The sequence below is a fragment of the Saccopteryx leptura genome, chromosome 1 (genome assembly GCF_036850995.1).
Source record: "Saccopteryx leptura isolate mSacLep1 chromosome 1, mSacLep1_pri_phased_curated, whole genome shotgun sequence".
In the NCBI taxonomy this organism is placed as follows: Eukaryota; Metazoa; Chordata; class Mammalia; order Chiroptera; family Emballonuridae; genus Saccopteryx; species Saccopteryx leptura.
The window spans coordinates 272,161,193-272,233,281 of NC_089503.1; the positions used below are offsets into that span (position 1 = coordinate 272,161,193).

At 45.7% G+C, this 72,089-nt stretch overlaps 1 protein-coding gene across 1 annotated transcript; it reads right to left on the reverse strand.

The window, feature by feature from the left end:
• Positions 1-5,482: 5,482 nt before the first annotated feature.
• On the reverse strand, positions 5,483-48,628 carry ACVR1B (activin A receptor type 1B). Its single transcript, XM_066353754.1, has 9 exons — positions 47,202-48,628; positions 29,179-29,418; positions 28,118-28,366; positions 25,033-25,263; positions 20,349-20,516; positions 19,150-19,306; positions 16,667-16,791; positions 10,068-10,198; positions 5,483-8,572 (listed from the first exon to the last, which is right to left on the reverse strand). The coding sequence occupies exons 1-9, from the start codon at positions 47,290-47,292 to the stop codon at positions 8,447-8,449; spliced, it is 1,518 nt and encodes a 505-aa protein (XP_066209851.1). The 5' UTR covers positions 47,293-48,628; the 3' UTR covers positions 5,483-8,446.
• Positions 48,629-72,089: the final 23,461 nt, after the last annotated feature.

Below are 72,089 nucleotides of genomic sequence, written 5' to 3' on the forward strand. Positions count from 1 at the left end.
CTTCCTCCTTTTTCCTCTCCAGAAAGCTTCCTTGCAAAAGCCCCATGGCTCTGGCTTCTCAAACATCTGCACTCAATCTGTACTTTATTCCCAAGAGCAAGTCCTTGCCTTTCAGAATGAGCTCCTCAAATTTGGCTTCCTTTTGCCCCAGCTGCCTTGGCTCCCAGCTCTCAGGGTAAGGCGTGGCTATACTGGGGGCACAGACTTCAGGGGCTCGACTAATGGACAAGGCCAAGGTAAGACCCCTTCTCAGATACTTACCAGTCAACAGTCCCCGTGGAGGAGATGGAGAGCCGGAACTTGCTTCCTGCAAGCTGCTCGAGCTCTAGGGAAACCAGCAGTGAGGGTGAGAGCTCCAGAAGCTCAGACCCCTGCGGTGTCTCACTCAAAGTCAGAGTTCTAGTGGTCATTTCATCCCAGAACTGGAAGGACTGACTAGTCTGCCACTGGGGCCCCTCTCTGGGTACTGCCACTGCTCCTAAGCAGAGGAGGTGGCAGGGAGAGGGCCTGGGACTCAGCTGGCTCTCTGGTCTGGAATGAGGGGGTGGGCCCACAGTTGCATGACATTGAGGGAGACATGGACAGCCGGTGAGCAGCTGACAGGGCAGGCATGGTTGTTTTTCTGAAGGATGCTTATAGCTCAACAGTTTCCACAGGATAGTGTCTGTGTGTAGTACTGTGGCCCAAGGAGCCCAGTAGCTGAGGGAGGTATCTATCTATGCAGCCCAGACTTGATTCTAGGGGGTCTGGGAGGTGGGGCAAGGCAGATATGGGTGGCCTCTGAGTCTACCCACCCCAGAGGCCAGGGGCCATTTTAGCTCCTGGGTTGGGGATGGCGAGGTGTTTCCAGCTTGAACAAATGAGACTGGCAGAGGGAGATCTCTCCAGCCTTCCTTACAGCACCATTCCCAGAACAGGGTGTGCATTTCTTTACCCCGCTTCATTTCAGAACAGGAACGGATAGGACAAACTCACAGCTGTAAGGGCCTCAGATTCCTCAGATCTCCACCCTCTTGACAAACAGCTGCTCTGGTGGCTCATCCCTGGTTTCCTCTCCCAGGGGATGGCACTGTGCACCCGGCTAATACTCCCACTCTCCCACTTCCTCTAAACCGGCCAGCTCCCCGCTTTCCCTCACTGTTTGCCTCTGCTCAAACCCCACACCTGTGCATTCTACCAATGGTGTCCCCCTTTCTGCCAGCTGCTCCTGCCACCACCACTGCAACTGCCTCCTGAAGTCAGCACTGTGATTGTCCCCAAACACATTCAGGATCACACTCACTCCCTTGCTTAGAACCTTGCCTTAAATAGCTTATTCTCTTTATCAGGAATGAGAGAGGTTTATGGGACAACTCCACATAAGCATGCTGTTGAGGAAAATCTGGAGACCAAGTCTAACTCGAGGAAAATTCACTGATAGAGTAGCACCTCCGGGGGGATCTGCCACAGGGACCTGTCACAGGGAAGTGACGGCACTGTAGCCCCCAAGATGAAGTCTTGACTTCTCAGCATGTGACAGCTCCAGAAGTGGCCTCACTGCACCGCTGGCTCCCTTGCCTTTTTTTAAAAATTTTTTTAAATTTTATTTATTCATTTTTAGAAAGAGAGAGAGAAAGGGGGAGAGAAGGGGAGGAGGAGCAGGAAGCATCAACTCCCATATGTGCCTTGACCAGGCAAGCCCAGGGTTTTGAACTGGCGACCTCAGCATTCCAGGTTGATGCTTGATCCACTGCGCCACCACAGGTCAGGCTCCCTTTAACCATACTGAATATCTGTGGTTTTTCAGTGGGGACACACTTGTTTTGACTAAGACCTCCTCCTCTCCTCGATCAGCAGGTCCATGTCTACTCCAAAGTAGAGGTCACCTCTCTTGACCCCAAGCTCGTGTTCCCAGAGCACTGTGCCTACCCTTATGGTAGCTCTCCCCTCAAAACACTCTAGTTCTCTCTCTACTATATAGTTGGTTCCAGCTAGGGAGCCCCTGGAGGGCAGGGACCCACCCTCTATTCCCTAGGCACCTCATCTGTGCTTCCATCACAAGTTATGTATTACTCTGTAACAGGACTTACAAAATCTACCTGATGGTTCTCTCTGTGTAAATCCTCTGTCCTGAAAAGCAGGGACCAGGTTCAGTCTGCCTACTGCTTTACACACCACAACTGCTCAACAGATGCTTATTTAATAATCTGTTGAGGATCTAGTCTATCCAACTGTTCCTTAAACCTTCCTGCCCTTTTTGCCCCCATTCTCATAAAAGTATGTTTTAGCCTGACCAGGCGGTGGCGCAGTGGATAGAGTGTCGGACTGGGATGTGGAGGACCCAGGTTCGAGACCTTGAGGTCGCCAGCTTGAGCGCGGGCTCATCTGGCTTGAGCAAAAAGCTCACCAGCTTGGACCCAAGGTCACTGGCTCCAGCAAGGAGTTACTCGGTCTGCTGAAGGCCCATGGTCAAGGCACATATGAGAAAGCAATCAATGAACAACTAAAGTGTCACAATGAAAAACTGATGATGGATGCTTCTCATCTCTCTCCGTTCCTGTCTCTCTGTCCCTATCTATCCCTCTCTCTCTCTCTCCCTGTAAAAAAAAAAGTATGTTTTAGATGTGATTAACATTTAAATCAGTGGAGTTTCTTTTTTTTATTTATTTTTATTTTTTTACTTTTCTGAAGTTGGAAACGGGAGGCAGTCAGACAGACTCTCGCATGTGCCCGACCGGGATCCACCCAGCATGCCCACCAGGGGGCAATGCTCTGCCCCTCTGGGGTGTCGCTCTGTTGCATCCAGAGCCATTCTAGCACCTGAGGCAGAGGCCACAGAGCCATCCTCAGCGCCCGGGCCATCTTTGCTCCAGTGGAGCCTCGGCTGCAGGAGGGGAAGAGAGAGACAGAGAGGAAGGAGAGGGGGAAGGGTGGAGAAGCAGATGGGCGCTTCTCCTGTGTGCCCTGGCTGGGAATCAAACCTGGGACTCCAGCATGCCAGGCCGACGCTCTACCGCTGAGCCAACCAGCCAGGGCTCAGATGAAAGTTTTAAGACTGAGATCCCCTGAAGAAAAAGGAATTCTGCCTCCAGACTGCCCTAGGACACAAAGCTGCAACATCAACTTCCCGGGCTTTCATTTCTCTGCCTGACTTCAGACCTGCCAGCCCCCACAGTCATGAGTCAATTCCTTAAAATATCTTTCCATCTATCCATCTCACTGGTTCTCTCTGGAGAACCTTACTGCACCATTCCTGGCTGGATCCAAAGCTTCCTCCCCTCCCACCACCTTCATTCTGCATATCTCATATGTTCCTGAGTGCCTCTTAAATGCTGCTACTCTACTCCTAATTTTCTTTAGGCTGTATTTAGCAAGCATGTTTTCTAGACTGCAAAGATCAGAAAACATGGCATGAGGGAACAAAAATTTTAAATGTGTAAAAAAAAAAAAAGCTCAAATGATACACTGTTCACATAAATTCAGGTCTCCTATATTGGGGCTTACATAGGCGAAACACTGTTAGTAACCTTCAAGAGCACGTGAAGAGGTATCAGATCATTGGCATTCTGATTTCCAGAATGATGTTGAACCTGCAATCCATAGCCTAGTAAATTTTAGGTCCATGCCTTCAAGATGACTGTCTTTTGAACTGGGCGGAGATTAGCTACAAGCCACTTCACCTTTCCTTGCAACAGACCGGTAGATCAAAGAGATGCAACAGCCCTAACACCATGCTACCCCAGCCAGCTACCTAGGCTTCTACTGTTATCTTTGTGCATCAAAGAATTATGTTAGCATGCAGGATAATTTAATTAGCAGCTAATCTGAGTTATGGGGGATATATGTCAAACATATAGCCAACTTCTAAAGGTAAGTTACTTGATTTTCTACAACCCAACAGTCTCAGATGGGAGGACAATGGAAAAGTCTGGGTACTGGCCGAATTTTAAAACAGACAGGCTTTTCAAAAAAAAAATAAATAAATAAAACAGACAGGCTGGAGCAATGGGCGGGTTCTATGGTAAAATTTAATTCGGTGAACATGAGGTCCTGTACTTGAGTTCAGCTTCCCTTATACAGGATGGAGAAGGTGGCTGGATTTTACTCAATCCAGGACATGAGATGCAGCAATGGGCTGTGAGCTGCAGGTGTCAAACAGCCTGGGAGTCTTGTTCTAGTCTGTGCTGCCAGTTAACGCCTAGTAAAAGGTGAAAGACTTATGTGACCTAAAGAGAAACCAGAGTATAGTTATTGCCTAGTGAAATGTTACATGCCCTTCCTGGCCCCAGGCTCTAGCTAGGCTCAGTGGAGAGCAGCTGGCATGGGAGAAGAACACTGAACCACAGAGGATGGATGGTGCAAAGGCGAAAGGGCTGCAGCCTACAATCAGACACCCTAACCCTAGGTCTTTTCCACCCCTGGAGCTATGTCTAGTTGATTTACTGGCAATTTACTTGAGTTCTCTAACCTTGTTTCCTGGTCTATAAAGAGAGGATAGTAATGTCAACCTCATTAACTGTTTTAGGATTAAAGCACTTAATATACATAAAGCAAATTTTGGCACATTGCTTAGCACAGTAAGTTCTTGGTATTTACTAATATTAACTGAAGAAATGCTAAGCTTTGCCAGATTCATAATGACAGCTGCCTTCAAGTATTTCAAGGGACCACATACAGAAGAGAGAAAGCTGCTCTGAATCGCCTATGGATAGACGTCACATGGAGGTTGCCCTACTCTACAGAAGAGCTGTCTACCCAACAGACACCTGCAGGTGAAAGTGTGGCCCTGAGTGTTAGAGCAGGAGGCTCGAAATCACATGGCCCATAACCACATGATGGGTGCTGTGGGAGTCAAGTGCCTGATGGGTGGTACACTGGCAACCTCTAGGGTCCCACCTAAATGTGAAATTCTGCTTCTAGGACTTTTATCCCAAGTTCCTTTAGCCTAGAGATAGACATTCATGCCCACCCATACACTGAAAATACCAGAGGAACCTCTGGAGGCACTCATCTCAGAGCCACCTGAGGATCCCCAAATTCACATTTATATCCCAAACTAGGAGGGGGAAGCAAAACCTGAGGAGAGCTCTCAGGCTGCCTGAAAGACTAGGGGTGAGTGACTAAGCAGAACCAAGACCCTCTTTGTTTAGAGAAAAAATCCCACCAAGACAAAACAAACAGACAAAGCCCAAGAAAAGGTGTCCTGTGACTTCTGCTCCCTCTCACGTGCCAGGCCCCCTCCCTCCACAAAACACAGAGTAAGTCTCAGGTAGACCTGATGTGAGATCAGCTTCTCTTTAGTAAAAGGCGAAAGATTTATGCGATCTGAAGAGAAACCAGAGTATATATCAGCTTCTCTTCATTGCTGCTCCACTGGTGTTGACATCATGCCCCAGCCAAGCGGGAAGGTGGAAACACTACCGAGAACATCTGCCCATTCCCAGTTGCCCTGAAAACAGCTGGGTGCACTCCACAGATGGAAAACAGATGGCACCAGAGCAACTCTGTGAATAAAACTTTAATAATGTACAGCAGAAATTGGACAGGCTCATTCTTATATTAAAACAAAAGATTTCCTATATTACAACTTATTTACATTTGCATACTGAAGAGGTAAAGTGTCTAGGTGGCTATTTTACAGTCCTTTCTAATAAAATGTACAAAAACAAACAGAAGTACCGAGAATGCCGTTCGGAGGCCTTGCTGGCAACTTAAGAACGGGCTTGGACTTGGTCTGTGAATCCAGAATCCAGAGATGCAGGTTGCCCTGAGGATCAAGGTTAGCCTCAGGGGCCCAAACACCACGGCTTCAGGCTCTAGTTTCTCCCCAACTCTCTAACTCCTAACTGTTGGTGTTAAGAGTGGCAGGAGTAAGGATGGGAGCTTCCCCCAAACTTCTCAGTCTTCCCCAGGGGTGGAGGAGCTGGACCGCATGTGTGGTGAGGACAGAAGGGCCACCTAGAGAGCAGGTAGTGGCTTGGGAGTCCCTGGGTTGAGTGTTGGCAGATCCCAGAGGCTGGTTGTGGCTGGCACAAGAGTCTAAGCCCCATTACCACTCAGAACCCGCCAGGTTCTCCTGCAGGGCCGAGAGGTGAGGGATCAGCAGAGGTGGGGAAAGAAGGTCCCCTGATGACACAATTGGTATACAAGGGAAATTAGTCAGCCAGTAAATTGGCCCAAGAGGTTAGGGGAAGATCTCCTTTAATGCAAGGAAAAAGGCAATACATCAGGAAAATAAATAGAAAGGCCAGGGGCACTGGGGAGACACTTAAGCAGGGAAAGGGATCCCCCTCTCCTCCATAAACTTTGGCAGAGAGTGGTGGGCTGGAGGCGGGGGTGCTATGAAGCTGCATCCGTAATACGCTCCCCTGGGGGCAGGAAGGGGCTCAGAATGAATGCAGTGATTGGGCTCTCATGCCCACCACTGGTCTCTTTGGCGTGGGGGGCATCCTTGCTCCTTGGTGGTCTTTTAAAGAAAAACTATTTCTGGCTCAAAAGGCTCTCAGAACCAACTACTGGATGAAAACTTCTGGTTTTAAAACAGGTACCCACTAACCTGGACCAGGTACTCCTCCAATACTCCAAGAGTAGGACCCAAGCCTGCCTTGTTCACAGCCGCAATTCCCAGCACAAGGCAGAGCCTGGCACCCAACAGGCACTCAACAAACATTTGCTGAGTAAATAAATGCCTGGAGGGAGAAAGGTGCAACCAGCTGCACATGCACAAAAGGATAGGGCTCTAGCCCCAAAACCACTCAGGGAAATGGGGATGGGGTGGGGCAGGGCAGAACACAGGAGAGACTCACCCCCAGGGCAGGGAGGAACTCTCCATGAAGAGCGGGAACAGGCTCAGGTACAAGGACAGACATTTCCAGTGTGATTGAGCTATGTGCATTTGATTGAAGCATTTTTTTTATGGTTGTTTTTGTAAGGATTTCTTTAAAAACAAACTGAGAGGTAATCATACATAGAGATGGTTTTCCATTTATAAAAACTTAATATTAAAAAAAGTTAAGATCTAAACCCTCCCAATAAAATTAACAAACAAAAAAACCCACTCCAGTTAAAAGTTATGGCTTCAAAGTTATTATATACCTAAGATATGCTACCACCACCCACAACCGTGCTTCTAGATATTATCAAATACTACGCTCAGGTTAAATATGATTCAGCTCAGGCTGTTCCCTTTAGTAGCATTCCTGAAGTGGGTGTAAGCCTCCTATTTTCCCTCCACCATGATCAGATAATCCAGTAAAAGACCCATGCAGATGCCTCCCTCCCACCTCTAACTCCCTCCCCACTCCTTGCCCCCTCTACCTACCCCTTCCTCACCCTAAACTTACCACCACCAAAAATATACACTGCTGTTTCCAGAACCTGGGACATGAAAGACATGTGACATTCCAATCTGAGTCCCAAGGTCTGGGCTCCTTGGCCCTTCCTTGCTGCTGCAGAGGACAATGCCCTGGGCTCGCTCACTGCCCACAGCTGCAGCTGACCACAACACCCAAGACTTACGCCAAAATGCTTCCCCTGTCTACCTACCCCTCCCTCACATCTGGACCACAAAGCCTCGCCTGCCATGGACTACTGGGCCAGCTCTGGTTCCACAGTCTGAAATGGAGGAGTGGTGTTGACACAGGGTGGGCAGAGCAGCCTGCTGGGAAAGGAGGACCACCCTGGCTCAGTTCTGGGGGTAGGGAGGAGACCTCTGGAAGGGCACCAGGAAATAAGACTCTGCTCATTACCTAACAGAGGCCCAGCACGCAGAGACAGCAGGACAAACACACCCCTGACCTACACATGCACAGGAAGCTCAAGCAGGGAAGTACACACCTACAGACACACACACACACAGACACACACAAACGTAAGGGCATGGCACGGACCAAACACAACAAGGGACGCACCTCGGCGCATGCACACATGGCTGGACAGACAGGTGGCAGATCCCATCTCCACGGCAGTCCCTCCGGATGTCCACAGGAGGGTGGAGCACAGGGCCCAGAACTGCCTGTGAGGGGGCTGCACTTCTGGTTTCTCTGGGCCACCTCGGTGTGCTGGGGCTGGTCCCTGGGAGGAAACCTTCAGCGCCCCTTAGCACTGGCAACGCTCAGCTTCACCCGGGCCCTGCCAGGCCGCCCGTCACCACTGCTGGCTGCACGCCAGACATACCGGGTCTGGTGGGACTTCCCACTACAACCAGTTTGAGTTGTGTCACTGAGTTCTCCACACCATTCACTCTAAAAGTCTCCGTGCCACTAGGAGGTAAGTATAAAAGGTGTCTGTGCCTCAAACCCAACAAGGGAGTGAGCGAGTCTCCCGGGCTCTGTCCCTCTTTCGGATCAGGGCTCTGGCCACAGAGTGCTGGGCAGAAACGAGAGGTAGGCCTCCATCGTACGCTCAACATGGCAGCTCCGTGTAGTCCTCGCTGCCCATGGTTTCATGTATGCGGAGAGACGCAGGGTTAGATCTTCACATCTTCTTGCACGCTGAGCTGGGAAAGGGTCTTCTTGATGCGCAGAGCAGTCAGGCGGGCTGCGCCATTGGCGTACCAACACTCTCGCATCATCTTCCCCATGATTCGCAACGCCTACACAGAGACCCAGAGGACATCAATTTGATTTGCCTAATGGAAACCTTTCTGCTCCCTAGGCTCCTCCTCATTTCCCAGTGCAAAGACTCTCAATCTCCTCTCCCCTCTGACCCTAGGGAAACTTTGCAAGCTTCCCTCTCCCCGTGGCTTGCCCTTCCTTGGGACAGGTTGTGTAGGCAGCAGGAGAAAGCTTCAGCCCAGGGAGGGGAGACCTTCTCTGCAAGTATAGTCAGTCGTTCCCCATATTCTGGGTAATCTTGAAAGAAGTACCCACAACAGCCTGTGATCTGAAAATAATTTCTGTCAGGTTTGAGAATCCATTCTTGTGACTGTATATAATTTCTTTTAAAAAGTGGCACATGAACCAGGGACACACCTTGGTCCATGCACATACCTTGCTGTAATTTCACAGCAAGATAGGGAGAGATGCATCATATGCAGAAACAGAGGGTGGTGAAGAAGGCAGAAAACCAGCCCCTGAAAGCAATCTTGTCAGAGGCAGAAAAAAACTCCACTGCCATTGTCTGGATGACACAGGTGACAACTACAGTCAGGCCAAGAGCTCATATGGAAGGTCGTCTGTGGACTGCCACTGGTTATTGAGGGCTATGAAGTTCCCCGACCGCTGCCCTAGGCCAGGGGTCCTCAAAATTCCTTTTAGCAGTGATATGCACGTTCCTAAGTAGAGTCCCACTATGTAAGCAGTGCTGACTGAACAGAATGGGGTGGGACAGTGAAAGCAGCTCACACATCCTCTGAAGTAAGCCCAGCCCAGGGCTTCCAAGGAACAGTTTGGAAAATACTGATCTATTATGCAACAAGAGGGAACCCCCTAAAATATGAACCAAGTAATTTTGTTCATCAATAAAGAAATGCCCTCTAGTGGTTATAATCCTTAAAAGCAGAGCTATGAGGGAAAGAGGCCCAAAAGCACTGAGCTAGGTAGACCCATTCCCCCTGAAGACTCCAAGACCCAGAACTCCATGTTTATTAGGAATCTGTACCATAAATTTGTCCTCATTTCAACTCTTTCCACACCAAATGTCCCCTCCTTATTTCATCTGCCATTTCTCCCAAATTCAAATTCTCCACATCCTCCTCCCTTCTTCTGAGTTGTTAGAAAGGCCACCTCCTCAGACATGTACTGGGTAAGTCCCGTCCCTCATTCCTCCACACGATTTCACAGACACCCTTCTTTACTGAGCCACAGAATCCGGCTCAGCCCTATGGCTCCAGAGCCATTTTTAGGTTAGACAGGTCTAACGGTTCCTGCTAGGGTTTCTGTTTCTTGTTGACCACTTATTTCATCTGTATACTCTCAATTCCAAAGGGACCCTACAGTGCCTAGGACAAGGGACTGTGGCCCCTCCTGGCTTAGTACATATAAATAGTACAGTGGTATATCATAACTGACTCCCCCTGGGGGTTGGATCCACTGTCCGGTGAGATTACGCAGATGGAAAAGCAGCAAGGAAGCAGGGGAGCTTCCTACCTCATAACTCTGCCACCAGTTGGGGATATTGGGACGCAGTTTCTGGTCACATACAACCTTTCGCATTTCCTCAATGGAAGGATCAGAGGGCACTAAGTCGTAATATGGCAATTGATATTCTTCATGGACTCCTGGAAGAAAAGAAAACACCCACCCGAGTTACCAACAAAAAGTAGAGAATACTCGAAAGCCATTGAGAACCACACTGTGATCTGCAAATAACCACTAAGATGGGAAGGGATCCTTGGAGCACTTGGTTGATCTAGGTATGGGGCAAGAAATACATAAGATTAGCAGGGAACAACTTTTTCATACCAAAAAGCAAAAAACTACCAAAGGCTATGGAGGTTAAGTTAAAAGGCACCAACCTGAAAAGCTCCCAACTAACCAAAGATAACATTTATGCAACCCAAGACTAATAACTTCAATGGAAACAAATTTAAAATCCCCAGTTCCTAATGTCACTAAACACCAACACCCCCCCCCCACCAAAAACCACTGTCACTTATAAAATGGTAGGTAACAAACTCATTATTTGAAAAATGGTAAATAAATAGAAATAAAGTATTTTTCCTGCTGTTCCTAAATGACCATATTTCCTCATGTGTAAGGCACTCCCATTTATAAGACATACCATAATTTTGGGGCCCAAAATTTGAAAAAAAAATGTACTACATAAAGTTACTGAACTCAAGTTTTGATCATCATAAAATTCATACAACTCATCACTGTCAAAACTTCCATCCATTAGCTGGTCCTCATCTGTGTCTGATGACGAATCACTGTCTTCATATACTGCCTCGTCCTCAGTTCCATCTATGGCACTTGAAATGCCACACTTTTTTTTAAATTCAAATTTATTGTGTTTACACAGATTCAAGTGTCCCACCGAATACACCCCCCCCCCCGTGTTCCCCTCAACATCCCCCTTGCCTCTTCCCCAATGCCCTCCCCCCTTCCCTCCAGGATTTGCTTTTCTGCTCTCTATAACACTATATTATATGTATATAATTTTACCAATTTCTTTCCCTTCTCTGATCCCATCCTCTCGTCCCCTTTCCCTGTCTGAAATGCCACACTTCTTAAATGACTTGACAACCACTATTTAAGATGCACCCAGTTTTTAGACCCCAAATTTTTCAAAAAAGGGTGTCTTATACATGGGGAAATATGGCAGACATCTTGGTAACCAAAGGACAATTAGGAGAAGTTTCTCTTTCTTTCTTTCTTTTTTTTTAAAGAGAAGCAGAGACGCAGAAACAGAAAGACAGACAGGAAGGGAGTGAGATGAGAAGCATCAACTTGAAGTTGTGGTACCTTAGTTGTTCATTGATTGCTTTCTCATATGTGCCTTGACAAAGGGGGCTTCGGCAGAGCAAGTGACCCCTTGCTCAAGCCATTGACCATGGGCTCAAACCAGCAACCATGGGTTCATGTCTATGATCCCACACTCAAGCCGGCATCCTCGTGCTAAGCTGTTGAGCCTGCACTCAAGTTCCCAACATCAAGGTTTTGAACCTGGGTCCTCAGCATCCCAGGTCGACACTCTATCCCAGGGGTCGGGAACCGTTTTGGCTGAGAGAGCCATGAACGCCACATATTTTAAAATGTAATTCCGTGAGAGCCATACAACAACCCGTGTACGTTAGGCATTATCCAATAAAAATTTGGTGTTGTCCCAGAGGACAGCTGTGATTGGCTCCAGCCACCCGCAACCATGAACATGAGAACATAAGCAGTAGGAAATGAATGGATTGTAATACATGAGAATGTTTTATATATTTTTTTCTTTCTTTCCTTTTTTTTTTTTTTTACAGGGACAGAGAGAGGGATAGACAGGGACAGACAGACAGGGAGAGAGATGAGAAGCATCAATCATCAGTTTTTCGTTGCGAGACCTTAGTTGTTCATTGATTACTTTCTCATATGTGCCTTGACCACGGGCCTTCAGCAGACCGAGTAACCCCTTGCTTGAGCCAGCGACCTTGGGTCCAAGCTGATGAGCTTTTGCTCAAACCAGATGAGCCCGCACTCAAGCTGGTGACCTCAGGGTCTTGAACCTGGGTCCTCTGCATCCCAGTCCGATGCTCTATCCACTGCACCACCGCCTGGTCAGGCCGAGAATGTTTTGTATTTTTAACATTATTATTATTTTTTATTTTTTTCATTTTTCTAAAGCTGGAAACAGGGAGAGACAGTCAGACAGACTCCCGCATGCGCCCAACCGGGATCCACCCAGCACGCCCACCAGTGGCGACCGCTCTGCCCACCAGGGGGCGATGCTCTGCCCCTCCGGGGCGTCGCCATGTTGTGACCAGAGCCACTCTAGCGCCTGAGGCAGAGGCCACAGAGCCATCCCCAGCGCCCGGGCCATCTTTGCTCCAATGGAGCCTTGGCTGCGGGAGGGGGAAGAGAGAGACAGAGAGGAAGGCGCGGCGGAGGGGTGGAGAAGCAAATGGGCACTTCTCCTGTGTGCCCTGGCCGGGAATCGAACCCGGGTCCTCCGCATGCTAGGCCGACGCTCTACCGCTGAGCCAACCGGCCAGGGCCTAACATTATTATTTTTTTATTAAAGATTTGGCCTGACCTGTCGTGGTGCAGTGGATAAAGCGTCGACCTGGAAATGCTGAGGTTGCCGGTTCGAAACCCTGGGCTTACCTGGTCAAGGCACATATGGGAGTTGATGCTTCCAGCTCCTCCCCCTTCTCTCTCTCTCTCTCCCTCTCTCTCTCCTCTCTAAAATGAATAAATAAATAAAAAAATTTAAAAAAAAAAAAAAAAAAAAAAAAGAACTCAGCTCTCTGACTGCAGCTTTGAAGCTGTTCTTTTAAAAAAAAAAAAAAAGATTTGTCTGTGAGCCAGATGCAGCCATCAAAAGAGCCACATCTAGCTTGCGAGCCATAGGTTCCCAACCCCTGTTCTCTCCACTGTGCCACCTCCTGGTCAGGTGGAAGTTTCTCTTTCAGAAGAAATCTAGCTAATGCGCCTGACTGGTGGTGGCACAGTCAACAGAGTATTGACCTGGGATGCTGAGGTCCCTGATTCGAAAACCTGAGGTTGAGTGCAGGCTCACCAGCTTGAGCAAGGGGTTGCTGGCTTGAGCGTGAGATCATCAACATGATCCCATGGTCTCTGGCTTGGAGTCCAAAGTCACTGGCTCGGCTTGAGCCCCCTGGTCAAGGCACATATGAGAAAGCAATCAATGAACAACTAAAATGCTGCAACTACAACTTGATGCTTTTCATCTCTCTCCCTTCCTGTCTCTCTATAAAACAAAAAGAAATCTAGCTAAGGCAGAAAGGCTGGCAGAATCAGAACACTGGCATTTTTCAACCTCTAATAAATTTGAATTTGGACAATAATCATTGATGGCTGTTAACATCACAAAAAGAGATAACCAGCATTATGTGCCTGTGACAGAAAAGATTTTTGAAAAGAAAAAAAGATTCTAGTCATTAAATGTAACTATCATAGGAAATTCACAGGAACAATAGAACATGTGTACTCCATAAAGAGGCAAACAGGACAATTTACAGGACAAAAGACTGGATTCTCCAATTTAAAAATTGCGGGGGAAAAAACAACAGATGGAGATGAAACCTGTAGATCATAAGAGACTTAAGAGGAACACCAATCAAATGCAATGAGTGAATATTATTTCAGCCCCCCCCCCTTTTTTTTTTTTTTTTTCATTTTTCTGAAGCTGGAAACGGGGATAGACAGTCAGACAGACTCCCGCATGCGCCCGACCGGGATCCACCCGGCACGCCCACCAGGGGCGGTGCTCTGCCCCCCAGGGGGCGATGCTCTGCCCATCCTGGGCGTCGCCATATTGCGACCAGAGCCACTCTAGCGCCTGAGGCAGAGGCCACAGAGCCATGCCCAGCGCCCGGGCCATCTTTGCTCCAATGGAGCCTTGGCTGCGGGAGGGGAAGAGAGAGACAGAGAGGAAAGCGCGGCGGAGGGGTGGAGAAGCAAATGGGCGCTTCTCCTATGTGCCCTGGCCGGGAATCGAACCCGGGTCCTCCGCACGCTAGGCAGACGCTCTACCGCTGAGCCAACCGGCCAGGGCTCCCCCCCCCTTTTTTTACAGTGACAGAGAGTCAGAGGGAGGGATAGATAGGGACAGACAGACAGGAACGAAGAGAGATGAGAAACATTAATCATTAGTTTTTAGTTGCAACACCTTAGTTGTTCACTGATTGCTTTCTCATATGTGCCTTGACCGAGGACCTTCAGCAGACCGAGTAGCCCCTTGCTCAAGCCAGCGACCTTGGGTACAAGCTGGTGAGCTTTGCTCAAACCAGATGAGCCCGCGCTCAAGCTCGAGGTCTCGAACCTGGGTCCTCTGCATCCCAGTCTGATGCTCTGTCCACTGTGCCACCGCCTGGTCAGGCTCAACCGATTTTGAAAAAACTTTAAAAAAGAAATTAGGAAAGCCTGACCGGGTGGTGGCGTGACAGATAAAGCACTGGACTGGGATGCAGAGGACCCAGGTTCAAAACCCCAAGGTTGCCAGCTTGAGTGCGGGGTCACTGGCTTGAGCGTGGGATCATAGACATGACCCCAGAGTTGCTAGCTTGAGCCAAGGGTCACTCACTCTGCTGCTCTGCCCCCCCCAAGGCACATATGAAAAAGAAATCAATGAACAACTAAGGAGCTGCAATGAAGAATTGATGCTTCTCATCTCTCTCCCTTCTTGTCTATCTGTCCCTATCTGTCCCTCTCTCTGTCTCTGTCACACACATACACACACACACAAAAGATAGACAGACAGACAGGTAGGGAGAGAGATGAGAAGCATCAATTCTTTACTGCAGCACCTTAGTTGTTCATTGCTTTCTCATATGTGCCTTGACGAGGGGATGGGGGCTCCAGCTGAGCCAATGATTCCTTGCTCAAGCTGGCAACCTTGGGTTCAAGCCAATGACCTTGGGCTTCAACAACCATGGGGTCATATCTATGATCCTGTGCTCAAGCCAGCAACCTCAGGGTTTTGAACCTGGGTCCTCAGTATTCCAGGCCACCGCTCTATCTACTGTGCCACCGCCTGGTCTGGTAAGAGATTTTTACATAGTCTGACTTGGTAGTTATCTGAGGGGTAGTTAAGAGCTTAAGCTCTGCCCAGGTCTGCCAGAGTTTGAATCCCAGTTTATTAGCTGTGTGACCTGGAAAAAATTACTTATCTCCCTGTGACTCATTTTCTTCATATGCAAAATTGTGACAACAATAGTACCCATTTTATAAGTTTGTAGTAAACAAGTGGTGAATATTAGCATTATTATTATATACTTAGGCCCAATTTCTGGATGGTATGAGGAAGAACAAATTAACTTACTCAGTTTAAGACCTGTGTGGCCAGATTTTTCTTATTCTGTTTTCTGTATATAATTTGAGATGTATAATTCTATGACTAATACCTGGGTGCCTCCTCCGTAGTTTGAATCTTACCAAACATACCATAGATGGAAAAAGATAGTAATACAGAAAGGGGTTTGGCTGGAAGACCACCATTTCTTTTTAATTTCATTTCATTTCATTTCACTTACTTGCACTGATCTGGAATTTACTATAGAGACAAATGGCTGAGGGCAGCATTCCAGTGGTTCTTGATCTCATGGAAGAATACTTGAAAATCACTAAAATATTAATGTACTAAACTCATGATAAAAATTTTCTCTGCTGAATCTGATTCTACCTTTTACTGGATTCTGACATGAGTGAGCAATTGCAAATACCAAAGATTTAAGAAAAAAATATGGCCTTGGCCAGTTTGCTCAGAGGATAGCACATTGGCCTAGCATGAGGACATCCTGGGTTCAATTCCCAGTCAGTGTTCATTCTCATGAACACATGAGAAGCGACCATCTGCTTCTCTTTCCCTCCCTCTTTCCCTTCTCTCTCTCTTCCCTTCTCACAGCCAGTGGCTCAACTGGTTCAAGTGTCAGCCCTGGGCACTGAGGATAGCTAGGTTGGTCCAAACGTCAGCCCCAGACGGGATCTGAAGGGTGGAGACCAGTCAGGGCACATGCAGGAGTCTGTATCACTATCTCCCTTCCTCTGACTTAAAAAAAATAAGGAAAGAAAAGAGAAAACAGAACAGCAAAATACTTACTTGGAGAAAATTCTACACATTGGTAAGCTTTCTCCTACAAATGGAGAAACTGCCACCGTTACTTTATCAATGAAATCTACACTCCCCAGAAATGTAGCCTGAGAATCAGTGTGTTAGCAGATGATGCCTACTGTATGAAGGAGACCCCTACATTAGTCCCGTACTTCCTGCCCAGGACTTTCTCAACCACAAAGACCAATGAAAAAGACAATGTGTTTTAAGAAAGCCAAAATAAGCCTCTAGGATGGTTACAATGTAAAACACTGTTTTAGAAGCCGGTCCAAAGAATAAACCACCCTTAGCACAGCTGTCTCCAAGGTTCCCTCATATTTGATGACAACTCTAAGAGTGATTCATAGGCTCTGACCCTAGGCATCTGACAGGTTGTAAAGAGAAAGGAGGCAGCAGAACACCAGCATCCTCAGGTAACCCAGCCTCTTAGACTGGGAGGCAGGAACGAGAGAAGTCAGGAAAGAAGCCTTACCTCCAGAATTGCATCTCCGCGCAATCTCCCAATATACAAGCCCGAGGGCATAGATATCAGCACATTTAAAGGAGTCAAAGTGCTTCATGTTAATGGTTTCATCGAGTACTTCAGGGGCCATGTATCTGCAACAGCAAGGGGAAGATGATCATGCACAGAAAAAGATGACTTCTCTCCTTAAATCAAAGTTTTGACTCAGGGCGACCCTCTCAGTGTGAGCACCACCCTAAAAAAGCCCCTAGGGGAGAAGGCAACTGATCAATTCTTTTATTGCAAATTAAATTCTTCAGCATAGGTTTGGTAAGTAGTATAGGCTACTCTTATTTGTACCTCTAATTTTTTTTATTATTATTATTACAGAGACAGAGAGTCTGAGAGACAGATAGATAGGGACAGACAGGAATGAAGAGAGATGAGAAGCATCGGGACAGACAGACAGGAATGAAGAGAGATGAGAAGCATCAATCATCGGGGTTTTTGTTTTTTCTTTTTTTTACAGGGACAGAGAGAGTCAGAGAGAGGGATAGACAGGGACAGACAGGAAGGGAGAGAGATGAGAAGCATCAATCATCAGTTTTTTCGTTGGGACTCCTTAGTTGTTCATCGATTGCTTTCTCATATGTGCCTTGACCGCGGGCCTTCAGCAGACTGAGTAACCCCTTGCTCAAGCCAGCGACCTTGGGTCCAAGCTCATGAGCTTTGCTCAAACCAGATGAGCCCGCGCTCAAGCTGGTGAGCTCGGGGTCTCGTACCTGGGTCCTCCGCATCCCAGTCCAACGCTCTATCCACTCCGCCACCACCTGGTCAGGCTGTACTTCTACTTTTTTAACTATCAACATTTATTTTTAGCCTAGCCGATGGTGGCACAGTAGACAGAGCATTGACCTGGAATGCTGAGATCACTGGTTCGAAACCCTGGACTTGCCTGTGCTTATCAAGGCGCATACGACAAGCAATCAGTGAACAACTAGAGTGAAGCAATTATGAGTTTCTTGTCCTCCCCCCAATAAAATCAGTAAGTAAAATCTTAAAAAAGATTTATTTTTAGCATGTTTTAATTTCTTGTGTAAGGCTGGTTGTTGAGGTCATGCAGGTTCCCACTGGATTCGGGCAGATGGTAAAGAAACTGGAGCTGGAGGATGGAGGGCCATTCCGTTTATTAGAGTCTCACAACAGCAGACGAGCAAACAGGCAGGGCAAAAACTGCTTCTCCCTCTCTCTCAGGACTCACTAGCAAACAGGCTGGGGCAGATGGGGGGTCACAGGGGGTAGAGAGAAACCCCTTCTCTGGTAAAAATTAACAAAAAACGGCCCCTCCCAATGGCAGCAAACAATCCACAAGCTACAATCTGCTGTGCTGGGGGCAAGCACTTCAGCCTTACATAGACTATATACACATGGTGCTGCCCTGTGCTCATGCACCAATCAGGCAAAGTTCAAGGCGAGCAAGACTAACACACTTTTGGCCCAACATCTTGGCAGAGGTATTTGTACTGTGGGTCACAGGGCAGTAATAATATAGAATATCTAGTGGCTCCTGGGGTCTTGGACTTCATTAAATGCAGCCACAGTGACGGATTGAGCTTAAATTTCATGCTGCACATTTTTGTTATCTTACCTGACTGTAGTTATGTAAAAATTAATTTTAGATAGTCATCAAAGTCCCTCTCAGATAATTAGTACTACTTGATCCGCCTTCCTACACACACACACAAACACTCTCTCTCTCTCTCTCTTTCTCTCTCTCTCTCTCTCACACACACACAGATGCACAGTAAGGCAAATCAGGGGATCACCTCAGACCTGATACTCTGGGCCTAGGTCATTCATTTAGGTCAAAAGGAAAAGAAAAAGCAGAATAATTTAGTGAAATTCACTGAGATTCAAGATAAACAGACTTCCTCTTCCTTCCTATTAAAAGACAGTTCCATTTCCAACTTGTAAAATCAACCCACAATCATGATTCCTTACTTCCTATTCCACTTCTGCATGAAGTGGGAAGCAGGCCCATAACTCTTAGGGTATCCCAGTCTCTACCCTAGATTCCTTCTGCTCCAGCTTGGCAAACCTGCTCTCTAAACCCAGAGCAAAACACACCCCATCTCCTCAGGGGTTTCTACACAAGCCAACCCTTTGAACAGCAACATTTTCCTCTTCCCCCAGCCAAGCCTGGTACTCAGCCCCCTCCCAAATCTCTCTAGATTCTCTTCTCTGCTAACCACCTCCCCCCCCGCCCCGCCCCCCCGCCCAATACCCATAGCAACACCTCCGTGCAAATAGTTCTATGGAGCTGTGCTCTTGGCACTTGTATCTCTTAGATGTAACTGTGCGGCTTTTCAGTGCGGGGAGTGGGTGTTCAACTTTCTGTGTCTGAGAGCAAGAACCACACCTCCTTTCACCTACTCCTGGCACAAAGGGGAAGGGCACACCTGGGCTACTCAGTACAGGTATAAGGCGAGAACAGTGGCCCAGGGCCTTCCTACCGTTTGGTCCCCACCCTCTGGTTTGGGGCAATGTCAATGGTGTCGGTGACAGCGTCATGTCGAACAGCCAGGCCCAGGTCTGCAATGGCACACATGCCGTTTTTCTTCACTAGGATGTTCTTTGACTTTAAATCTCGATGAGCAATTCCAGGCTTCCCTGGCAAAGTAAAACCAGGGATCTTTAAAGAAAGGTAGTAAAAATGTTAAAAGCAAGAGTCTGCAGTCAGGGTAAATGTTAGGAAGGTTACGTGGGTTGAAGTCCTGGCTTTGCCTCCCATGAACCCAGTAACCCTGGAAAAGCGACTTAGCCTACCTGTACCTTGGTATTCTCGTCCATAAAACAAGACTAACATAACACCAGTACTTACTTCACGGGAATGTTGTGAGGATTAAATGCATTAATGTAGGTAAGTAACTGCTTGGAAGGGCATGTGTATGAACTAATATTACTATTATTACTACTACTTCTTGCCTTCCCTGAACTAACATGCTCCAGTATTAAAGTGCTGAGGAATTCAAAGAAAAACTGCTATGCTGGCTAGGTTCTTAAAATCAAACACAATCATCAACCAATTAATAAGGACTGCTAATATCACCACAGAGGCTAGGAACAGGACCAGACTTTAATAGCTGGTTTTCTGTCATGGCCAGCAAGTGCTATTGCCCTGGTCAACCTGCCACCATGACAAGATCCAGGAATTCCCAGAGAGGTGCTTGTTACAGTCAATAAGCAGGGATGCTCAAGGTCTTTTTCCTCCAGGAAAACTTTCCTAGATTAGCAAAGCCCAGGGTCTCATCCTCCAGCTGCCCCCAACAATGAATGTGTGAAATTACTAAACTGATGTTCCTGTCACATGTTTCTTAGTTCCATGTGCACTGTGGGCTTCTGAGGTGATTACTCAGTGAACACTAGCTTACCAAACAAGTATGCCAGGCCATGGAACGGCCAATAGGCCAATAACGAAACATTTCCCCTAGAGTCCCTGAGGGAATTCTGAAGACAGTTCTGGGAAGAACCCCCTGGAGATCCTCTTATTCTCATTCAAGTGAAGTTCAAACCTCTCCTTTTAGATTATTCTACAGTCTCTGAGATCCAGCTCCAACTTCCTGAGTAAAAAGGAGTTCTGGGAACTAAATCAGAATGGGATAAGCTTTTACAGTCTAACCAACTTCACTACCCCTCAGCCGAGTCCACTCACCCTGGGTGCCCACGATCTCCATGTGCAGGTGTGCCAGCCCACTGGCAGCAGACAAGGCCAGCTTAATCATCCCCTCGATCGTCACTGTGTACCGGTTAAGATAATCGAAAAGGGAGCCATGCTCATGATAGTCCGAGACGAGCCATAGCTGTGTCCAGGTGCCGTTATCTGCAGACAATCACAGAGGAGTTCCAGAAAAGGCACAACCATAGAGGTCAAGGCAGGAAAGGAAGATTCCAGTTAAGACTCCTGAATTCCCACTTCTAGCTTCCACACCTCCTGAGCCCCGCCTCCCCATCTCAGCTACAGGCGTCTAAGCAGTTTTAGGCTCCAGGATGGAAAGACCAGCATTTCTTTCTTAGACATGCTCCTTTATTTCTTGTTGGTGCCTATAGGATTCTGGACAGCGTTCTATTATAATACCGAATTTGAAATGTGAGGCATCCAGAAAAGGAAGTGTATGTTCAGGGAGAATAGCAAGATTGTGACAAGACCCACTCCTTTACACATTAGCAACCATAACTGGCTGCATCCATCACCGCCAAAGAAAGGCTTCATAGGTCCTCCTCTGTGCTCCAGGACTCTTTTTATTTTTTAAAGAGACAGAGAGAGGGATAGATAGGGACAGACAGACAGGAACGGAGAGAGATGAGAAGCATCAATCATCAGTTTTTCGTTGTGGCACTTTAGTTGTTCACTGATTGCTTTCTCATATGTGCCTTGACCGTGGGGCTAGAGCAGACCTAGTAACCCCTTGCTCAAGCCAGCGACCTTGGGTCCAAGCTGGTGAGCTTTGCTCAAACCAGATGAGCCCACGCCTAAGCTGGTGACCTCGGGGTCTCGAACCTGGGTCCTCTGTATCCCACTCTGACGCTCTATCCACTGCACCACCACCTGGTCAGGCCAGGACCCTTTTTTTAAAAACTGAATTTATTGGGGTAATATCGGTTTATAAAATTATATATGTTTCAGGTGTACAATTCTGTAATACATCATCTGTATATTGTATTGTTTATTCACCACCCCAAGTCAAGTCTCTCCTTCTATCACCACATTCCCCTCTTTACCCTCTTGTACCTTCTTCCACTCCCATTCTCCTAGACCTTTTAAGCACAGCCCAGCACAGCCTGTCTCACTTGTAGCATTTCTTTCCTAAGTCCACTGCTCTTACCAGGCTATGAGCTCTCTCTCTATGAGAGTAGGAAAGAGCTCCTCCTTTGTGCATTATCGTATCCCAGGCAAATAAAAACCCACATTTTTTTTCTTCTTTTCCAAGTCAGAGGAGGGGACACAGAGAGACAGGTTCCTGCATGGGCCCCAATCGGAATCGACCTGGCAACCCCCATCTGGGGCCGATAATCAGCCCATCTGGAGCCATGCTCACAACCGAGCTCTTTTTAGCACCTGAGGCAGAGGTTCCACGAAATCATCCTCAGCGCCCAGGGCCAATGTGCTCAAACCAATGGAGCCATGGCTGCAGGAGGGGAAGAGACAGAGAAAGAGAAGGGGAGGAGAGGGATAGAGAAGCAGATGGTCGCTTCTCCTGTGTGCCCTGACTGGGAATTGAACCCAGAACATCTATACGCTAGGCCAATGCTCTACCACTGAACCAACTGGTCAGGGCCAAAAAAACCCTCAAACTTTTCAATGCATGACAAGCACATGTCCAAGTATTCCAAAGAGGTCATTGTATTCTTTTCTTTCTTTTCTTTTTTTTTTTTTTACAGAAACAGAGAGAGTCAGAGAGAGGGATAGATAGGGACAGACAGTTGGAACGGAGAGAGATGAGAAGCATCAATCATTAGTTTTTCGTTGGGACACCTTAGTTGTTCATTGATTGCTTTCTCATATGTGCCTTGACCACGGGCCTTCAGCAGACCAAGTAACCCCTTGCTCGATCCAGCGACCTTGGGTCCAAGCTGGTAAGCTTTAGCTCAAACCAGATAGCCTGCGCTCAAGCTGGCGACCTCAGGATCTTGAACCTGGGTCCTCTGCATTCCAGTCCAACGCTCTATCCACTGCGCCACCGGCTGGTCAGGGAGGTCATTGTATTCTAAGAAGAGCAATGGAAGTTGGGGGGCATACACTTTCATACGGGGGTGGGTTGGAGGAGGGGGTTGTGCACACGCATGCGCAGTGGGAGGGAGAATGGACAGGAAGAGAGTGAGAAAAAGAAAAACTAAAAGCTGGTCATTTAACTGGGCTATGCTGCTATCAACAGGAAAACTGGAAATTGAATTGAGATCGCCTAAATCCCAGGCCAGTGCTAGTTCCTGAACACTACTACACAGTATATATCACGCTAACAAGAGCAAAGGAACCCTGTTGTTCTCCTCTCCTGGCCCTAATATGGATTTCAAAAGCCAATTCCTCCCACACACAGCTGCCAGAATCAAGAAAGGTTTTGGCTTCTGGAAAAGTAGCAATCTTTGCTTCTCTGATTATGAACAAGGGGTCCACCCAACATACCCCTCTTATATTCCAATGCTGAAGCCTTGAGTTCCCTGCCAATAAATTAAAAGGGAAGACTTCTTTTGAATCCTTTAAAATATGTGTAATTTAAATTTTATCAAAATGTAATGTTTTAAAAAGGAACAGCTTATTTAAGAGTAAAAAATGATCTCTTCCCCATCTTCCCTTGTGTATGAGTCCAGGACTCTTCAGCTTGGAGGCAGCTGAGGTCACTACAAACCCCCACAGCAATGTGAGGAATGAGCAGCTTGCTGTTGTTTTAGGAAGGAAAAATAAATACTTAGCATCTTCCACAGGCTTTGTAGACACTAATGTCTAAAAATCGCTATGCCACAGAAGCACACTGTTACAACTGCCAGAACTTCTAAAAATGTAAAGTCCAACCCTGACCTGTGGTGGCACAGTGGATAAAGCAACGACCTGAAATGCTGAGGTCACCGGTTCGAAACTGTTGGCTTGCTCGGTCAAGGCACATATGGGAGTTGATGCTTCCTACTCCCCCCCCCCCTTCTCTCTCTTTCTCTCTCTCTCCCTCCCCTCTCTAAAATGAATAAATAAAATCTTTTTTTAAAAAAATGTAAAGCCCAGCCCTGGCCAGATAGCTCAGTTGGTTAGAGCATTGTTTTGGAGTGTGGAAGTTGCCAGTTCAATTCCCAGGCAGGGCACATACAGGAGCAGTTCAATGTTCCTGTCTTTCTCTCTCCCTGCCTCTTTCTCAAAAAATAAAATAAAAATAATGAAAATGTAGCCTGACTAGGCGGTGACACAGTGGATGGAGCATCGAACTGGGATGCAGAGAACCCAGGTTTGAAACCCTGAGGTCACTGGTTTGAGCGCAGGCTCATCTGGCTTGAGCGCGGGCTCACTGGCTTGAGTGTGAAATCACAGACATGACCCCATGGTCACTGGCTTGAAGCCCAAGGTCGCATGCGGTCACACACTCTGCTGCAGCCCCTGGTTAAGGCATATATGAGACTAGATCGGACGCGTTCAGGGTGGTATGGCCGTAGACAAGGCATATATGAGAAAACAATCAATGAACAACCAAGGTGCCACAACGAAGAATTGATGCTTCTCATCTCTCTCCCCCTTCCTGTCTGTCTGTCCCCCTCTCTCTCTCTCTGTCTGTCACACACACACAAAAAAATAATAATAAAATAAAAAAAAAATGTAAAGCCCGTCACTCTCATGGTTTTTGGCTTCAAGTGAACTATCTGCCCATGTGTGTACTGTCCCCTCTTCCTGGGGGCTGTGGAGGGCAGCGACTGTGTCCTGTTTTTATGTGTGATGATCCAAGGAGCTGGCAGAGATCTTGGACCACAGTTGTCAATAGATGTTATTGAACAAATGAATGAAATTTCAGTTACCACCCACTACTTCATAATAAAATACAACCCTCTCAAAAAGGCCCTCATAATCTAGCCTCCATGACCTCACCACTGTCTTTTACTGTAACATAGCCATCCCAAGTTACCTGCCAATTCCCAAACACACTTCACCTCTGCACATGTGTATGGAGTGAACCTTCCACTGGTTTTTCTTCATGACCAGCTCCTGCTACCTTCACCTCAATCAAGCTCAGGTATAATCTCCCTGACCATATGTCATCCCCAACTGTGCTCACTAGAACAGTATGTTGCTTGATCACATCCTATAATTAATCATTCCTTTGTCTTTTTGCTAGTGAGGTCCTTAAAAATGAGAATGTGCCTGGCTACATAAGAGAGACTCAAAAACATAAGCAAAAACAGAAGAAAGAAGGAGTAAATAAGAGACCTTGGGTATAAGTGGACCTAAACCTGAGCCTGAAAGCCACGAAGTAGCACTCTGGGGGCAGGCAAGTCACTGCTTTGCGGCTCCCACTTCACAACAAAAGTGTGTATGCTGATGGTATGTCACAGAATGTAGAGCACACACTTTCCTGGGGCCACGCTTTCCTGGCAGGAGCTGAGGACATAATTTTTCACTCCAGTTATTTTCAAGGTAAACTTACTTGGCCCCTCAGGGACTACCTTGGAAGTGGTTTGGAAGTGTCATAGAACGGAAAGTGAGCAGGTAGGACAAGACCTTTCGCTTGTTTATTAGCTTCTTTAGGTTCTCTTTCTAGGGGCAGCAGCTATGAAGGCAGACAGAGCTGTGCTGTCTCAGCCACCCCTCCACCTGGGACAATGCTTGGCTGCAGGGCACCCTGTATCCAAACCCAGCCCTTTACCTTTATTGTCAGCAGCAATAAATCCAAGGATGTTTTCATGGCGCAGCATTACTGTCTGGTATATCTCTGCTTCTCGGAACCAAGACCGTTCTTCCCGAGAAGAGAAAATTTTCACAGCCACATCACCACCCCTCCAACGACCGCGCCACACTTCTCCAAACCGGCCCTTGCCAATAATCTCCTGTAAAACGATGGTTCGGGCCACTGTGCGCTGGACGAAAAGGGGTAACCCTACAGACCAAAGAATGGAAAGAAAGCTGATAAGGTAAACCTGCTAAACTGTAACTCCCACTCTCAATGCCACACTAGAAAAGCCCTTCCCACGGTGTCCTGCACTGCACTGGTCCACTGACCATGGAGAGCTGTGGCTGCCCCTGAACCATGTCCAGCTAATCCACAAGAGGACTACGCCAGGCAGCGACAGAGTGAACACAGAAAGGGGCATGGCCAGGACTAGCTTTTCCTGATCTAAGAAATTTATTCTCTCAGTTGGCATGGATGGCAGATTAAAATATAAATGTCTGATGAGATTTACCAACTCTGCAACCAGCCTCCTGTGCACCAATCTACCTTATGCTGATGAAGAAGAAAAAGGGCAGAAAAGATCAAAGACTTGAGTGGAAGCGTCTTCTGGCTGTTCTGCTCATTCGCCACTAGAGGGTAGTGCTGTGTGGCCCATGAAACCCAAAATGTGGTCAATGAACAAAAGGATCCCCTGCTTTCTCCAAGGAGATCAAAGTTCTGCTTCACAGGCAAGTGCTCCAGATGTAGAATGGAAGACTACTCCTGCTTATTCTATGATTAATTTTATTGTCTTTACAGGACTCATTCAACATCTTCCTATCCAACCAATCACCCTTACCATCATGACTCTTAACTCTCACTTCCTTTCCCTAACCAAATTAAAAAATATTATGAATCCCTAACTCTTGCAGATGTGAACTACCATTTACTGTATGCTTAGTGTGCATTAGGCACTATGCGCTAAGAGCTTTACATAAATTATCTCATTTTCTCACAACCCTTTCAATTGTTATTATCCCCATTTTGCAGATGAGAAAACTAAGGTCCAAGGGGAAAGATTAAGTAACTCACTCAAATTCATACAAGCAGTAATTATATGATTTTAAGCAGAGATTAAAATCTAGTACTGTTTGACTCCAAAGTTCATGCTTTTAACTAGAACAGTACAGAACCTCCAAAATGTTTCTCAGACACCTCCTCCTCCTCCTCTCTGTGCCAGTCCTAGTCTGGCCCCTGTTTAACACACTTCCAACTGGTCTTCCTGCCTCTCATCTCACCCTGCTCCTGCACTCCACACAGAGCCCCACCTCACCCCTGCGCCTCTAACAGGACACTGGCAAATGAATGAATTCATCTTCCACACCACTGCCAGCATTCCTTCCACAGGAAAATATGAACATTTCTTTTCCCACGTAAAAACTTTCAGTAGATGCCTCTCGTTTTGTCAGAAAAAGCGCAGCACCCAAGGTCCTTTCCTTCTGGGTCGGTCTGTCACCCCCACCCTCCCACTCCACATCAATTCCTTAAATATGTGGCGAACTTGCATGCATTTTTGTTCTTTTGCTTAAGACATTTTCCTTGGCCTGGAATGTTCCCTGCCGACTCATTTCATTTAAAACTTTGAACTCAGTCTTCAAGACCCCTTTGGATCCTCTGTGAGACTTCCCAACAACCCGTCTCTTCTACCCAACCTTGGCCCAGCCTCTCTCTTATGGTGCTCATCCTGTATCACCCAGAGGATACTCAACATGTGTTGGTTTGTGTGAACTGAAAGTCATTTAAGCAGCAAGGACTTATTCACCTTATTCTATAGTATTAAACCTCCAACACCTTAGAAGCTCTGCATATTCTGAATTAAGAATGAACTAAACATTTCAGAGAAATACTTATTAATCGGTTTGCTCCAGCTGACCAAGTAAACATCACATACCTTCCAGGGCCTCAGATGGACTACAGAAACCCAGCTACCCTCCTCCAGCAACAAATCAATTCAGTTAGCCAGGTAGTTTTAACCACTGCCCTACCTCTTTCGCTAAAGAACAAGCCATAGATTTTCTCTCTTCCTAAGAGTATATCCATCATTTCAGCACTCTCTACTACAGAGCTTGGTAAAGGCAAAACCACTAAAATTCAAGAGATATCACAGCTCAAAGTACTCCTTGTGTTCAAGGAGAGATGTCTGGCTATGACTGATGGCATAATTTCCCAACAGAACACGTGACAAAAAAAATACATAAACACAAAATGCTCACAAATATGATTCCGTATGTTTTAGCTAGAATGGCAACAATAACCTTGGTGGATGATTTTTTTTTTACAAGAACAGAATACCATCATCATTAAAATAATTGTTTATCTTCATAAAAAGACTATTTTGCAATCATATTCATATCTAATAATTGAGCTATACACCCTGAGACCTGAACAACCCAATTCCCTTTATCCTATTCTAGTCCCACAACAAGGTCCAGTATTTGGTTCAATTCCCTTATCTAAGAAAGACTTGGTTACCAAACAGGCAGTACAAGAAATGGTGCTGATGCCATGCTAGAAGCCCAAGCTGCCTTTACTTAACCCCCACCAAAAACCCCTGGGCAACTGGTAAAGTCAGTGATTTACCAAACCCAGCTTTCGGCTTTACTCGATGTCCTGAAACTCTCCTGGGGGTTGCTCAGAGATCAATGATTAGCTGTTACCACCTCACAGGAACATGGCACACTCCTGTTTCTCAAAAGGGGCCTTAAATTGAGCACTCCACTGCTCAGGTGGAACCAGATGAATTTTAATAGAGGTATGGTTACAGCATGTGAAGAGAGGCAGAGTTTCTGGAGAGGAGAGTTTTGCACTTGACCTTTAGAATTCCAGGGAGTGAAAGATTTTATGTGACCCCCATTATCTTATCTTATTACATGTCAGACTCCAAAAGAATGGGAAGTATGAACCAAATGACTCAATGCTGCTAGAAACAAGCCTAAGGCCCAGCCTTTTCCCTAAATGCTCTATTCTGCTGGGAAGCAGTGATAAAAGCCAGCAACAAACATTGGCCTGAAGAACCAAGTACCTGAGCCAGACCCCGATGTGGACAGATCGTAGACAAGATCCTGGAGCGTCTTGTCTTTGGACAGGCACATCTCACAAGAGGGATCTTCCATGTCCAGCCTCTGGCGGTTGTGATAGACACGCTGATGATAGTTAATGACAAGGAAAACAATGATGATGATGAGAAACAGGAGGAACACTGGGCCGGCAATAATGCCAACCAGCTCCACAGGGCCCCACATGGAAGGGTGCTCAGGCTCCTTGAGGTGACCTGGATCAAATGAGAGAGGAGAGGGAAAGAAGAAAGAGTAAACACAAGAAAATGCATTGCCTTATTTATCCCTGACACCTCCTTCCGGGTAAAACGTCCCTTCCCTCTCCATGTGTTCAAGGTGTTTTTGACCTCTCTGCTCTCACCAGGCTAGTCTGTCTGCCTGGATGCTCTCAAATACAAACCTCTCTAGTTAAGGAGCTCTTTGCAGCAGTCAAACCCACTTTGTAATTCATGGTGCTTTTCTCATCTCAGTGCCCCAGAAAGATCTGTTCTTTCAACTTCTAACAGCTCCTTTAAGCTCTGCTCCAGTATCTCTCCTACTCCTCCAATCGCCCCAGTAATACCTTCTAAATGGTAGACCTGTATACAGATGGGATCTAATACTTTCCAGCCTTGATCACTGTCCTTTTTGCCCAATTCAAGTCCCTCTTCCTATTTTTGCCCTTATTCCCACAACAGCTCCCTTCACACAGCTCTGGGGATGCCTCTTTCAGGACCAGTCCTATACCCTCTCCTCGGGTCCCTGCCTGGCTCTCCCACTCCTCAACAGCTGCCTATGGCTGCTTGGTCACTATCCAAAATGCAGATTTCTCCCTGGGATCAACGTGATAATAATCTGCCTCCCTTACTTTCCCAATCTACAAACCTGACATGGGGGCAATCCCATCCCTTGTCACCTTAGGGACCTTCAAGAAGGTTCCTTTACCTATCATCAAATAAAGGGATTGGGGAAGAGTAGAGAAGGATGAAATGACAGGGGTGCCCTACCTCCAAGAAGAGCCAATAGTCCAACAAGGGTGTCCACTCACCACTGGGCACCCTCAGGTCGATCTTGTTGCAGAAGTCAGTGTAGCAGCAGTGGGTATTACGCAGATCCTCAGAACTCAGGCAGTAGAAGGGCTTCCCAGCGGGGACAAGCTCCACTTTGGGGATGCAGGTGCGCACATGGTGCTCCATCCCATCCAGGTTGAAAATGGACACCATGCAGGCCCCATCTGTTTCACATGTGTAGTTGGCCTGTAGGCAGTTGGTGCATGTACACAGAAGAGCTGCAGGAAATTTGGGAGTAGACACTGACATCAGTGATCAGATCTTAGCTGCGGTCCTCTTCCAGACTTAGAATATCCTTCCTTACTTAGCATACTTGATGTTCCAAAATACAGAGCTTTTATTTAAATAGGGTCAGCAAGATGATATCGTCAATGGAGGCACAGCCTTTTCACCTGTTTATTCAGCTCGCAAACAAGGCTTTCAAGGCCCCACCATTTTCCTCTAAGTGCTATATTTTATGCCTATGAGACACAGAGATACTACCTTGTGAACTATGCCTTAGACAAACACTTACTACAAATTATTGGAAACATGTTTTCCTTTAAATGTAGATGGCTGAGCATGCGAGAAAAGCTCTCTTTGGAGAATACATGTCCTGCTCCCCCCAAATACAAACACAAACACATATCCCCCCAATAGGTGGTATATGCAACCATCTCTGGGACTAGTGAGTTTTGCTGGCTATGTAGTAAACATAAGGGTAGACTATTGACAGGAAATTACTCTAAATGAATTCAGTGCCTCTGAAAGCCAGTTCAGCAGCCCTGGAGTCTGAAATCCTTTATTTACCAGTCTAACAAGAATAGCACAGATGGCAGCAGCTGGTTCTCCGCAACACTGTCTCCCATGAGCCTAACCCAGCCCTGACCTCTTGGGATGGACAGGAGTGTGGCTTTAGCCACTACAATACTTAGGATGGGACTCACAATGTTGAATGAAGCATTCACCCACAAGGGATGGAGGTGGTAGGGCCCACCCAGGTCCCAAATTGGATAATAAATGAAAACAATTTGGATACCAAGGGAAAAGGTATTCAAACTAGGGCCCCTAGAGAAGGGACATGTGTGACCAGTCCCATGAAAAACTAGCCTGTCCTAATTCATCCCTTTAGGCGGTAAACAGTCTATCTTTGTCTCTTCCTCCAATACACTGGAAGGTATCTCTTGGCTCTGCAAATCCAAAGACAGATTCTAAATACTTCACTGCCCAACCTCTTTCTCAGGCTTGCTATAAAGGACACACTCCCCTGCCATTTCTACCCAAGGAGACAAAGGCAAAAAAACACCGACAGGTAAATGAGCAGTGTGGATCTTCAGTGCAGGCCCTGTGGTTATTGTTTTCAAAGCATCTGATCAGACCCCTTTCTTCTGGGAGAAATTCCAAAACATGCAGCAGGTCTGCACAGTGCTACATCTGAAAGGCAGGAAGTATAAAGCAGGTTCCCTTTAGACTAGGTTCCAAATCATAGAAGGAATTTTATTTCATTTTCCCACTGATTTGAGAGAAAGAGAGGGGCGGGGAGGGAAGGGATAAAGTGAGAGGGGGAAGAAAAGGAAAAGGAGAGGGGGGGGAAAGGGGGGAGAGGGAAAGAAGAAGAAGGGGAGGGAGAGAGAGGGAGGGGAGAGGGAGAGGGGGAGGGGAAGGGGGAGGGGGAGGGGAGAGGATTTATTTCTGTGACCTTCCAAATACTCAATCCGAATTTGTTTTACTCATGCTAGAGTCCTGTAGGTTACTTCAGGACAGCTAATGCCAACTCCCCTTTGTGTCAGTGGGACATTCTGGCACAAAAGGGGCTCCCCATGGAGTGCATAGCTCTCAGTGCTTGTGCCAGGACGCCCAGCAAAAAGAACAGCATTAAGTCTATTTTGGGAAGCGAGAAGGGAAAGCGAACAACTCCAAGTGGGCTATTCTCAGCACAGTGGGATACACAGGCCAGACCTGAAGCGAAGCTGCCTTTTTTAAAAAAAGCTCACTTCGGAGTCGTCAATTAGCAGGCAGGAGAGCCAGGAGTCTCTGATTTCAGATACTTATTCTTTCATTGGTTCATGGGCCCTTTCACAGTGATTCATCCTGGAGAACGAACACACCCACACGTGGCTCATTGTTTTTGGGAAGTACTTAAACAATCTTGGTGTAAGACAGGAAAGAACAAAAGTGGTGAAATCTATGCTAGACAGGACGAAGAACGGAACTGGGAGCAGAGCCATGTGGGTCTGTGATAAGGAATTGAGCAAGTCCACGAATCTATCTGGGCCTTGGCTGCGCAACCAGAAAAGATTATTTTTCTTACAGAAATGATACAAAGATTAGGCAAATATCGCTAAGAGCTGTGGGTACTCTGAGAAAGACTCTCTGCACCCATCTGGCATGTCTATATATTTTACAATGAGTAAGAAGTTTGAAAAAGATAACCATCGCTATTGCCCACACCCCTGAAAAGGCTTCAGTTACTACCACTAGAGTCACAGCAGGGTACCAGGGCAGGAAACAGGTCAGAAAGACCTCAGGCTCAAATAACAGCTCTAATATTGATCACATGACCTTGAGTGGGTTAGGAACTTTCAACCTTCAGGCACCCCAATTTCCTAAGCTGTAAAGTGGGACTGTTAATAATTAATGTCACAGGACTATGTAAAAATTTTTTTAAAAAGAGCTTAGCAAATAGATGCTCAATAAATTTTAATCCCTACTCTCAAAGTAAAACGCAAACACACACAATGGATCTCTTTAACCACTAATTAAGAAATGGCAAGTTACAGCAAAAAAAACGGCTGTTTGCACCTCAGCTCTGCCAGTAACTAGTCACATGGCATTGGGCAAGTCATATAACCTCCTGAACTTCATTTTCCTCATGATTAACCAGAAAGAAGGGACTGAACTAGATGACCTCTAAAAGCCTCCAGCTGAAATATGACATCTAGTTTATTTCTTAATTCCCAGTGTCTGCCTCACTGGCCCACTGGGAGGTTCTGCTTTAAATTTTATATACCTTCTTGCCCGACCAGGTGGTGGCACAGTGGATAGAACATCAGACTGGGACACAGAGAACCCAGGTCTGAAACTCCGAGCTCGCCGGCTTGAACACAGGCTCATCCAGCTTGAGCACGGGTTGCTGGCTTGAGCGTGGGATCACAGACATGACCCCATATTCTCTGGTTTGAGCCCAAAGGTGGCTAGCTTGAGCAAGAGGTCACTCACTCTGCTATAGCCCCCCAGTCAAGGCACATATAATAAAGCAATCAATGAACAACTAAGGAGCCGCAATGAAGAAATGATGTTTCTCATCTCCCTTCCTGTCTGTCTCTCCCTATCTGTCCCTCTCTCTGTTGTCTCACACACACACACACACACACACACACACACACACACACACAAATTTATGCACCTTTTCCTGAACTCTAAAGACAGACATTATGTTTAGTCTTCTCATTTTCATTGAAACAAAATAAGTGACAATTAGACATCTGAATTTACTATAAATTTACTAGTACACTAAATCACAAACCTAATTTCAATGTCTCTGAAAAGCTAAATATGGATTAATGATAACAGCCCTTTATAATGTTTCATATTGACTCATCAAGTGAAATCAGTCTACACATGTGTATATAAACAACACATATCAGTTATGTAGTAGAAATAACACAATTAGGAAAATCAATCACAGAGGAGTAACAAAATCATTCCATAATACACAAACAAGTTAAGAAGTGGTCAAAAGGAAATTCCCACTGCCACAGCATTCTGTTATTGACAAGCCAGTCAAATCTGAACTAAAGACAAAACTACTTTGACAGGATTTGACAACGGTTCCAAAGTATGATTAGAAGGTGGTCTGTGTTAGGAAGTAAATGCAAATTTGATTCGTGAGAGAGGCTGTGTTTTTTTTGTGTGTGTTTTTTTTTGAGAGGCTGTGTTTTGAGGAAGGCTGACAAGTCCCAACAGGAGCAGACTCTGTCTAGCTGCATGTTGTGCAGGCACTAACACTGCCAGATCTCACCAAGACGACCTCACTGCAGGCAGGACACTGGTTGGGTCCCCTTTCTTACCCACTGGCAGACACTGAGAGGACATTCAATGAGGCCATGGTTCACTGTGAATTCCTAAAAACCACCACACAGGGCTAGACTCATGCCACTCAGCCCAATATTAAGCCTGAGACCACATCACCAGGGGACAAGATGTGAGAGAGCGGAGGATGGTGGCACCCACCTCAAAAGGTAAGAGGCATACCCATGCACATTTGTCCTGGTAGATAAAGGTTCATGAATGATCGAAAACATTTTACAGTTACAGTACTCATGATTTTTAGCTTATATTTAGTGCTCCTTAGAGACACATCAGACAGGCCAACCTGATAAGAATAGCCTTTTACAACCTGTAAAGCCAGCAGAAGCCACGGCCACCATCAGAGCAGCCCGGCCCATGCAGGTTTGCATTGGATTCGGACAGTCGGTAAAGAAACAATGAAGCCAAGAACTGGTGGGCCATCATCTTTAATCCTAGCTTGCACCCGGCGGGCAAGTAAAAACACACACTGGGCTCCAAAACCCACTCACATTCAGTACTCACAAAGCTACTGACTTATCCGAGTTTCCTAGAATCAAAGGTTTCTAGCTCACCAGACTTATTCACCTCTGTTCCCCATCTCCTTCCTTCTCCCCGCACAAACTCTGCACAAACTGGCTTCTCACTCAACACTCCGCCATCTTGGCTGCTTCTCCTGGCCTCCTCCACGTGGCCTTTCTCTGCTCTCCTCTCTAATGCTAATCTCAGGAACCAAGAGCCCAAGCTCCTGTTCTGCCCCTATTTTATAGTGTAGAAATCCAAACCTTTAATCCAATATACAAAATAGGGAAGTCTCTAATACAAAGCCACTTATCTGGGGCATGACAGGATTGTACCACCTCACAGCAAAAAGGGTGGGAAAGGCTTAATCCTAAAACCAAACCCCAGGCTACAAGGATCCTGCCTGCCCACAGCTACACACATTAATATCACTTGGGCAACGGCCTCCACGTGGGCAGTGCCATCTTTAACAAAGTGAGCGTAATATATTTTATCTGCCCAACACAACCCATGATTACTTTAATTATTTTCCCTAGACCTTATCCAACCCTGCTACCTCTTCCTTAGGACAGAACAAAGACCACAACCCAAATTTCACTTGGAAGCTTTCAGAGGTCATCTAGTTCAGTCCCTTCTTTCTAGTTAATCATGAGGAATATGAAGGTCAGGGAGGTTAAATGACTTGCCCAATGCCAAAGTGATCTTGAACAAAACAAAACAAAGTTGGAGAACTCACACTTTCTGACTTGAGCGCGGGCTCACCAGCTTGAGTGTGGGCTCACTGGCTTGAGCATGGGATCAAAGACATGACCCCATGGTCGCTGGCTTGAGCAAGGGGTCACTGGCTCAGCTGGAGCCCCCAGGTCAAGGCACATATGAGAAAGCAATCAATGTCGCAACTATGAGGTGTTGCTTCTCATCTCTTCCCTGTCTCTCTCTCTCTAGCTAAAAAAAATAAAAATAAAAAGTATACAGAATGAGAGACTTACAAATCATATATCTAATAATGGTCTAGTATATAGACTGTATAAAGAACTCTTACAACTCAACAACAAAAAACAATTTAAAAGAATGGGCAAAGGACCTGAACAGACATTTCTCCAAAGAAAATAGGAATGTTCCAAAATGGCCAATAAGCATATGAAAAGATGTTCAACATGATCTCAAATGCAAATTAATTTCAAATTCAAATGCAAACAAAAACCATAATCAGATACCACTTCATACCCAGTAGGAAGGCCTTAAAAATTTTAAAAAGAAAAACCGCAAGTGTTGGTGAAGACCCAGAGAAACTACAACCCTCAAACATAGTTAAGATCACTGTTGAAAACAGTGCAATGGCTCCTTGGTATGTTAAACACTGAATTATTATATAACCCAGTAATTCTACTCCTACTTGTACACCCAAAAGATTAAAAACAAGTGTTCACACAAAAATTTGTATGCAAATGTTCATAATAGCACTATTCTTAATAAAAAGATAAATATAACCCAAATGTCCATCAAATAATGAATGGATGAACAAAATGTGGTATAGTATTCAAACAATGGAGTATTATTCAGCCATAAAAATGAATAAATTATTGATATATACCACAACATGGATAAATTTTTTTTAAAAAACTGCCAGGTTAAGTGAAATTAGTCACACATTGTATGAGTCTATTTATATTAAATATCCAGAAAGCAAAATAATGGTTGTCAAGGGGAAGGAGAATGACTGCTTAACTGGGTTTCTGGGTTTCCTTGGTGGAAAGGAAAAAGTTCTGCAACTAGATAGTGCTGATGATTTGCACATGTTATGAAGGTACTTACCACCACTGAATTGTATACTTTAAAATAATGGAAAATTACCTGACCGGTGGCAGTGCAGTGGATAGAGCATCAACCGGGACACTGAGGTCCCAGGTTCAAAACACCAAGGTTGAGCATGGGCTCATCCAGCTTGAATGCAGGCTCGCCAGCTTGACATGACACCATGGCTGCTGGCTTGAAGCCCAAGGTCACTGGCTCAGCTGGAGTCCCCCCCCCCCCCCCGGGGTCAAGGCACAAATGAGAAGCAATCAATGAACAACTAAAGTGCCACAACTATGAGTTATGAGTTGATGCTTCTCATCTCTCTCCCTTCCTCTCTCTCTCTCTCTCTCTCTCTCCCCCCCCCCTTCTCCCACTCTCCCCCCACCCCCGCTAAAATAAAAAGGTTGGAAAACGGTTTTCTGTTATATGCACTTTTACCACAATTTTTAAAATACCATAAATCTTTGTAAAATATATATATACAATTTCAATTATAAAACCAAAACACCAAAACCTAACACATACATAGGAAAAACTGGAGGTACAGTGTTCCAAATGTGTTCTTCAAGCTTTACGCTGGCTGAGATGATCCAGAACCTCTGAATTCCACAAGGAGGGAACCAGGGTCCTTTTCTTCACTATTTTCTCACTGGTGACCAGCACAGTGCCTAGCAAATAGCATTGTGCTTAATAAATCTCATTCAGTAAATTTCAGCCTAATAATTAGAGAGGGAACAAGGCTCTGCCAGAGTGGCTCAGCTTTTATCCACTCTATATATGTTTCTACATTTTCATCTTTAAAAGGGTTCCACTGTCCTGGCTGTTGAGTGTGAATGTCCCGGGTTCATTCCCGTCAGGGCACACAGGAGAAGCGACCATCTGCTTTTTCACCTGCGCCCCTCCTGCAATCATGGCTCAATGGATTCCAGCACCTTTCCCCAGGACACTGAGGATGGTTCTGTGGAGCCTCTGCCTTAGACACTGAAAATAGTTCAGCTGCGAGCATGGCCCCAGACGGGCAGAGCATTGGCTCCAGACAGGGGTTGCCTGGTGGTTCCTGGTAGGGGCACATGCGGGAGTCTTGTCTATCTCCCTTCCTCTCACTGGGAAAATAAGAATAAATAAATAAATTTTTAGAAAATAAATAAAAATAAATTTAAAGGTTTCACTGCTTTAAAAAGAAGATAAAAAGTTGTTCAGTAATTACTGATCTAGACAACAGCCTATGCATTTATGAAAATGCTGAATTAAAAAATGAGGTGTCTGAGCCCTGGCCAGATAGCTAAGTCAATTAGAGTGTCATTCAAATACGCCAAGGTTGCAGGTTTGCCCCCTGGTCGGTCAGGGCACATATAAGAATCAACCAATGGCCTGACCTGTGGTGGCGCAGTGGATAAAGCGTTGACCTGGAAATGCTGAGGTCGCCGGTTCGAAACCCTGGGCTTGCCTGGTCAAGGCACATATGGGAGTTGATGTTCCTGCTCCTCCCCCCATTCTCTCTCTGTCTCTCTCTCTCTCTCTTCTCTCTTCTCTCTCTCTCCCCCTCTCTCCTTTCTAAAATGAATAAATAAATAAAAAATTAAAAAAAAATCAACCAATGAATGAATAAATAAGAGGAACAAATTGATGTCTCTCTCCTATGCTCCCTCTCTCTCTAAAGTCAATACATTTTTTTTAATAAATTTTTTTTAGAAATGGAGGTGTGTGGCACTAAACTGTCACAAAATAGAGACAATGTTTGGTTCTCCCAAGAAGGGTACTGCCAAAGCTCTGACTAACCTAAGTAGAAAAGTCTTGCAGGGTTACGGTAAAGCCATCAGATGTTATTGGTAAAAAAGACCCAAGTTACACGTTCGCCTTTTACAATCATCAAAATTAGATGTAAAAATACATTATCAAGTTTCCAAGAACCATAACAGTCTTGGGACTTGTGTTGTTGGTGGTACCCCACCCCCCAAAATGTGGTGGTAAAAGCACTTTTGGAAAAAATTTAACTGACTTAATAAAGGAAGCTATTTGTATGAGGAGGGAAAAAACACCGATTTAACAATAAGACAGTTGATAAGCTTGATATTTAATTACAATCTGGGAAAGGTCTCGGAATGGAGTTTGCATGAGAGAAAGGTATTTGAAAAGCCAGCTTCACACTGTGTCTATTCTACAAACTACCTTTCTGACATTCTACTTGGAGACAGACCCAACCTCAGAGAGCTGTTTAAACAAGTTCACCTCTAAGCCTCAGGTCTGGAGAATGAAAGCTTTGTTCTCACTCAAAAGAGACGTTTGATGTTTATACTAAAGAGACCTGTCATTGCAACTTAATTTATGGCTGACTGTAAATACCTGAACATCCAGCTAGGGCCCACCTGCTGTCCAGAAGAATGTTAAGGCAAAACTTGAATGAGTGGCATCATTATGATGGAGCATGTCCAACGTTCTTACGACCTAATTGTACAGACTCAGGCACCATAGTTAAACTATCTACTAGTAACCTGGTATTTCTCCTTTACTTACAGTTCATCATGAACATGCAGAAACACTGTTTTCTTTCTTCACTGTATATAAATAAGACATATTTGTGGCTCATTAGGGCAGGGGAAGATATTTATCAGTAATATTTTGTATCTGCTTCCTATTTACTCCACTATGGATGAGTAAAGAGGAGATGGTGTACAGCAGTTTTGAGTGAGAAGAGGGATAGGAATGGTTGTTTTAGGCATCTAGGACAACAAAGGAAAATAACCTATATATACAACAGATGATAAAATTACAGTAGGACAGAATTGGAATTATTTACCTAGGATTTTGCTGAGAGAGCAGAAATAAAAGAATTCAATTAAACAAATTTATTAAGTATTTAAAATACGCAAGGTTCTGTGACAAGACAATGTCATAAAAAAATAAGTCTGGTCCTAGCATCAATTTTTAGGGGATACAGGGTAGGAGAATGGGAGAAGCAGACAACTAAAAACCAATATGAATCTCTGTACTGTCAATAAGGAATAAAGAGAAAAGCAGAAAGGTTGGAATCACTGACGAGGGTAAGACAGAAGGACAAAGAAGGTCCCACATTGGAGGATACTGGATTGAGTGAAGAAGAGAAGTTCTGCCAAGGCACAGAAAAGCACAAGACATGTTAGGTCCACAGTGAATAGACAGATACAACAATATCAATGTTCCAGCCCAGAGATAGGAAAGTAAAGGTCTGATTGGACAGATTGTGATGCCAGGCTAAGGATTAATCCTGAGTGCCAAAAAAAGCAGTGGAACCATCAGATGCAGAAGGTGTATTTTCCAAAGTTAAATTCAGCACTAGGTTGGAAGAAATGGGAGACTGGAGGCATAGACTGACTTGAATAGGCATCATAGTATGTAGGAGAGTACAGTTAATTAGAGCACATTCTTTGGAGTTAGACCTTGGGCCCATTGCTTAACCTCTGTATGCCCCATTTTTTTCCTCTGTAAAATGGGGACAAGAGTGCCTCAGAGAATAGCTGTACAGAGTCAATGATGTAATACTTAGCATACACTTAAGTGTTAAGTTTAGCTTAACACTTGAATATACAGTAAACATTCAGTCGATCAGAAGCTTTAATTATTACTGTAATCTCAGTCAATAAGAGTATGACCTCTTTGTAGTTTTGTGGTTGTTCCACAAAAAAGTCAATTTGAGTATAAACTTCCCAAAAAAGTCAATTTGAGTATAAACTTCCAACGGGCAAGAACGGACTTTTTCCTCAGTATCCCTCTCACTCAGCTTGGTCCTGGATATTAGAAATAAGCAGCTGATCGAATCTGATTCAACCTTACCTATTAAAACTGGAGAATGATATATACAAACGTACACCAAGATAATAAAGATTTGGGGCACACACACTTAAAAATAATACAGAGCCCTGAGCTGGGTAGCTCAGTTGGTTAGAGCATGATTCTGATACACCAAGGTTGCAGGTTTGATCCCCAGTCAGGGCACATACAAGAATAAACCAATGAACACATAAATAGAACAACAAATTGATATTTCTCTCTCTCAAATCAATAAATTAAAAATTAAAAATAACACAATAAATAATACAAGAATAAACTGTGTTCACATACTTATAACTATAAACCTACTTTTGCCCCACTCTGTGTGTGTGCATGCTTCAATTCACAGATTCCTCAACTTTAACATCACAATAGTCTAAAAAAAAAGAAACTATATCTAAAGCACCCACAATTTCCTCTCTCCTCCAAACTCACTCACAAATATCTAGGAAAAGGTAACAGGCAGTAGATGAAAACCACAGTGGTCAAAGTACTTTTCACACGCAAGGTCCAGCAATGAATGGGATGGCTGGGTACCGACCGGGTCTCAAGTACCCTCAAGCCCTATTTTGGGTTATTTCTTACTCTCCTGCCTTCCTTCCCCATATCAACCACCTGACTCACCACATACACACACCTTTAAAAACAGTGCCTATTTACTATCACACAGTTTCTATCAGTCAGAAGTACAGGCATAACATGACAGTGTCAGCCAGGGTTGCTTTCTCACTGAGGGCCAGGACCTCTTTCACACTTACTGGTTGCTGGCAAACCTCATTGCCTTGTGGACAGGGCTGAGGCCCCCACTTCCCCACACTGCCAGCCAGGGACCACTCTCAGCTCCTAGAGCAGGCCTGTAGATCCTGGCCACGCCAGGTAGCCGCATGGGCAGTTCACACACAGATATTTGTGTTCTTTCAAGCCAGCTGGAGCATCTCTGCCTTCCTTTTATGTGATTGGCTGAGAAAATTCTCTGCTTTCAAAGAACTAGCCTCATTAGGTTCTGTCTCCCATCAAGTCTCCCTATCTGACGATCAACTGTCATGGGACCTTGATTACACCTACAAAATCCCTTCATAGTAGTACCTAGATTCACGTTTGACTGAATAACTGGTAGGGATGTGTGTATACCAAAGGCCGGGAATCTTCGGAGGGGTAAAGGGTGAGATGTATTAATAGTTGGCCGGTTGCCTATCTCAGCTGCCAGAAAGTAAGCTTCATGAAGGAAGGCACGTCTCCTTTTGTTTACTGGAAATAGTGTTTGAATATGGTATGTACTGAATAAACATGTGTTAAAGGAATCTTCAGATAACCACAGTTCTGTGAGTGTGTGTGTTTAGTTTATTTCCGGCTGAAATTGAGATTTCTAACTGTATGCATTAAAATTCTGGTTCAGTGAATCCATTCAGGAGTCCCTAGAATTTCATATAATTTTCTCTCTGCCACAAATTATTTGAACAGCTTTATTTATTTATTTATTTTTTTACAGAGACAGAGAGTGAGTTAGAGAGAGGAATAGACAGGGACAGACAGACAGGAATGGAGAGAGATGAGAAGCATCAATCATTAGTTTTTCCATTGCGCGTTGCAACACCTTAGTTGTTCATTGATTGCTTTCTCATATGAGCCTTGACCATGGGCCTTCAGCAGACCGAGTAACCCCTTGCTTGAGCCAGCGACCTTGGGTCCAAGCTGGTGAGCTTTGCTCAAACCAGATGAGTCTGCACTCAAGCTGGCGACCTTGGGGTCTCGAACCTGGGTCCTTCCGCATCCCAGTCCAATGCTCTATCCACTGCGCCACCTCCTGGTCAGGCTATTTGAACAGCTTTAACAAACTACAGTGGATCCTCATCATTTATAGATTCCATATTTGTGCATCTGCATAGTTGCGAAAATGTATTTGTAACCCCAAAATCAGTACTCATGATGCTCTTATGGTCATCTGTGGACCTTCGCCCTGTGGTGAAAACTTGAGCACGTGAACATCTAAACACCAGTGCACACGCCCCAGCTGGGGCAGAGCACTGCAACGTTCCGCCTTCCTATTCAGCTCTGACATGGTAAGCATGAGTCCTCTTGTGGTCTAATTAGTGCCATGCTTTTCGCCTTTTTGTGTTTTTTTTGTTGTTGGTGGTGGTGGTGATTTCAGTTTAAAATGGCTTCCAAGAGTAGTGCTGAAATGCCAAAAACAGCCATGTGCCTTACAGAGAAAATATGTATGTCAGACAAGCTTTGTTCAGGCATGTGTTATAGTGCTACTGGACTTGAGTTCAATGTTAAATAATCAACAATACACATTTTAAAAGGTGTCTTTAAATAGAAACACACAGGGCCCTGGCCGGTTGGCTCAGCGGTAGAGCATCGGCCTGGCGTGCAGGAGTCCCGGGTTCGATTCCCGGCCAGGGCACACAGGAGAGGCACCCATCTGCTTCTCCACCCCCCCCCTCCTTCCTCTCTGTCTCTCTCTTCCCCTCCCGCAGCCAAGGATCCATTGGAGCAAAGATGGCTCGGGCGCTGGGGATGGCTCTGGACGCAACAGAGCGATGCCCCAGAGGGGCAGGGCATCGCCCCCTGGTGGGCATGCCGGGTGGATCCCGGTCGGGTGCATGCGGGAGTCTGTCTGACTGCCTCCCCGTTTCCAGCTTCGGAAAAATGAAAAATAAATAAATAAATAGAAACACACAGAAGACAAGCTTATGTGCTGATCAGCTGATGAAAATGTTGCGACCAGCAGCTCACAGGAACTGAACCCTGTATTTCCCCTAGGAGCTACGATTCAGCCTTCACTAATGCAGTGTTCAAGTTGACCTGATAGAAGATAACATCACAAACAAGATGACTGGAACAGTCCCATTTTACAGATGGCAGAATGAGGCTGAGAGAGATGTGAAATGGCAGCTCTTGGCACACTAGCACATCATCCTGGTTTATTTTCTTCACAGCACTCATGACTGATAATTGTGTTCGCTTATTTATTTTCCATCTAAGCCATTGCAATTATAAGTACCATGACAAGGATTTAGGGATCTTTGTCTATCTTGTTCTCTGTTATTTTCCCATGTCAAGAATCATTCATTCCAGGCCCATACCCACTGACTGAATAAAGAATTCTCTAGGCCTGACCTGTGGTGGCACAGTGGATAAAATGTGGACCTGGAACACTGAGGTTGCCGGTTTGAAACCTGGGTCTGCCTGGTCAAGGCACAAATGGGAGTTGATGTTTTCAGCTCCTCCCACTTTCTCACTTTCTCTCTCTCTCTCTCTCTCTCTCTCTCTCAAATGAATAAATAAACAAAAGGGGAAATAAAGAATTCTTTGATAGGTAATTGTGTAAATATTAGGGATGCTTGATACGGTAGAGGAAAAGGCAGTGACTTTTTATTATGTTAAATTCAACATATTTAGCAAGACAAATGCAGGCTTAAGGCTAAATGGAGAGAGAAGAAAACCGAAAAGAACTCCAGAGCTGCCAGAAGTAGTAGTAGCACTGTCTGAAACTCAGAGAGCAGGTGATATCACCTGGGACGGAAACTTCACAACTAAACTCTGGTAGCTCTACAGAGTAAGGGAAAAAAAGATACACTCTGTAATAGTAGTTTCACATGGTGTTACATTTATCCATGATGGAGAAGCCAGCAGGCAGAGAACAGACAAGGGCAGAGGTGGTGCCTCTACAGCCCACGCTCAGGTGAAACCATATGTAAGAGAGAACTGACCTAAGCAAAAACCAACAGCAGGTATTTTGAACCTGGCCAGGAGGCAGTGCCTGCAGAGTGAGAACATACAAGTTAGACTGTGGGGGACTGTCAGGTCTGAGCAGCTGATTCCTTAAAAGGTTTCAACAATCCCAGTCTAGAACTAATGGGCTCTGTACCGATGCCTGCAACATTTACAGCAGTAATGGGATGGTGAAAGAGAAAACTTTAGGATTTTCTCTGTATAAATACAGAGAGGAAAATGAGATAACACCCCCCTCCCCACATCAATCCCTACTATAATAGACAAATAACACAAGGATTCAAGACAAAGAGGCGGGATTCAAAATTAATGTTCACTGCTGCTCTGAGCTCTGAGCAAAATCTGGACAGTAAACAACAAGGATTTCAAAATTAAAACAAAAGAGCCACTTCAGTATTCTAATTTAACCTTCAAAAATAAAGAAGATCTAAAGCACCCTGAACTGAGAATTCCATTCTACCTCAACACCCTGTAGTCCTGGGTTATTATGAGAACAGGCTGCAACACAATTCAACTCATGTTCCAAAATGCAACAAGCAGCTCAGACAAGACATGCTGAAAGTAGCAGCATGTCTCCGCTCCTTGTTTTCTGATTCAGATTTTGGTAGCAAGGTTTACCTTACCAGTGGAGAATAAACCTATTTATAGCACAGCAGCCCACCTGAAAGACACAATCAAGTAAAAAGGTTTTGGAGGAAAATGAAGTGCCGCTTCTTCCTGCACTGATTGCAGGTTTCCAAGGTCCTTTTGGATGAAATCCTCAATCTAACTTTCCTGTGTTCACAGGCACCATTCCAGCCTCCTCTCAGCCTCCATGTTCTTATGTAACATTTACATAGTGCCATAAACATACCCAGAGTTGCGTAAGAATTAAACCCTTGCCAAACCAATAAAGCCTAAAGCAGGTCACTCCCTCCAGACTGTCTTTGATTAGCACAGGTATACTGCTGGGTCTAGGATGTAAGGGCCTGTCAAAAGACAGACATTAATTTGAGGAAATCTGACTCCTCTACAAAAATACACAAATAAGAAGAAATAAACCACACTGTGACAAGTGGTGCAGCTATCAATCCCTAGAGTGCTATTCTGCCCCATAAGATAAAAAGTAACCCAACATTGCTTGTTCACTGAAGTCAGAAACTGTGTCTAAAAATACCTCCCAGCCAACTGGCTATCAGCAAGTCAGTTTCACAGATGTCCCAATAACAGTGACACAGATTATTTCCTTACTTTACAGAGGGAAAACTGAGGCACAGTAAGGTTAAGTGACTTATTCAAGGACAACCTGTAAGGGAACAAAGTTCTGGGGCTGAAAACCAGCCTCCTCCCTCCATCTGGCTCTAACTTTTAACCAGAGTAGCCATTTTATTATGCTTCAATCACATCTGTTCCAGGAGCTCTTTGAACAAAACGAATCAGAGATTCCCTTTTCCTCTAAAAGAGTTCACTTTCACTATACTGCAAAACCATGTCCACTGAACAAAATTTCAACACTTGGCCTGAAATGAGATTTTCAGTATGTTCAGAGAAATTAAAAATGTTTGTATCAGAACCTCAAATGTCACCCTTGTTGCCTTCATTTTAAGAAATGTCTTCTGCTACTAATGCAATTTTACATTTTTAAATACTAATATGAAAATTCCACAGCTGGGCCTTAAAGCATGGTATATCTATCAAATGGATGCTGTAAGTCATTCTCCTTATCACTGGTCTTTACTAAGTCAAAGTTAATTCACTAATTAATAGAAACACCTATCCCTCGCTGTCCTCATGCCATGTCCAAGCACCAGGCATCAGGGCTGCCTGGCTCTGCCACTCCTCCAGGCCACCGAGGGAAGCACAACAGAGGAAGTGCAGGGAGGGAAAGCAATCAATTTGTTACCCCACAGCCTCTATTTTCCCAGAACTGACATTTTACTTTAAGTCTTTTGCAACAGTGGTCTCCGCAGCATGCACCACTGGCAACTAAATGTGTCCCGGAAAAAACTGCAGTGTCTGGCCAAGAAGTTTAAAGGGCTTCGAGAATGTTTGCTGGACACACAACCTAATTTCCAATTTACCAAAAAAATAAACTAATTCCTTATTATGACCACCCATCTCACTCCAACAAACATCCATTTTAGGAAGGTTACAAAAAAAAAAAAAAAAAAAATGAACTCTGCCCCATTCAGAACCAGTTGGATTATCAATTAAACATTCTTAACTAAGCTAACAAGAAAAGCCCCACAGACACTACACTAAGTTAACAGGGAAACGGCTGGTAAAAATCTTGCATACAGTAGGGGCAGGATAAAAATTACTATGGAAGAAATGTAAAGATTTATTCATACACATATCAAACGCTAAACCTGAAGACCAAGTCTCCTTATTTACTACCCTACTAGAGAAATAACATTTTATTACACTTTCCAAAAATATGGTCTACAATAAGGTCCAGCAAACATTATTCATGAAAACCATGACCTTACCACAAATGTCACACTATGTTCACACACCTTCATTGTGTTGATAAGAACCATGGTGTATTAGCAGCGAGACCCAAGGGCAAACATGAGATGCTTAACAGAAGTATTAGCCAGTGAACAAAGACCCACAGGCTACACCACTGGAAACAAATATCAAAGCTGGAGATAATGAACCTGTTTTTGAGACTTCAAAGTAGGATGATGTCTTTTCTTGATTGTCTGATTTATTAAAGGATCCTGAACCCACCTGAGAATCATTATTTTTAGTGGAGAGGAGAGTCACAGAACACACACACTTAACCTCCCATTGCTGGACAGCGAGGGGCTGCTAAGAAGTCAAAGCAGCAGGCTTTGTACACGGGAGCATATATATCCTGAGAGTCTCTCCCAGATTCATCGCTGGGTCAACAATCACTTCAGTATAACTGCCAAATATAACCTTCACCTGTGACCCCAATGCCAAAACATATTGGAGACTACTCCCTTAAATTAAATATTTTAGGGTTTCACTTGCTCTTCTCAGCCCTACAAAGCCTCATAAATAACACAGTTAGGGTGTCACAGAAAGGCACCCCACCTCTATAGTTGGGAAGGCTGTGGGGGTTGGAAGGTAAGGGGTGTGAGAGGGTGGGGGAATGTGTGGGGGAAAGACGGGCAAGAGGGGTGGTGTGGGAAGGTAAGTAATTACTGACGAAGGGCCAGGGATACAGTCCAGTGGTGAGATCTTTAAATACTGGGGGTTGGAGGCGGGCTCTAGGGTTTCACCTGAAAGGCATCCACCAGTGAGCAACTGAATGGGCCCCCTGGGGAGGGGTGGGGGAGGAGAGATGGAAAGCAAATACACCTAGATGTAGATTAACCATTCTGGAACTAGGTTTCCTAGGGTTAGAGAGAGTCCAAAGGCAAACTCCAAAAACGGTCGAGGGGTCTCTTCGTCCCACTTCCTCCAAAGAGCTTCCACAGGGCATGTATATTGGAGGTAGGGGTTTTGCCCCACGGAACTCAAGGTACGGAGTTAAGGGGAAATGTGACTCCCTTCCCCAGAACACGAGGGAGGAAGGAGAGGGAGGGGAAGAGATGCCCCGAGTGCAGGACCTAAGGGAAAGGTTCGAGACCCTTTCCCCTATCATCTGAGATGCGCGAGGACTCTCAGCATCAGGCTACCTCGGAAAGCAAAGACCCCATCGCTGCAGCCCCACAATCTTGGCGGGAGAAAAGGCATGCCCCAGGAGCATCTGCAGGGAGGGAATGAAGACCCCCGCCCCTGGACAAGCCGAGGGACAGAATCTTGATTTCCACACTGTGGGAAAGAAGCCTGCACTCCCTTCTATGGAACATGGGGATGCTGGGAGCGCGACCCCCGGAGAGCTCCCTCAATCCAGCTCCACCTAGAGGAGGGCTCGGGTCCCCAAGGGCCCGGCGTGAACTCGGTCGCGGCTGGGCGGCTGAGCTGAGGAGGTCGGGGCGAAGTCACTGTGCGTCACCCGGACTCCTCCGCGCCCCCCGCCCGGCCATATTGTGCGCGTGAGGAAGGGGCGCGCTGTAGCCCAGGCGCAGAGGCGCGAGGCCTCGCCCTCGTCCGGCCCTCTCCATCCCGGCCCCCGCTTCCCCGTACCGGGACTCACCTTGGATCCCCCCGGGCCCGGACCCACCACTGCCAGCGAGAAGAAGGACGACAAGGGTGAAGAAGGAGGAGGTTCCGGCCGACTCCGCCATAGTAACCGCCGCCGCCACCGCCGCCGCAGCCCAGCAGCGCCCAGCGCGCCCGCGCGCGCGCGCGCGCGCCCGGCGCCTCCCCTCCTCCCGCGGCCCCGCTCCTCCGCCGGGCTCCGGCACGTGCGCTCCCGGGGAGCCAGCGCCGTGGCCTCGTGCGCGCCCCCGAAGGGCGGGGCCGGGTGCGCGGGCGCCCGCCTTAAAGGGGAGTGTCCCTGTTAAAGGAGTGGGAGGGGAGGGGCGCGCCCTGGGGTCCCCGGGACCCCCTCACCGGTGAGTAAGGGCACTGCGCTGACAAGGCTAAGCAGAACGCGCAACTTTCGCCCTCCCCTACTCCCCTTCTCCCGGGGTAGGTTATCTGTCAACACCCACCCCTACCCCACATGAAATGCTCTATGAGTGAGTCCCTTGCCTTTTCTGGTTCCCTTAATCCCTACTGCCTAGCCCAGGGGTCCCCAAACTTTTTACACAGGGGTCCAGTTCACTGTCCCTCAGACCGTTGGAAGGCCGGACTATAAAAAAACTATGAACAAATCCCTATGCACACTGCACATATCTTATTTTAAAGTAAAAAAAACAAAACATGAACAAATACAGTATTTAAAATAAACAAGTAAATTTAGGTCAAACTGACCAGTATTTCAGGGGGAACTATGCTTCTCTCACTGACCACCAATGAAATAGCTGCCCCTTCCAGACGAGCGGTGGGCGGATAAATGGCTTCAGGGGGCCGCATGTGGCCCGCAGGCCATAGTTTGGAATCCCCTGGCCTAGCCTCTAGCCCCCTCATTTCCCAGCAGGATCATTGCAACAGTCTGCTAACTGGTCTCCCCCCTGAAATCCTCTGATCAATCATAGGATGCCCCTTTTCAGAACATACTAAGGCTTTCTAATTATGGTACTCAATCTCAGGAAGGGTGCTTGCGAGGCACTCCCATTTTGCTCGTAGGTAAGAACGCTTTTGGCAAACAATTTGGCATTATATGTATCAAATGCCCTAAAATATACCCATTGATCCCCTATTTGTCTTCAAGAAATGACAGAGAACAAATGTTTCAAAAAGTTTTAACTGTTGCATGTTTATCATTGTAAAAGGCTAGAAACCTAAGTAGATAATAATAGAAAACAAAAAAGAAATAATGGTTCGTCCGTATAATGAGTACTATTTAATAATTAAAAGTTATGTTTATAAAAAGTAATAAAGTGCCTGACCTGTGGTGGCGCAGTGGATACAGCATCGACTTGGAATGCTGAGGTACCCGGTTTGAAACGCCCAGCTGGCTCCATCAAGACACATGCCAGAAGCAACTACTACCAGCTGATGCTTCCCGCTCTCCCCTGCCCACCCTTTCTCTCTCTCTCCTCTCCCTAAACATCAATAAAAATCTTTAAAAAAAAGTAATGAGGCCCTGGTCGGTTGGCTCAGTGGTAGAGCGGCGGCCTGGCGTGCATTAGTCCCAGGTTCGATTCCCGGCCAGGGCACACAGGAGAAGCGCCCATCTGCTTCTCCACCCCTCCCCCTCTCCTTCCTCTCTGTCTCTCTCTTCCCCTCCCACAGCGAGGCTCCATTGGAGCAAAGATGGCCCGGGCGCTGGGGATGGCTCTGTGGCCTCTGCCTCAGGCGCTAGAATGGCTCTGGATGCAACAGAGTGACCCCCAGAGGGGCAGAACATCGACCCCTGGTGGGCATGCCGGGTGGATCCCGGTCGGGTGCATGCGGGAGTCTGTGTGACTGCCTCCCTGTTTCCAGCTTCGGAAAAAAATGAAAAAAAAAAAAGTAATGAAGTGAGAAAATGTTAAATGAATGATAATAATGATAAATAAGATAATGATAAATGAAAAAGCAAAATACAAAACTGTTTACAGTATTAATATCTGTATGTGAAAAAAAAACAGAAGAAAATTACCAAATATTATCAGTAGTTATTACTAGAATTATTTTTTACTTTCTTTTATATATTTCAGTATTTTCTAAATATTTTACAAATAAGCAAGTGTTACTTTAAATTTAGGGAAAATGCTTTTGAAAGATAAAATCACCTGTCTTTCTAAAAAGAGTTCACTTTCTTTAGCTTGAAAAATAGCTTGAGATTATGAAAAAGGCAGAGTTCTGGATCTGAATTCCCCTTTTCTTTTTTCTTTTTCTTTCTTTTTTTTTTTTTTACAGTGACAGAGACAGACAGACAGACAGGAACAGAGAGAGATGAGAAGCATCAATCATCAGTTTTTTGTTGCAACACCTTAATTGTTCATTGATTGCTCTCTCATATGTGCCTTGACTGTGGCCGAGTAACCCCTTGCTTGAGGTGAGCCTTGCTCAAACCAGATGAGCCCACGCTCAAGCTGGTGGACCTCAGGTCTCAAACCTGGGTCCACCGCATCCCAGTCCGACGCTCTATCCACTGCACCACCGCCTGGTCAGGCTGAATTCCCCTTTTCTTACTGGCTTTGAAAACTTGGACTAGTTTTTTTTTTAACCTCTCTAAGCCCAGTTTTATTGTCAAAGACAGTGGTTCTCAAACTTTTTGAAGTCGGGGCACACTTAAAACCCTACAAAAATTGTAGGTGCACTATATACAAATTTCTGAGAAATATGTTATAATAAGTCAAATATTAAAGAAAAAATATAAAGTCCAAGCATGCTTATATGGTAATTAAATGAAATAAATATGACAAAATTAAATTTATTCTGACATTAAAAAACATTTTTATGTTACATTTTTTGAGTTATGCTTTTTAAAATTTGTAAAAAAGAGGGGTTAAAAAATTTAAAAATGACAAAAAGTTATCTTTTTATATATATAGCTACATTCTTAGTAAGATTTAGTAAATTCCGCAGGTCCCTGCATGAATGTGTTAAGTTTTTTCATTCTTGTGTTTATGAGAAACATGAGCCTGATGTGTCCTAGCAATTTCTTCAATGTTTGGGCATATATTTGAAAGGCAAACTCTCATTTCATTGTCAATACATTGAAGAATTCCTCTCTTTTTACTCCTAATTGTGTTGAGTTCAGAAAACCCCCACCATACATATCATCTTAACTTTACACCAAACAAAGGATAGAAGAAACTTGCCTCTAGTCTTTCTGGGGAACATGGGGGGTAGTGTAAACAATCCAGCACCACAGCTTAACAACTTTTTGCAACCTAATCAGGTAAGTGAGGTGGAGGGGTTGGGCAGACTGTCAGCTTACAGCCAATTCCCCACACCTCTGTCCCCCAAAAATCTAAACTCCAAAAACCCTGTTGGTCTTTTGGTCCCCAACAGGCACATATTTCTCTGGAATACTATAGGGTGTACCTGGAAATCTAGGATGCACCAGTGCATCCTGGCTCACACTTTGAGAACCACTGGTCTAAGATCTAGGGGTGGATACAATGACCTAAGGGTAAAAGGAGGAGTTTCTCAAATGGAATCCTCACCCTGTAAATTGTCACCAACCTGAAGAAGCAAGTCCTCACCAGAAAAAAAACAAAAAAAACAGACTGCAGACACACTACACACACACACACACACACACACACACACACACACACACACACTCACACACACGAAAAGTCATACAGAAGCACTATCTACAAATGGGTCAGTGTAGCTAAATAAGTAAACATCTTTTTTTTTTTTTTACCAAGAGGTAAACATCTTATTTTTATACTGCCATTCCTCACGGCCCCCATGGACACTTCCCTTCTCTAGTCCATTAAACTGGTCTCCCAACTCTGCTCCACCCACCCCTAGAGTTCCTAGCTGCAGTGGACCCAGCACTAGGTGACTGTGTTCATTTCCTAGGGCTGCTGTAGAACCATGAACTGGAAGGTTTAAAACAAATATATTCTCTCACAGTTCTGGAGGCTAGAAATCTAAAACTGAGGTGTCAGTAGGTCCATATTCTCTCTGAAGGCTCTAGAGAAGGATCATTTCTTGTGTCTTCCAGTTTCTGGTGTTTCCCAGAATCCTTGGTGTTCTTTGGCTTATGAAAACATGACTTCAATCTCTGCCTTTGTCTTCACATGATTGTCTTCCCTCTGTGTCTGTATCTCTGTCCAAATTTTTCTCTTATAAAGACACTCATCACTGAACTGGGGCCCACCCTAATCCAGCATGAATCCAAGTAATTTCAACTTGATTACATTTGTAAATATCCAATTTTCCAATAAAATCATATTCACAGGTTCTGGGTGGACATAAATTTGGGGGATACTATTCAACAGTACATTCACCAACCTCTATGGTTGGGAAGGGAAATCTGACCCCTCAGAAGGACATCTCTGAGGCCCCAGGGAAGGGACTTTCCTAAACCTTACTAAGTACTAGCACTGTGATTGCAAGACCAAGAGTCCCAGAGAAACATGACTGGTGGTGGTGCAGTGGATAGAGTGTCAACCTGCAACACTGAGGTTCCAGGTTTGAAACCCCAAGGTCACCACCTTGAGCACGAGCTCATCTGGCTTGAGTGCAGGCTCACCAACTTCAGCGCAGGGTTGCTGGTTTCGGCATGGGATCATGGACATCATCCCATGGTCACTGGTTTGAGCCCAAAGGTTGCTGACTTGAGCCAGATGCAGATTAAGGTCGGTTGAGGCACCAGGTGCAGAAGAAAATATTTTTAAAAAGTGTAAAGTTGGGGTTTTCTGGGGCCTTCAGATGTCGGGGCCCAGAGCGTGCGCCCAGTGTGCCTGCCATTAACTCCACCTCTGGCTTGAGCAAAGGGTCACTGGCTCAGCTTGAGCCCCCTGGTCAAGGCACATATGAGAAGCAATCAATGAACAACTAAAGTGATGCAACTACAAGTTGATGCTTCTCTCCTGCTTTAAAAAAAGAAAAAGGATCCCAGAGGGGACCTGTGGTAGCTTTATCCCTAAACTGCAAGGTCAGTCACATACCTGAATATACAGCCCAGGTAATCAGACCACTGGGCCCACAGATCAAATGCCACCTCAATCAGCCTACTTGCTAGCATTTGACTTTAGCAAGATATCTTACCTCCCTAAACCTTGATTCACTTATCCTTAAAATTGAGCTGATAATAGTTATACCTCTTAGAGGTGTTGTGAGGATAGATAAAGATATTGTACGTAAAGCACCTAGCATAGTTTCTGACACATGGGATGTGATATAAAAAGAATAACTATTCTTATTATGATGATCTGACCTTTACTACAATCCTGTGAAGTGGTTTAGGCATGTTAGGGTGTGCCCAGTTTATGGGTGAGGCAACTGAGATCTAAACAAGCTAAGCAACTTGCCCAGGCTCACATATAATTAAGTGTTAAAGCCACAGCCTGCTGGTTCTGTACTTCTTCGATGTTGAAGCATCACACGCTTTTTCAGGGACTGGTCTTCAAAGAGCCAGCTGAAGGTGGGAAATTAGACTTGATAGGGTGGGAGGGCAGGATATTAGTTATATCCTTCACACCCTATTCCTGAAAGTTTGAGGCATCTGCTCAAGTCAGAGCTTTCCTAGGTGATGCATCTACCTTGCCTTTTAAGTCCCAGACTGCATGAGGACAGACTGACCCATCTACCTGTGCTCCCTGCTGCAGCCTGGCTCCCCTACCATCTGTAAAGTCCTCAGCAAAGTGTCCATTTCTGTAAGCCTCTTTAATCTTAGGGCTGGACCCATATCACAATCTATGAACTCCTTGTCAGCCTTACTCCGTCCCTTTGTCATGAGATTCCCTAAAACTGTTCAGAATTCACTTTTCCAGGAAAAAGTCTTACTCCCCAAGCTCCACTGACTACACCACCTGGTGTTACAGCTGCCATGTTGCTTGCACCACATCAAGACACTCCACCTCCTGGGAAATTCAACACAAATTGCCTTGGTGAGCAAGGAGCAGGGTCATTAATCCCAAGAAAGCAATAGCTCATTTTGAGTCATCCATGTACAGGCACTTATTAAACACCTACAATATCCCAGGAACAACATAAACATAGATAAGACATAGTCCTTGCCCTCATGAAACATACAGTCTAATAGAGACAAGCATGAAAAAAAGCAATGAAGTATTATATATACCAGGGGTCGGGAAACTTTTTGACTGAGAGAGCCATGAACGCCACATATTTTAAAATGTAATTCCGTGAAAGCCATACAACGACCCATATATGTTACACACAATAAAAATTTGGTGTTGGCCCTGGTTGGTTGGCTCAGTGGTAGAGCGTCAGCCTGGCGTGCAGGAGTCCCGGCCAGGGCACACAGGAGAAGCACCCATCTGCTTCTCCACCCCTCCCCCTCTCCTTCCTCTCTGTCTCTCTCTTCCCCTCCTGCAGCCAAGGCTCCATTGGAGCAAAGTTTGCCCGGGCGCTGAGGATGGCTCCATGGCCTCTGCCTCAGGCGCTAGAATGGCTCTGGTCACAACAGAGCAACGCCCCAGATGGGCAGAGCATCGCCCCCTGGTGGGCATGCCGGGTGGATCCCGGTCGGGCACATGCAGGAGTCTGTCTGATTGCCTCCTCGTTTCCAACTTCAGAAAAATACAAAAAATAATAATAATAAAAAAAATAAAAAATTGGTGTTGTCCTGGAAGACAGCTGTGATTGGCTCCAGCCACCCACAACCATGAACATGAGCGGTAGGAAATGAATGGATTGTAATACATGAGAATGTTTTATATATATATTTTTAATTTATTCATTTTAGAGAGGAGAGGAAGAGACACAGAGAGAGAGAGAGAGAGAGAGAGGAGAGACGGGGGGGGAGGAGCTGGAAGCATCAACTCCAGGCTTGACCAGGCAAGCCCAGGGTTTCGAACCGGCGACCTCAGCATTTCCAGGTCGACGCTTTATCCACTGCGCCACTACAGGTCAGGCCGAATGTTTTATATTTTTAACGTTATTATTTTTATTAAAGATTTGTGTGCGAGCCAGATGCAGCCATCAAAAGAGCCACATCTGGCTCGCAAACCATAGGTTCCCGACCCCTGATACTGTAGCATACACCCTGTAAAGCAGTGGTAGTCAACCTGGTCCCTACCGCCCACTAGTGGCATTCCAGCTTTCATGGTGGATGGTAGTGGAGCAACCAAAGTATAAATAAAAAGATAGATTTAACTATAGTAAGTTGTTTTCTAATGATTTATTCTGCCAAACTTAGCGAAAATCTGACATAAAGTACGTGGTAAGTAATTTTTTTTTTTTGAATTTTTTCTGAAGCTGGAAACGGGGAGGCAGTCAGACAGACTTCTGCATGCGCCTGACCGGGATCCAACCGGCACGCCTACCAGGGGGCGATGCTCTGCCGCAATCTGAGCCATTCTAGCCCCTGAAGCAGAGGCCACAGAGCCATCCTTAGCGCCCTGGGCAGACTTTGCTCCAGTGGAGCCTTGGCTGGGAGGGGAAGAGAGAGACAGAGAGGAAGGAGAGGGGGAGGGGTGGAGAAGCAGATGGGCACTTCTCCTGTGTGCCTTGGCCGGGAATCAAACCCGGGACTCCTGCACGCCAGGCCGACACTCTACCACTGAGCCAACTGGCCAGGGCCAGTAATTATTATTATATGCTTTAACTTGCTGTAACTCTGCTTTATAAATTTTATAAAGTAAAGTTACTTCCCTACTTTATAAACCACCATTACTGTGGAACCGGTGGGCGGTTAGAAAATTTTACTACCAACAGAGATACAAAAGTGGGCGGTAGGTATAAAAAGGTTGACTACCCCTGCTGTAAAGGATCAGTGAGGACATCTAGGAGGGCATGGGTGATTCAACTCTGCAGGGATAAGCTGAGGAGGTGGGGAGGGTTTCAGGAACAGGCCATGCTACAGCTGACTCTTGGAAGATCAAAGAATGTTTCCTAGATAGACAAGCTTGTATGGGGTAAGGGAAGGCAGGAGATTGCTCCTGGCACAGGGAGCGGTATGAGCAAGATATTGAGATGCAAGTGCTTGGCATTTAGGGGACCTGTGAGCAGAATAGCAGCACACCCAAGGAGTGCAAGGTAAAGAGGGCTGGGGGAGGAGCTGAAAAGTAGTGTTGGAGAGACAGACAGACATGGAAATACACTTAGAAGTGTACTTCTCTTCAGAATACCAAGCAAGGAGATAAAGTGATCATATTTGTGTTATAGAGAGACCACTTTGCTGAACCAAATGACCTTGAACTTGGTGCAGATTGTTGGAGGAAAGTGAGACTGGTTGTAAAGAGACCAAAGAGACAATTCTAGTTGTCCAGACAAGACAGGAGGAAGCCCTGACCTTAGGTAGCAGCAGTGGAGATGGAAAAGAGAAATAGATTCAAGAGATGTTTTTGTGTGTGTGTGGCAGAGACAGAGAGAGTCAGAGAGAGGGACAGACAGACAGGAAGGGAGAGAGATAAGAAACATCAATTCTTTGTTGTGGTTCCTTAGTTGTTCATTGATTGATTTCTCATATGTGCCTTGACCGGAGGGCTACAGCAGACCGAGTGACCCCTTGCTTAAGCCAGAGACCTTGGGGTCAAACTGGTGAGCCTTGCTCAAACCAGATTAGCCCGCACTCAAGCTGGAGACCTCAGGGTCTCGAGACTGGTTCCTACACATCCCAGTCCAATGCTCTATCCACTGCGCCACCACCTGGTCAGGCTAGATTCAAGAGATTTTAAAGAGGTAGAACTACAAGATTGATTGGATAGGGGAAGTGAGGAGGAAATGGGGATGGTCCAAAATGATTCCAGGCTAATCTGACTTGAATGACTGGCTGCTTGGTGGCTCCATTTAGCTGATTAGCAAGAGCAGATTTGGCAGAAAGATAATAAAATAAGCTCCCCACTGGGCTTACTAAGTTTCAAAGGCCTCCTGAAGGTACCTGGAGCAATGGAGTTATGGATTTGGAAGTTAGCAGCATGTAATAGCTATTCAAACAGCTCAGGGGAGTGAGAAAATTCTAAAAGTACAGAAATACCACAGAAAGGAGTAGACAGAGAAGGAGCAGTCAGAGAAATAGAGGAGAACCTTGGAAACCAAGGCAGGAGAAGGTCTCAAGAAATAGTCATATCTAATGTTAAGATGTGTTCAAGTGAGATGAGAAACAAAGAGTATCTAGGATTTGATGGCTTGAAACCCATTGGTCATGTTTACCTGAGCAGTTCACTGGAAGATGATGTGGAGACCTATCTTCAGGGGGCTACTAGTGAATGAGAGGCCAAGGCTTAGAAAGACTAAACATCATCTATTCTTTAAAAGAGCTTAGCTGTGATGTAAAGGGGAGATGTAGATTTGTTCCAGAATGATGGACCAGATGTCCTGAGAAAATCTGATGAGGAAACAATTCAAAATGCTGGTTAAACTAGCAAGAAAGTGAAGAATACGCAAGTCAAAACTGAGGAACAGCCTCACCAGGCAGTGGCGCAGTAGATAGAGCATCGAATGCAGAGGACCCAGGTTCAAAACCTCGAGGTCGCAGGCTTGAGCCCAAGGTCGCTGGCTTGAGCAAGGCGTCACTCGCTCTGCTGTAGCCCCCCAGGTCAAGGCACATATGAGAAAGCAATCAATGAACAATTAAGGAGCTGCAACGAAGAATTGATGCTTCTCATCTCTCTCTCTTTCCTGTCTGTCTGACCCTATCTGTCCCTCTCTGAATTTCTCTGTCTCTGTCAAAAAGGAAAAACAAAAAAAATCTGAGGAACCAAGAGAGAAAAGCAGAGCACCAAAGCTGGCTTTCCCCTTGAGAACACTTGTATGCTAGGTGAACTGGAATTTTGATTTTATACAGCAAGCTGGATGCAGGGAACAAGATACATAACCTAGATCTGGCCAAGCTGGGCAGTCTAATAAGTGACCCACCAGGGGAAATAATAGGAACACTCCTCCAGAAGACTGTAAGGGAAATTTTCTGACTTGAACCTTGACTCTGAGTGAGAATGGGGGAAAATCTTCCTTGAGGATTTATAACTCCAAACTGGCCTTCATGAATTACCAATTTCATTCCACATTCACCCTACCTGGGTGGCCTAAAATACTACACACTATTTAGATTCAAGTGGTCCTGGCCTGGTAGTAGCCCCTGGCTGGACCTGGAAGGAAAGGAACAAATCCTCGCTAGAGGAACTCTTGTTTAACTCAGGCTACAAGAAATTCTCATAGACAAAATTCTAAGAAATATAATCGACACAGTTAAATCCAAAGCCAAAAAATAACAGTTAATTTAGAATTGTATACTCACAGGAAATGTCTTTCTTTTTTCTTTTTTTTTTTTCTTTTTCTTTTTGTATTTTTCTGAAGTTGGAAACGGGGAGGCAGTCAGACAGACTCCCACATGCGCCCCACTGGGGTCCACCCGGCATGCCCACCAGGGGGCAATGCTCTGCCCATCTGGGTGGGGTGTTGCTCTATTGCAACCAAGGCCATTCTAGCGCCTGAGGCAGAGGCCATCGAGCCATCCTCAGCGCCCGGGCCAACTTTGCTGCAATGGAGCCTTGGCTGCAGGAGGGGAAGAGAGAGACAGAGAGGAAGGAGAGGGGGAGGGGTGGAGAAGCAGATGGGTGCTTCTCCTGTGTGCCCTGGCCGGGAATTGAACCCGGGACTCCTGCACGCCAGGCCGACACTCTACCACTGAGCCAACCGGCCAGGGCCAGGAAATGTCTTTCAAAAGTCAGAGCTTAATTAAAATGTTTAAGTTATACATGAGCGTCGGCCTAGCGTGCGGAGGACCTGGGTTCGATTCCCGGCCAGGGCACACAGGAGAAGCGCCCATTTGCTTCTCCACCCCTCCGCCGCGCTTTCCTCTCTGTCTCTCTCTTCCCCTCCCGCAGCCAAGGCTCCATTGGAGCAAAGATGGCCCGGGAGCTGGGGATGGCTCCTCGGCCTCTGCCCCAGGCGCTAGAGTGGCTCTGGTCGCAATATGGCGACGCCCAGGATGGGCAGAGCATCGCCCCCTGGTGGGCAGAGCGCCGCCCCATGGTGGGCGTGCCGGGTGGATCCCGGTCGGGCGCATGCGGGAGTCTGTCTGACTGTCTCTCCCTGTTTCCAGCTTCAGAAAAATGAAAAATAAATAAATAAATAAGTTATACATGAATTCATGTGTACTTTGTTAATTGTTAGACGTTCACTAATAGAAGAAAAACAGAGTATATAACTTTCAGGATGAGAGAAAGAAGGAAATAAGAATGAGATAAAAATAATTCAGCTTGACCTGTGGTGGCACAGGGGATAAAGCGTCAACCTGGAATGCTGAGGTCACTGGTTCGAAACTCTGGGTTTGCCTGGTCAAGGCACATATGGGAGTTGATGCTTCCTGCTCCTCTCCCTTTCTCTCTCTCTCTCTCCTCTCTAAAATAAATAAATAAAATCTTAAATAAAAAAAATAATAATCCAAAAGGAAGCAAGAAAAGAAAGGAAAAGGATATTAAGGTGGAATAAATGGAAAGCACAAAATAAGTCGGTGAAAATAAATTCAAATATATCCATGATGATAATAAATATAAGTAGGCTAAATAATCTAATTAAAAATACAGATTTCCAGACTGGACAGGAGAAAAAGAGAAAAGGGGACTTCCAGAGGGACACACAATCAGAGAAGTGTTTCCTTTGTTTGTTGCTTTAGTAAGAAGGGGAGACTGCAACTCTGAGCTAAGAGTTGCTCAAAGATACAGGAAAAAGTAGTGAGTGGTGGCCAGAACCCAGGGTAGATGAGGGCACGTGAACAAAACCCAGAGAAACAGGGAATAGCCTTGGCCCAGAGAAGAATACTTCCCTCCTAGAGGGTGGAGGAAGGAGAGGAACAAAGAAGTTTATAGGCATGAGTCACTTGGATATTCTCAATCAAGTTGCAGTCATGGCTGTCTGTCTTGATACTACATGGTCAGGTGACAGGGTGGTATGTATGGTGAATGTGTTCCGAGAGAGTGGTGAGAATTTGTAAAAGCCACTGTGGAGCACGGAGTGGTGTCCAGAGACATAGAAAAGCAGAAGGGGATTGTCAGAATGGCACCAGGCCAGGGTTGCAGAAGCAAAAGTAGAGACCAGAACATGCCTCTTTCTTTGATGGTACAATTTGCTCTGGAAGTGGTCAACAGCCCAGGGTGGGACCGGAAGAGGGGATGTTTGGAGGCTGAAGGGGTAGGGGGTGGGGTGTAGACACACACTAGTGGGAAAGCAGACGAGCTAGGGAGTTGAAGGAGAGGGACGGCTGCTTAGGCAGTGGCGGGAACTTGAGCTTGATGTGCCAGGTGGCTGAGGATGAGAAGCTGGTCGGAAGGACTGCTACAGGCCTGAGAAGCCCAAAGGCCTTAGTCAGGATGAGGGACCCGACGTGGTCAGCAACATGCAGCCTGTGCTCAGTGGGCTCATGGGGTGGTGCTGAGCTGTTTCTTCTTGAAGAAAACCCTCCCTGGGCTCTTCTTACTCACTTTCTGCTCCAGAGGCCGTTGCGTGATTTTAGAAGCAATCCTTCTTTCTTTTCTTTAACCTCCACGCTGACCTTGTTCTACCCCAGTGCCTTCTTGGTAAACAGTCCTGGTGGCCTCAGCCTTGATGATTCATACTTCAGTTTCTATCTAGGCATGCCCAGTGGCCAAGTCAGATAGCTCTCCTGGTCACTCTCCTTTTGTCGTGGACTTCTTAGCTTTTGCCTCTCTGGCCCCCATCTTCTCCATGCCCTTGGTGAGGCCACAGTCCAGAGCCTCATACCACACATTTCTGGGACTGCTAATGCTACAACCACCTTACCTTCTGCCCACGCCTCCTTGCAGTTACCAGGCACACCCCTGTATGCCTGTTCCAAAAAGGTCCCTTTCATATTGTCACCTGATTTCTTGAGAACACACAGGCTCCCTAGTGCCCTATAATAACCAGTCAAATGCATGTCATTCTAAATCTGGAGTAGACTTTAGAAATTATTTAATCTGACCCCATTGTTTTACAGATACAGAGACTGAAGGCCAGAGAAGATAAATGACTTGCCAGGACAGAACCAAAACTGTCAGTCAAGACCTCTACACAATATCTATCTAGACTTACTTCCCCCTACACATAAAAATAGTGTGTAAAATAATGAAGGACCTGGACCAAAATGGCAGAGTAGGCTTCCAGAGCTTCTTTTCACTGATTGCGGGGCTTGCCATAGCATGCCATGACTATTTTGTAGTACCTATGAAACAGAAGGGAAAGAAGTAGGCAGCGCTGAGCAGTTCTCCCACCCTGATAAGAGTTCTTCCCAATGGGTCACTTAAAGGACTCTCGGCCCCACAACTTCCCCCTCTATCAGGATTTCATGAGCAGATTGGAATCCTTAGAAAAGGTACAAATAAGATTCCATCCCCATCCAACAAGAGACAGAAAAGCCTATTTAAGCCAGATAACCTTTTTATTTTTATATTGTTTGCATCTTCTTGCTCTCAATAAACAAATTTTTTTAGTGCCTAAAAAAATAGTGTGCAGAGACTGACCATTTTACTCTCCTAAGAGCTTTACATGGTTATTTATTTAATCTTCACAATAAGCCCTTGAGAGAGATACTTCTATTTCCCATTGCAGAGATGAGGAACTGAGGCATAGAGATATTTAAAAACTTACCCAGGGCCCTGGCCGGTTGGCTCAGTGGTAGAGTGTCGGCCTGGCATGCAGGAGTCCCGGGTTCAATTCCCAGCCAGGGCACATAGGAGAAGCGCTCATCTGCTTCTCCACTCCTCCCCCTCTCCTTCCTCTCTGTCTCCCTCTTCCCCTCCCGCAGCCAAGGCTCCATTGGAGCAAAGTTTGCCCGGGCGCTGAGGATGGCTCGATGGCCTCTGCCTCAGGCGCTAGAGTGGCCCTGGTTGCAATAGAGCAATGCCCCAGATGGGCAGAGCATTGCCCCCTGGTGGGCATGCCGGGTGGATCCCGGTTGGGTGCATGCAGGAGTCTGTCTGACTGCCTCTCAATTTCCAACTTCAGAAAAATAAAAAATAAAAAAAGAATTAAAAAAAAAAACTCACCCAGGGCCTGGCTGGTTTGCTTAGTGGCGGAGCATCGGCCCAGCATGTGAATGTCTCAGGTTCAATTTTCCATCAGGGCACGCAGGAGAAGCAAGCATATGCTTCTCCACTCTTCCCCCTCCCCCTTCTCTTTCTCTCTTCCACTCCTGCAGCTATAGCTCCATTGATTCAAGTGTGTTGGCCCCAGGCACTGAGGATGGCTCAGTAGAGCCTCTGCCTCAGGCACTAAAAATAGCTCAGTTCCAAGCATAGCCCCAGATGGGCAGAGCATCTGCCCCAGAGGAGGGTTGCTGGATAGATCCTGGTCGGAGCGCATGTGTGAGTCTGTCTCCCTATCTCCCTTCCTCTCACTTGGAAAAGAAGAAGAAAAAAACAAACTTACCCAAGTTCATCCAGCTAATCTTAGTCCTGACTGCTCCCCTGTTTTCCTAGAATTTTATTTTTTCTTTCTCTTCTTCCTTTTACACACACACACACACACACACACACACACACACACACCTCAAGTCCTCATTCAGAGTCCTGTCCTGCTTGGAGAATCCCTGCTCCCTCTTTCACCTCCTCCTAGGTGAGTGCACAGTGTGCCCTCTGGCCACAGATGATTGCACCAGGGTTGGGCAACTGGACCAAGGGAAAGCAATAAATAAACTGGCTGAGCTATTCAGCTGGTTTTTCATGAGCATTTGAACTAACGAGAAATAGAAACCAAGTTACTTAGATGGTGGTAGGTGCTACAGAGTAGTAGTACCTGGAAGCAGTGATGGGCCATGTGACAGCAGGGTGAGCCAGGAGAGGAGAAGGAGCAGAAACAGGGAGAGAGAGAAAAGGAGAGGGGAAGGAGAGAGAAAGAGAAAGAGTGAGGGGTGCCCGCCAGTACTGTGTGCGTATGCACACATGCCCTCCAGCCTCACCTACGGTAACAGTCAGATTGTCCTCAATACATACCGGGCCCTGTGTCTTCCCAGATCCCATGAGACTTGGCTGTTTTTTCCACTATCGGTTTCTTTGAGATTCCCATGCATCTTTCCAGGAAATTCTCTTTTCACTTCCACTGGTTTGAGTGTGTTTGTCTTATAGACTAGGAACCCTGGCTAGAACACTAGCTCAAGGAACTCTACCCCTTCCCTCAGAACAAGCTCAGGGTCTGACTCCCCCCACCACAGGTGTGTGCTTTACTCCTTCCCCAAGCAGATCATAAACCTCACCACTTCCATTTCCCTCTTGACATTTAGTAAATACCTGTTGACTGATAGAATCTTCTAACTTTGGGGCACCCATTTCTAATTTTTTGCCATCTGAAGTTGAACTCTATTGCTATCATTTTATGTTCTAGCATATCCATGCATCCATTCATCATTTATTTATGCTGGAAATATGTATTGACTGTCTGTGTGCCATGCACTGGACTGGGCCCTGGGAATGGTTCAGATGAAGTGTCCAGTTCTTGCCCTCTGGGAGTTTTTCTCCTGCTTGTTTCTCCATCCCCTTTCTCACACAAAGTGCCCACCCCTGTCTCCCACCTGCCACACTCACACTGCTCTCTGTTCAGAACGGACGCCCTGCAACTCTCTCTCCACCCTCCGCTCTCCCTCCTTTTCGATCATTCTGTAGTACAGGAATTGACACTATCATCTGAGTGTGTGTGTGTCTTTAGGCTATTTTAAGACCCCAGCACTTTGCGGAAAACCTGATGCAGTGTACTTGCCAAAACCCAGAGGGGGTGTGGGGGAAGGGAAGCTCAGCAACCTGAGCCTGGGCCGACTGGGTGTCTGGGAGGGAGCCAGGTTATCTGAGCCAGCTGCAGAGCCCTCTGGAACCGACGCTGTTAACTGCTGCTTGCCTGACCCAGTCTGGTCTAATCCGGCCTCTGCCTTCTCTTTGTGGGACTCAGCCCTCATTCCCCTGTGAGTTGCTTAGGAGTCTGCACAGCAGACAGCATGTAAAATTATTGTGTTTCTGGAAACACACACACATGCAGAGAAGCCTTGAAATTCTTCTTGGAACAGATCCAGAGATTTATTTATGAAATTCCCAGGGGGTAAGAGAGACAGAAGTCTGGACTTTGCAGACTGAGTGCTGTGCCGTCATCTTATCAACATAACCACAAGCTCTAGTGTGCACTTACTAATATCCACCAAAGGCCTGGGCCCGGCAGTGGGGAGGGAGGCATGCATAGGTGCTCAATACTCAAGACAGCGGGGATACCCCCCATCCCCACCACAGGAATAGCAAACATGGTATTGACATGTTTTGACCACTGGTCCCCCCTCTGCTCTCTCTCCCACCAGCTCCCACTTCCTCATTTTCTGGCTCTCCTTCTCTCTGTGTCTGCAGCCTCTCTTTCCCTTGCTTACTCCACTTTGGAGGCCATGCTGCCTTGCAGATGGACATCCGGGTCCTCTGAAGAAAGGCTTCTTGGTTGGTTTCTACATAAGTGAGGAACTGGGAGCTTGTTGTAGTGTGCTAAATCTTCTTTTCTGATTCTTTATGGCTGAACATGGAACAGAAATGGAGTTTGTGTGTGACCTATGGTGGCGCAGTGGATAAAGTGTCGCGACCTGGAAATGCTGCGGTCGCCGGTTCGAAATCCTGGGCTTGCCTGGTCAAAGCATATATGAGAGTTGATGCTTCCTGCTCCTCCTCACTTTTCTCTCTCTCTCTCTCCCACTCCCTCTCTCTCTCCTCTCTAAAATGAATTTTTAAAAACCATAAAAATAAAAAGAAATGGAGTTTGTGCTGAAGCATGTTGGGCTTTGCCAGCTGCTGGAGAAAGCTGAGGTATCCAAGCCTCTTAGGATGGTTTCAAGTCCTAAGGACCGACTTTGGGTCCTTCAGAGGGAACTAGATGGAAGCATAAAGTCAGGCTGATGGAGTTGGGGGAAAAACCCTAACTCTGCCTTGATCAGGTCTCTGCCCCCTTATCTAGCCCACCATCTGAGAGGAAACTTGGCAGGACTTGAGGCTTCTATTGCCCCCTTGTCTCTGTGGAGGTGGAAGGGGTGGGTCTAAATGTGCCTTCACTTTCCCGTGTATACCCTGCCTTTGAAGGGGAAGACAGACATATGATCAATATTTGTGCTGTGACTGATCTTAAGCAAATGGGATTTTCCTTCAAGACCTTAGAGGTAAGCTCTCAGTTGAAAATATAGAACAGTCTGTCAGTGAAGAGACAGAAAGACAGATAGTTAGACAGAAGGTCACTGCACTTACTGCAGGGATTATAGGACTTTTAAAAATCAAAAGCCACCATCCAGAAAATAATTAAATCAAGGGACAGGTAATTAAATACTGTATACTAAATAAAAAATGGACACTGGAAGAATAGGGACAGTGTCCTTTAGGGACAACAGAAATTTCCCTACCTTAAGCAGTTTAGGCTCCAAGCTCTGAAATTTATGTCCCCCTCTCTGTTTAGGGAAAAATCCCAAAAGTTCCAGTGGCCTCACAAGACCTCTGGATGTTTCTCCTTCACTTAGGAAGCCCGATCCTTGTTACACAGAATGAACTGGGGTGGGAAGATGGATTTTCTAGCTGCCTCTCCCAGGTGAGCAAGCAGATGTAGGCAGGTTCACCTGCCTGGGAAGCCTGTTGTGAGGAGGCAGACTCGTTCCTGGCTGGGAGGAAGGCAGCCTCAGTGGGCCAGGGCTTGTGTGCGTGTGCGCATGCATACCTGTGTGCCTGTGTGTGTGTGTGTGTGTGTGTGTTGGGGAAAGGTTGGCACAGTGCTAAAGACACAGAAACACGCCCCTCCCCACATACCCTTAAAGCTTTACTAAGCAATCATTAACTATCTGCCCATGTGCACACATGAAGGTCCAGATCTCTTTCCAGGCACCTTAGTAGAAGAAAGACCATGGACTTTGGGTTCAGACAGATCTAAGTTCAAATCCCAGCTTTGTTACTTATTAGCTGTGTGATTTGGAACCCCTCACTTAAACCTCTCTGACCTTTGAGTTGCTCATCTATAATACGAAAATGATTTTTATTTTCCAAAAATTTTGTGACAATAGAATGAAACCATCCTTTATCAATTGTCAAAGGCTGTGGTTATGAGGTCCATAAAACAGACTGCCAGTTTTTAACCTCACCATATTGGTCTCCTCACCTGTAAAGCAGGGACAATAATGGTGTGTCGTGAAGATCAAACAAGTCAATAAAAACACAGCAAATTTAATGGTGTTTGGTCATAGTAAGTACTCAAAGCATATCAGGTGTTGTTCTACAGGTCACATGGCACAGAAGCCTGCACTCATTTCTGCCATTGTTTATTACAGGACTGGCCTCACTATAAAGCCCCTGTCCCGGCTTGCCCTGCCTGTGGCTTCTGGCCAGTTTTTTTTACAGTAAAATCTGTTTCTTCCCAAGCTGGTCCTTCCCAGGCGTGCTGTTACCATGGGAACCTCCAGGCACCACCTAGATTTGGGGGAGGAAGGGGTTGTGGATTATAGCTAGAGAATCCCAACAGTGGACCAGCCTCTATGCTAACCCCCAGAGCAGACGCAAACAGTAGGCGCCAGAAGGAAGAGTTAATGGGGGTCACTCCTACCCTGTCTCACTGCTGGCCAGGTGGATGAAATCCCATGATTCAACACTTTCCACCACCACAGCTCCATCATTTTTTCAAAAACAGAGCCTGGCACTAAACAACATTGTTTTCTGTAGGGCTGAACAAATGCATAGCTTAGAATAGGGATTTATTATTGGTTTACTACTCTACCTTTGAGGCAAAGTTCACAACTCCAGAGCAGGTATAATTAGCCTCACTTAGCTGGGGAAACTTGAAGCCTCAGAATGCCTCAGTGACTTGCCAAAGTAATTCAGCCAGTAAAATGCACAATCAGCACCTGGAACCCTAGTCTTATGATCTTTGCCATTACCCCGAAATACCTGGGACTGTAGAGGAGCTTGCCTTGGAGGGTGCAGGGGAGGGATGGAAGAGGGCCAAGTGGTGTCCCCCATAACCCAGTGCACACCATTTTTCTCTCCTCTGGGAGGTCTTTCTGGGAGGACAAAAAACCACTTTCCTCTCCTCTACCACTAAATTGCCATTCTTGAAAATTAAGGCAGAGTTTTTAAAAGAACAAAATAGCAATACATCAAGAGCCTTAGCGGCCCTGGCCGGCTGGTTCAGTGATAGAGTGTTGGCCTGGCGTGCAGGAGTCCTGGGTTCGATTCCCGGCCAGGGCACACAGGAGAAGCACCCATCTGCTTCTCCACCCCTCCCCCTCTCCTTCCTCTCTGTCTCTCTCTTCCCTTCCTGCAGCCAAGGCTCCATTGGAGCAAAGTTGGCCTGGGAGCTGAGGATGGCTCTGTGGCCTCTGCCTCAGGCGCTAGAATGGCTCTGGTTGCAACAGAGCCACGCCCCAAATGGGCAGAGCATCACCCCCTGGTGGGTGTGCCGAGTGAATCCCGGTCAGGCGCATGTGGGAGTCTGTCTGACTGCCTCCCCATTTCCAACTTCAGAAAAATACAAAAAAAAAAAAAAGCCTTAGTGCCTGACCAGGCGGTGGCACAGTGGATAGAGCATCGGACTGGGAGGCAGAGGACCCAGGTTCAAGACCCCGAGGTCGCCAGCTTGAGTGCAGGCTCATCTGGTTTGAGCAAAGCTCACCAGCTTGAGCCCAAGGTTGCTGGCTCAAGCAAGGGGTCACTCGGTCTGCTGAAGGCCCCTGGTCAAGGCACATATGAGAAAGCAATCAGTGAACAACTAAGGTGTCACAACGGAAAACTGATGATTGATGCTTCTCTTCTCTCTCCCTTCCTGTCTGTCTGTCCCTATCTATTGTATCTCCCTATCTATTGTATCTCTCTCTCTGACTCTCTCTGTCACTGTAAAAAAAAAAAAAAAAAAAAAAAAAAGAGCCTTAGCCCTGACCAGATATAGCTCAGATTCAATCCCTTGTTGGGCACATGCAGGAGCGGATCAATATCCCTGCCTCTCTCTCTCTCTCCTTTCCTATCTCTCTAAAATCAATAAAATAAACGTTAAAAATAAGAAAAAAGAAAAGAACCTTAACTCTGGCTGGGTAGCTTGGTTGGAGTGTTCTGATATACCAAGGTTGCTGGTTTGATCCTGGTTGGGACATCAACAATGAAAGCATGAGTGAGTGGAATAGTGGATCAATGTTTCTCTCTCCTTTCCTCTCTCTCTCTCTCTTAAATAAATAAATTTTAAAAAAATTTAAAAAGAGCTTTAAAGCATTTCTAAACTTGGATCTCATAATTTCACTTCTAGAAATTATCCCAAGCTTATCCATATAACTTCCTAACCTTACAATTCCAGTTGTAGGGATTCATCCTAAAAAAAATACCATAATCAGACATATGCATAAAGATTTGACTCAGGAATGTCATCATAGTTTCAGCTGAAATAGCAAAATATTGGCAATAGATGAGTATTGAAAAATAGAAAATTGTTCATGCAAATAACATCTATATAAAGGGTTGTAGAAAAGTTTTTAATGACATAAAAAGATGTTGATGATATACTGTGTTTTATTTATTTGAGAGAGAGAAAGAGAAAGGGAGAAACAGAAACAGTGATCTGTTTCTCCATGTGCCCTGACCAGGGATCGAGCCTGCAACCTTTGAATATCAAGATGACTTTCTAACCAACTGAGCTATCTGGCCAGGGTTCTATTGATAATGTATTGTTGAAGTGGGAAAACGTTCCTGCTTCTCCCTCTCCTTCTCTTTCTCTCTCTCCTTTCTCCAAAAATCAATAAATAAAAATCTAAATATATCTTTTAAAAATGAAATAATAAAATAAAAAGCCTGACTTATGGTGGCACAGTGGATAAAGCATTGATCTGGAATGCTTATATCACTGGTTTGAAACCCTGGGCTTGCCTGGTCAAAGCACATATGGGAGTTGATGCTTTCTGTTCCTCCCCCCTTTTCTCTTTCCTCTCTAAAATGAATAAATAAAGCCTTAAAATTTTTTAAAAATAAAGTCAGAAAAGTAGGTTATAAAATATGTATAGTAGAGGCTAACATTTATTTTTAAATTATGTATAAAAAGAGCTGGAAGGATATTTAGCAAAATGTTTACAAGAGTTTTATCTCTGGGTGATGAAATTACAATATTTTCCTCTTGATTATTTATGTCATCAACCATTTCAAAAATGACTATATATTACTATTGTAATTAAAGCAATCAATATAAACTTATTTAAAAGAGCCTTATCCACAAAGATATACATTGCAGTTTGATTTATGATCCAAAAGTCAGAATGTATATGCTTAATAAATTATATAATATACTGTATTAAATATTATACCATCATTACAATGATTATAGTCTGTGTAGAAATATTAAAATGTCTATGATATGTTATGTGAAAAATATCAGACACAAAATGGAATGTGTTGGCCTGGCTGGTTGGCTCAGTGGTAGATTGTTGACCCAGAGTGTGGATGACTTGGGTTTGAGTTCTGGTCAGGGCACACAAGAGAGCGATCATCTGGTTCTCCTTGCCCCTCTTCCTGTCCCGCAGCCATGCTTGATTGATTGAAGCCCTGGGCACTGAGGATGGCTCCATGGAGCTTCCACCCCAGGTGTTAAAAATAGCTCAGGCCTGACCAGGCGGTGGCGCAGTGGATAGAGCATTGGACTAGGATGCAGAGGACCCAGGTTCCAGAATCCGAGGTCGCCAGCTTGAGCGCGGGCTCATCTGGTGTGAGCAAAGCTCACCAGCTTGGACCCAAGGTTGTTGGCTTGAGCAAGGGGTTACTCGGTCTGCTGAAGGCCCACGGTCAAGGCATATATGAGAAAGCAATCAATGAACAACTAAGGTGACTAAGGAGCTACAAAGAAGAATTGATGCTTCTCATCTCTCTCCCTTCCTGCCTGTCCCTATCTTTCCCTCTTTCTGTCTTCCTCTGTCTCTGTCACAATAAAAAAAAAGAAAAGGAAAGAAAAGAAACAGTGGAACCAAAAAAATAGTGGGCCATTCCATTTATTAAAGTCTCATACCAGCAGACAAGCAAACAGAGAAGACTGCTTCCTTCTCATTCAGAGCTCCCAAAGCCCCTCAGTTCCTGTTCCACATCTAAAGTCCTTCTTCTCTTCCTGCAAAATCCAGGCTGGGGAGCCTGACCAGGCGGTGGTGCAGTGGATTGAGTGTCGAACTGGGATGTGGAGGACCCAGGTTCAAGACCCCGAGGTCACCAGCTTGAGTGCAGGCTCATCTGGTTTGAGCAAAGCTCACCAGCTTGGACCCAAGGTCGCTGGCTCGAGCAAGTGGTTATTCGGTCTGCTGAAGACCCGCGGTCAAGGCACATATGAGAAAGCAATCAATGAACAACTAAGGTGTCGCAACAAAAAACTGATGATTGATGCTTCTCATCTCTCTCCATTCCTGTCTGTCTGTCCCTATCTATCCCTCTCTCCGACTCTCTCTATGTCTCTGTAAAAAAAAAAAAAAAAAAAAATCCAGGCTGGGGAAAAAATATCTTCTCCAGAAAATATTAGCAATACAATGGCCCCTCCCAAGCAGGAAGGTAATCCGCAGTTCACAACCTGCTGTCTTGAGGGCAAGCACAAGACTTCATACACATGGTGCTGCCCAGGCCAGTGTAAAATATAAGCGACCAAACCTAAAAAACACATTTTACAAACTTATTTGCCCAATGTGCACCATAATTATAAGTTCATATGCAAAGAAAATATTTGCTCCATTTTGGTGAGGCAAGATTATGCATAATTAACAAAATATGATTCTTTGCCTTTTTTTTTTTTTTTTTTGGTGACAGGGACAGAGAGAGACAGTGAGAGTGGGACAGATAGGGACAGACAGACAGGAAGGGAAAGAGATGAGACGTATCAATTTTTCATTGCAGCACCATAGTTGCTCACTGATTGCTTTCTCATATGTGCCTTGACTGGGGAGCTACAGCAGGCCGAGTAACCCCTTGCTCAAGCCAGCGACCTTGGGCTCAAGCTGGTGAGGCCTGCCCAAACCAGATGAGCCCATGCTCAAGCTGGTGACCTCAGGGTTTGAACCCGGGTCCTCTGCGTTCCAATCTGATGCTCTATCCACTGTGCCACCGCCTGGTCAGGCTGATTCTTTGCCTTTTCAATTAAAAAAAATACTCATGAGAAACTATTCTAGAGAAATTAGTGCAGAGAGTTCTGACGTCCATTCATCAGTCCTTACCTCACTCATCCATTGAATGTGTTAAGAAATCTATTATAATTATTTATTGAATACTTATCATATGTATACATACCTCATTTCTACTTTCACAATAACTCTGTAAGATAGGTAAAATATTTAGGACTTTGTTGGTTCCATGTAATAGAAATCTAGTTTAGCTATTTAAGAAAAATCAAATTTTTAAAATCTCTTTTACTTTAAGGATGCAGGGGTTTCTGCTAGGCTTAGGGCATCTCGTTTCAGTCAGTCACTGAAAGCTGGATATCCAATGTACAAGACTCTTGCTCTGTTTTGACTCTCTCTTCCTCTCCGGCCTTCCTTCATCTGTGCCTCTGCTTCACCTCCTCTGATGCAGACCAGCTTTCCCTGCTTCCCGACCACATAGGAATACATGGCTCCGGACAGCCATGGCATCTCTGCGCAGTCCAGCTGCACAGGAAAGACTCCAGTGACTCTCTCTGGATCCTAACTCCTAATTTAGGAGGTAGGGACTGAGGGTCCAGCTTGGATCAGGTGTTCATCTCTGGCCCAACTCTCTGTCGGGAGTGGGTCATGTTTGTAAGAACATGGCTGCCAGGAACCATCCCTGGTCCTATACAAAGAGGGAAGAAGGGGCAATTCCTAGCAGAAGTACACAAGAGTGGATAGGTGGAGGTGGGTCAGGTATTTGAAAAGAAAAATCAATATATGCCAGACATGGCAGGTATTATCATTATTCTTTCTACAGATGAGGACACCGAGGCTCAGAGAAGTTCGTCAACAGGCTTACAGTCATACCTACAACTCGGGACCAACAGAGGTGGAATTCAAATCCAGGTCTGCTTCTCTTCAAAGTCTGCTTTGTCACACCAGCACACGCATTTACTAATAATGCAAGTTGGTCAGACTAAGAGTGGTCTAGCCAGAGGGACAACAGTATGTACAAAGGCCCAGAGACAAAAATCAACTGTGGGTTTAAGGAGCTGAAAGGAAGAAGTCAAGTGCGATTGAAACATGAAGAGGAAAGAGGGCTGTGGAAAGAGATGTGACCAGAGTTATGGGCCTGGTTAGATCAAGCAATAAGGGCCTATTGATAAGGAGTTTGGAACTTCACCTGAGGGCAGTGACATTCAGTGGAGAGCGTTATGCAATACTGATTTGTATCTTACAGGACTTCTCCAGTTTCACTGGGAAAGATTAACCGGAGATGTCACAAGGATGCAGATAGTGGGAGGAAGTTCTACTAGCCTAAATGAGAGATGCTGGTAGCTGAAGAGGGTAGGGATGAGGAGAGGTGATCGAGTTTGAGAGATAATTTGGAGGCAGAATAGACATGACTTTATGTTTGACTGATGGATTGATTGATCGATGGGGGGTGATAGGAGATAACTTTTGAACGAATCTCATATGTTTGCTTGGATAGTAATATCATTCTCTGAATATCAGAGATGGAGCAGTTTTGAGGTGACAGATAACAAGTTCTGTTTTGGATGTAATGAATTTGGGGCACCTGGGTGATGACATCCAAGGAGCCTTCCAGAAGCAACTGGGTCTTGAGGTTTGGAGATCAGGAGGGAGGTATGAGCTAGAGACACAGATATGAAAGTCATCTGTGAGCTTTAGAGCCAAGGTGAGATGACCATATGCAGAGAGAGGAGGACCTGGAACAGAATGCTGGCAACACCAGCATTTCCAGGAGAGTCAGAGAAGCCTACAAAGAAGGCTGAGAAGGTGCCTCTCAGACAAGCAGGAGGGAGACCAGCAGGGAGCGGTAGG

Bases quoted from the DNA above. Each gene is read 5' to 3' on its own strand.
- ACVR1B (XM_066353754.1), bottom strand. From the start codon at position 47,292: ATGGCGGAGTCGGCCGGAACCTCCTCCTTCTTCACCCTTGTCGTCCTT. The intron at 29,419-47,201 runs GTGAGTCCCGGT...AATTTCCTGCAG, and splicing joins CGGGCCCGGGGGGATCCAAG to CTCTTCTGTGTACATGCACC. The intron at 25,264-28,117 runs GTACTTGGTTCT...TTTGGTCTGTAG, and splicing joins CACATCGGGGTCTGGCTCAG to GGTTACCCCTTTTCGTCCAG.